The sequence below is a fragment of the Schistocerca gregaria genome, chromosome 1 (assembly GCF_023897955.1).
Source record: "Schistocerca gregaria isolate iqSchGreg1 chromosome 1, iqSchGreg1.2, whole genome shotgun sequence".
Taxonomy (NCBI): domain Eukaryota; kingdom Metazoa; phylum Arthropoda; class Insecta; order Orthoptera; family Acrididae; genus Schistocerca; species Schistocerca gregaria.
Window position 1 is genome coordinate 992,671,567 of NC_064920.1, and position 65,529 is coordinate 992,737,095.

Consider the following 65,529-nt stretch of genomic DNA (forward strand, 5'->3'; position numbering starts at 1 on the left):
CATGTCAATATGACATCTGTTGTATGGCGTCTTCAAGGTGTTGCAACTTTAAAGGCCAGCATTGTATGTACATGCTTTTTTTCTCGTAAATTCATAGACCCTGATTCATAAGCAACAAATGAAACACGCACAGCAATGATTCTGTAAACATTTAAGTCAGACAAATGTTCTTTGTTACATGTGTAAACACACTGGAAAAAACATTCATTGCCTTGAAGCTGTATTTATCTTCTAACTTTTTTATCTCATCTGGCAGTGTACGAGACAAAATATAAACATTAATTTTAGCTTATGTTCCCAAACTGCACATAATTGGTTTTATTTACTTACATGTTCACTCACCAGATTTTCTGAGCATTAAATAATAAAATAGCAGCGATTGGTATTTTCTGTAACCAATCGAAGACACCTGACTCTGTGAATCATGGTGTTCTGCTAGATAAATTGAAGTTTTATAAGACTTATGGTGTGGCCAATCAATAGATAATGTTATATTTAACCATAAGAATGCATAAGTTGTATTTATTAATTCAATCAGCACAGTTAGGGGACACAATTCCGACTGGAGACAAAGCACATATGGGGTTCCCCAAGGCTCAATCGTACTAACACCATTGTTCTTCATATATGAGCCATTCCATATCAATTCAACACACCTCTCGACCTGACCCAATCAGATTTCTTTCAAATTTAGTGTATTCAATGAACCAGATAAGAGATGGAAAAATATCAATTTGCAGATGTGTATTACAACTGTGAAGAAAGTTACAGATCTGGAAAGTTTCGAATTTGTGCTAAATTTACATGTGTATGTCACAACATAAATGACTGTAATTCTGCTTCTAATTCAGTTACAGCAATGAAAATGGTACCATTGGAAAGCTAACAAATAGACCTTTACATTGATATGCCACATGGCAGGTTTCTGAGAATTTTCATACTAAAGGTCACTGACCTTGACTGTTGACCTTCATTATTTCAAAACACCCCACATTCCATTTTTTTGAAAAAAAGTATAATTAATTGCTCCAGTATGTTACTATAAATATGGTAAATATCAAGATGGCATACCAAAGGCATCATGCACAAAAAATTATTTTGTCAACTTAAGTACACCATCAACATGCAGTAAGCAGCTATGTATCCAGTTTTTTCTATAACACCAGCCAATAGCAGTTACTTTTATTCAGACAAGTTCTTTAATATTTCTAGCTGTGAAGAGCCAATGCGGGACACTTTTATTTCAACCAATCAACATTAGCCTGTTAAATTTTTTTCACATGTTTTATGGCTGTGGCTTGTTTAACAAAGTGCAGTGTAAATGTGCCGTAAAGTAATATTTAGTAACGAATGGATTTCATGTCAAAATTGTGTTGTTGCAATCCGTTTAGGGAAGAAGGTCATGCAAAAGTACGGAAGAATTTAAGGAATGTTCAGGAGTGGATGATAAACAAATATCCTAATGTATTGTTAGGTGGAAAAATTTGCAGTAAATGTAGGAAAATAAAATCAAAAAACTCAACATTCATTGTAGATGTTGCCTCAGTTGTGCTAGGTACTTCCAGAGAAGATTTAAGTGAAGATGAAGTAGCATCAGATCTGATACTCAATGCTTTAAATAGTAGCCTTCAGTATTTGGGTGAATCTCCTGGAAGAAAAAGAGGCTTCAGAGTGAGAAAAAATATACAAAGCAAAAACTGAAAAAGAAAAGTAGCATGTGTTTTGGAGCATACTCATGTGGCACAACCAAAAAAAGGATAGAGAAAATGGAGAAAGTGAAATTATCACCAAGCTGAAAGATAAGTTTCACAAATCAGATCGCATGTGCGACAAAACACAAATTCTAACTGTACTTTCAAAAAGTTGGAGTTGTTGTTGTTGTCTTCAGTCCTAAGACTGGTTTGATGCAGCTCTCCATGCTACTCTATCCTGTGCAAGCTGCTTCATCTCCCAGTACCTACTGCAACCTACATCCTTCTGAATCTGCTTAGTGTACTCATCTCTCGGTCTCCCTCTACGATTTTTACCCTCCACGCTGCCCTCCAACGCTAAATTTGTGATCCCTTGATGCCTCAAAACATGTCCTACCAACCGATCCCTTCTTCTAGTCAAGTTGTGCCACAAACTACTCTTCTCCCCAATCCTATTCAATACCTCCTCATTAGTTACGTGATCTATCCACCTTATCTTCAGTATTCTTCTGTAGCACCACATTTCGAAAGCTTCTATTCTCTTCTTGTCCAAATTAGTTATCGTCCATGTTTCACTTCCATACATGGCTACACTCCAAACAAATACTTTCAGAAACGACTTCCTGATACATAAAACTATATTCGATGTTAACAAATTTATCTTCTTCAGAAACGCTTTCCTTGCCATTGCCAGTCTACATTTTATATCCTCTCTACTTCGACCATCATCAGTTATTTTACTTCCTAAATAGCAAAACTCCTTTACTACTTTAAGTGTCTCATTTCCTAATCTAATTCCCTCAGCATCACCCGATTTAATTTGACTACATTCCATTATCCTCGCTTTGCTTTTGTTGATGTTCATCTTATATCCTCCTTTCACGACACTGTCCATTCCGTTCAACTGCTCTTCCAAGTCCTTTGCCGTCTCTGGCAGAATTACAATGTCATCGGCGAACCTCAAAGTTTTTACTTCGTCTCCATGAATTTTAATACCTTCTCCAAATTTTTCTTTTGTTTCCTTTACTGCTTGCTCAATATACAGATTGAATACCATCGGGGAGAGGCTACAACCCTGTCTCACTCCTTTCCCAACCACTGCTTCCCTTTCATGCCCCTCGACTTTTATGACTGCCATTTGGTTTCTGTACAAATTGTAAATAGCCTTTCGCTCCCTGTATTTTACCCCTGCCACCTTTAGAATTTGAAAAAGAGTATTCCAGTCAACATTGTCAAAAGCTTTCTCTAAGTCTACAAATGCTAGAAATGCAGGTTTGCCTTTTCTTAATCTTTCTTCTAAGATAAGTCGTAAGGTCAGTATTGCCTCACGTGTTCCAACATTTCGACGGAATCCAAACTGATCCTCCCCGAGGTCCGCATCTACCAGTTTTTCCATTCGTCTGTAAAGAATTCGCGTTAGTATTTTGCAGCTGTGACTTATTCAACTGATAGTTCGGTAATTTTCACATCTGTCAGCACCTGCTTTCTTTGGGATTGGAATTATTATATTCTTCTTGAAGTCTGAGGGTATTTCGCCTGTCTCATACATCTTGCTCACCAGCTGGTAGAGTTTTGTCATGACTGGCTCTCCCAAGGCCGTCAGTAGTTCTAATGGAATGTTGTCTACTCCCGGGGCCTTGTTTCGACTCAGGTCTTTCAGTGCTCTGTCAAACTCTTCACGCAGTATCGTATCTCCCATTTCATCTTCATCTACATCCTCTTCTATTTCCATAATATTGTCCTCAAGTACATTACCCTTGTATAAACCTTCTATATACTCCTTCCACCTTTCTGCCTGTCCTTCTTTGCTTAGAACTGGGTTGCCATCTGAGCTCTTGATATTCATACACATGGTTCTCTTCTCTCCAAAGATCTCTTTAATTTTCCTGTAGGCAGTATCTATCTTACCCCTAGTGATATAAGCTTCTACATCCTTACATTTGTCCTCTAGCCATCCCTGTTTAGCCATTTTGCACTTCCTGTCGATCTCATTTTTGAGACGTCTGTATTCCTTTTTGTCTGCTTCATTTACTGCATTTTTATATTTTCTCCCTTCATCAATTAAATTCAATATTTCTTCTGTTACCCAAGGATTTCTAGCAGCCCTCGTCTTTTTACCTACTTTATCCTCTGCTGCCTTCACTACTTCATCCCTCAGAGCTACCCATTCTTCTTCTACGGTATTTCTTTCCCCTATTCCTGTCAATTGTCCCCTTATGCTCTCCCTGAAACTCTGTACAACTTCTGGTTCTTTCAGTTTATCCAGGTCCCATCTCCTTAATTTCCTACATTTTTGCAGTTTCTTCAGTTTTAATCTACAGGTCATAACCAATAGATTGTGGTCCGAGTCCACATCTGCCCCTGGAAATGTCTTACAACTTAAAACCTGGTTCCTAAATCTCTGTCTTACCATTATATAATCTATTTGATACCTTTTAGTATCTCCAGGGTTCTTCCACGTATACAACCTTCTTTCATGATTCTTAAACCAAGTGTTAGCTATGATTAAGTTGTGCTCTGTGCAAAATTCTACTAGGCGGCTTCCTCTTTCATTTCTTAGCCCCAATCCATATTCACCTACTATGTTTCCTTCTCTCCCTTTTCCTACTGCCGAATTCCAGTCACCCATTACTATTAAATTTTCGTCTCCCTTCACTATCTGAACAATTTCTTTTATTTCATCGTACATTTCTTCAATTTCTTCATCATCTGCAGAGCTAGTTGGCATATAAACTTGTACTACTGTAGTAGGTGTGGGCTTCGTATCTATCTTGGCCACAATAATGCGTTCACTATGCTGTTTGTAGTAGCTTACCCGCATTCCTATTTTCCTATTCATTATTAAACCTACTCCTGCATTACCCCTATTTGATTTTGTGTTTATAACCCTGTAGTCACCTGACCAGAAGTCTTGTTCCTCCTGCCACCGAACTTCACTAATTCCCACTATATCTAACTTTAACATATCCATTTCCCTTTTTAAATTTTCTAACCTACCTGCCCGATTAAGGGATCTGACATTCCACGCTCCGATCCGTAGAACGCCAGTTTTCTTTCTCCTGATAACGACATCCTCCTGAGTAGACCCCGCCCGGAGATCCGAATGGGGGACTATTTTACCTCCGGAATATTTTACCCAAGAGGATGCCATCATCATTTAATCATACAGTAAAGCTGCATGTCCTCGGGAAAAATTACGGCTGTAGTTTCCCCTTGCTTTCAGCCGTTCGCAGTACCAGCACAGCAACGCCGTTTTGGTTAATGTTGCAAGGCCAGATCAGTCAATCATCCAGACTGTTGCCCCTGCAACTACTGAAAAGGCTGCTGCCCCTCTTCAGGAACCACACATTTGTCTGGCCTCTCAACAGATACCCCAGCATTGTGGTTGCACCTACGGTATGGCCATCTGTATCGCTGAGGCACACAAGCCTCCCCACCAACGGCAAGGTCCATGGTTCATTGGGGGGGGGGGGGGGGGGGGGGGAAGTTGGAGTATAAGGAAAAATATGAAAGAATTTTCTGCTTCAGGTTACATGGTACAGAGAGCAAAACAGTTAGCAGCTGAACATGGTATATTAGTGACACCAAATCCAAAGACAGGTAAGACATTATGAGAGAAAATTGTTCAGTGTGTGTGTGTGTGTGTTTTACTGTGATCATGACGTGAGCCATATGATGTTAGGAAGAAAAGACTTTGTGGCTGTGAAATAAAATGGAATTACAGTACATAAACAAAAGCAGGTGGTGTTGCACAAGGAACTGTATGCACATTTCAAAGATAAATACCTAGATATAAATATTGGATTCTCCAAATTTTGTGAGTTGTGGCCAAAGCACTGTGTTATTGCCAATGCCAGTGGAAACCATGCTGTTTGTGTGTGTCTTGCACCAGAATTTCAAGTTAATGATTGAAGGCTGTATACTTAAAAGTACTAACAAATAGTGAAGAATACACATTACCATCATACAAGCACTGTGTAGCATTTGTTACATGTAATCCTGCACTACCAGCATGTTTCTTAAGTTCATGTCCCTATTGTCCAGGTGTTGCAAGCCTAACTGATTATCTGTATAGTCTGTTTGGTATGAATTGCACTGACGAAATTGCATATAAGTGTTGGTTAACTACAGGCAGGGTAGTTCAAGAGGGCTATAAGAAAGTCAACAAATGACTTCATTGAGGTGTTTACATCGAGGTTACAACAGCTCCTACTGCACTCATTTATCTCCCAGCAGCAGTCACATTTCTATAAAATCACCAAAGAAGGTCTCAGAGTAAATGAGTTTCTTGTTCTTTGTGACTTTGCAGAAAATTACTCCTTCACCAATCAGGATGAGGTACAAGGATTCCAGTGGCATAATTCACAGGCTACAATTCACCCATTTGTAGCTAACTACAGAGACTCAAGCACTAATGAAATACGACATGTATCATATGTTGACATATATGACTGCCTTCAGCATGATACAGTGTGTGTTTATTCTTTCCAGACAAATTTCATCAATTTCTTAAAATGTCAGTTTTCAAATCCAAAGCACATTTATTACTTTTCAGATGGATGTGCTGCCCAATACAAAAACAGAAAGAATTTTATGAATCTGTCCTACCATCAAGAAGATTTTGATGTTACTGCAGAATGACATTTTTTGCTACAGTGCATGGTAAAGGACCTTGTGATGGTGTAGCAGGGACTGTAAGAGATTAGCAAGACTTGCCAGCCTCAAGTGATCTAATGAAAATCATATTCTGACATCACAACAGTTGTTTGAGTGGTGCACGGAAAATATTCCTCTATGTGTCTTCCACTATACATCAGTTTCCATATACGGCTAAGCTGAAACAACATTTCAAAAATACAAGGACGATTCCAGATACCTATAAGCTCCTTTGTGTAACACCTGTTAACAAAGGTATAGTAAAGACAAAGACATATTCTGCTTCTTTAGTGAGTAGAAAAGAGTCAGTGATTGCTATGGTGAATGAAATGCTGTTAACAAATATACATGGATTTGTTGCCTGTATGTATGGCAGTCATTGGGTGGGTTGTATAAGTCTTACAAACATGTGAAGAAACAGATGAAGTAAAGGTCAACTTCTTGCATCAACATGGACCATCTCTTTCATTTGTGTTTCCTGCCAAACCAGACACTTGTATCATCAGAAAATGTGACATTATCACAAGAGTGGATCCAGTGACGCCAACAGGAAGGACATACTATCTCCCTGTATCAGATCTGGGGAACATTAACAATTTAGTTGGAGATCTACGGATACTACACCAACAATAAGTGTAACCCACGATGAAGACAAAACAAATTAGGTGGAAACTTCAAAATTCTTAGGTGTCCTTATTGATGAGAACTTAAATTGGAAAAAAGAACATTTTGGAACTCCTAAAACAACTAAGTTCAGCCACCTTTGCACTTAGAATCATTGAAAAGGTTGGGGAGATACAAATCAATAAGCTGAGATATTCTCATTCAGTAATATCATATGGAGTAATGTTTGGGGTAGGTCATCCTTAAGAAAGAAAGTCTTCATTGCCTAAAACGTGCTCTAAGAATAATATGTGGTGCCCACCCACAATCATCTTGTTGGCATTTGTTTAAGGAGACGGGCATTCTGTCTATTGCTTCACAGTACATTTATTTTCTCGTGTAGTTTGTTGTAAATAATCCACTACAGTGCAAAAAGAAAAATGATGTTTGCTTATTTATTACGGTTTTCAAATGTAGGCCATGTTGACAGTCAAGTTTGTATTCTGGCCCAAGACCTAGATTACATGGGAAGATAAGAGTCTAATTGAAAGCTGGTGCATCCAACAAATGTTATGTCACGAAAGTAAATAAATGTTGTTAGAAATGTACTTCACGTATATTTCTTTTTAATGAGAGTTTGGTGTCAAATTAGAAATGTTCTATCGATAGGCTCAACGTTACCTTCAGTACAAAACCACTTCTGTCAGTGTGTATAAGCTTGTGGTGGTTAAGATGATCAACAGCGTTGGTATTTTCATTTTTGGTCAACCATTCAGAGATGACTGCACTTAAAATCTTTGTAATTTAAAATTAAAACTATATTATCTTCATAAGATCTTGTAATATGTGTTCGCGGCCTCCTAAATTATTTCCTGACGTTACTTTACGCTTTTATCAGTTACAGCCAGAACCGGGAAATGATTTCATTTAATGCAAACCATAACAATCATAAGCCAACGACAGAACATGTAATCCTATGAAAATATGCATTATTAATGTTCATTTGTGCACGAACACCAGTCAACTCTGCCAGTTCTAGCATGACTGTCAATAATTTAATAATGAAAAACAATTTCAACAAATTTACTATTCGTTATTTATTCAGCGCTTACCTTCACTTTTTTAAACTTCGGTAAATTCTTCTGTTTAATTTCGGAAGTGTTGCCATGTGTTTCACACAGATATGCCGACGTCGTGAACTTCATTGAATGTTTCACAATATTTTTGTTTCCCACCCACGCACGCTGTCACTACGTATTTTTGTTTACAAGTGCATAGCCACCATGTTCGCCAACATAACAGAAGGCAATGCTTTCCTTTGGTCATCTTTGTACTTGTATAGTACTGTTTTTTGTAAGAATTAACAAATAAAGTAAATATATAAAGTGCGTCATATGCCATCCCTCTGCTTTCATAAGCATTCTAATATAATGATTCATAAAGTAATTATAAATGTGCTCAGTTTTCAGTGTTCTCCGTTGCACAGTCGAATCTGGGTGTTAACACCATAAACTGAAATTAAACTGCGCATTTGTCCAGTGAAGTGTTTTCCAGTAACTCACTGTAAGATGTAGGACTGTATTCTGTCGCAGTCATGGAAGCTGCTTCATTTTGTCATGGAGATACATTAAGTGTACCGGTAGGGTACAATGTGAATTCGCCAGTTCCCGTCGTAAAACGGTAACATAGTGTCCAGTCTCGAAGTAAATGGCATTGATATACTTACATAATCAACAGAAAAATTCGACAGTACGCTCTCAGCTGCAGCTCCCATTATTACTAATTTACCATGTACAATAATCCTATTAACGTTGTAACCCCATATTCTTAAACGTACAACAAGAATCCCACAATGGACTTAAACCACTTACAGGAGGGACTTGACGATTTCATCCTTCTGCATTTCACTCAACATCCATACTCTGCAAAATTACCGGGCACTTCTTATTGTACCACATAATAAGAGTTATTTCCCGTTCCACTCACGAATGGAATGCGAGAATGACAGCCGAAATGATGCTGTGCACATTGTACTGGCTACGAGTTTAATCTTGCCTTCAAGTTCAACACTAGATTGGCATGTAGGGGGCTGCAATATATTCGGATTTTTCTCTCTTCATATGGATTGTCGAAATTTTGCAAACAAGTTTTTGCGAGAGATGACCTCTGTACTCAAACGTTTGCCAGCTTACCAATGAACTTAAATTTGCTGGCTGCTTTTATATACGACGAATAGAAGGAAAAGATGGAGTACAGTGCAAAGCTGGGTTTATACTATCAACTAGTGGTGGGCAGAAAATCGCGTATCTGTGAGAAATCACAGTGATTGAGAAGTCACAGATATCATAGTAACAACTTTACAAAATCTAACTGCGATTTCAGTCTCAGTTAGCAGTCGCAAGTAGCATTTCACAATAAACGCCGTGAGCCATCTGTTGGCTGAATTCCATACTGCTTTCTGCGATTTCAGTGACAAATCGCAACCAAGAGTCCCAAGTAGCATCTAAAAAGCGCAGTTAACAGTGCCATCTGTTGGCCAAAGTTTGTACTACGCTCATCTCTGCGACACGTTATCGAGTCTAATTGCGATTTCCGTGACAAGTCGCAACTAAGTCGCAATTTCGTTATAAGAGCCTAGTGCCTCACGAGATCGGTGTGCTGTGTGTGCGTATGAAGGACTTATTTCATTAGTGGTACAAGTCCATTTTTGTTCATTTTGAGATACGGAGTGGTAAAGTTAAATGAGCGCTGAAAAATCTACAGTTGAGATACCGGAAATATTCAAGCATATGGCTTCTTGCTAGAAATGAACCTTTATTAATGTTTGTTTGGATCATTAATTTCAGAAGCGTTATAGACATAAAAGTGGAGGTAATGGACTTGTACCACTATTGAAACAAGCCCTTCACATTATATGACGACATGCACATTCAGCATCAGTTATGATTGGTCAAACACAGCTGTGACTCTGAATGTATTATATTAATAAGAAGCAACATTGCCTTTTTCTCCTGAAAATATCAAGTAACGTAACAAATGTGATTATGCTTCCAATATGACAATTTTGGTTAATACTCCACATGTCTACAGGACTTTGCAATGTTAACACAGCAGAACTCAGACATCTGTATAAGTGTAGTGAAATGAAAACAGCATTATTGAGTCATATGAATGCCTCACTTTTATTCCGGCACAGTTCAAGACTCGGGATAAAAGTTTTGCCCCTGGTGTTCTACATGGCAACTTCACACACACGAACTTTTTGCCGACACTACAACCACCTACATAAGTAAGCTTTTCCTGTGTTACTTTCGAGTACTGCACTTAAGCTATTCCTGATTTAACTGGAAGATCTGTACTTCGCACTTTAATATCAACAGCCTCAAAATGCATATTCTATACCTCGGGCTATGTTACAGGTCAGTGTCACACCAAGATTGTGGAGAAGGGGGGGGGGGGGGGCGGCGGCGGCATGTCACTCTTCAACCAGTGTTTACCAGTAAATATGTGGCGGAAAATTACGGGTATAGGAAGGCTTAAACATGTGGAAAATGAGATTTTCATTATTCAATCACTGTATTTAACATTTATTATTCCTTTAAAATCGCATAACAACTTCAATAAAACACAGTTTAATCACTCATCTGCACACTTATTTCACAATTATGTCACTTTTAAACTGCAAATCCTCTAAGAGCTGTCTTGAATCTTCACGAGTCTCTCTCAATAGCCTTGATGTGGATAGATACGTACAGCAACCAGTAATCAAGAGTCAGAACTGTGTCTGCAAAATCACTAGGATTATTAAACAAATTTTGCTGTCACTAATTACAATAAATATAATTGACAGAGTAGATTGCTAATATTTGCTGTAATGAAAGCCACTCAATGGGGTATATTTCACATTTGCAAGAACGATCTCACTGAAGTAATTAAGTCCATCGAAACACTTAGAAACTAACCTCTCGTCTGACGAAAACGGTCTAAAGACGCAGTGGCAATTTCTCCAGATCTGTTGACAATGATATTTTGAGTTATCAATTTACTGAGTGACTGAAATGTAGTTCGGGTACCTGTGAACATAACAATATGTTAGAATTCATTTTCTAAACACGAACTATTACGCTACTGTATGGCTACTTACATATTAATTACACTATTAATATTTTCTCAGTTGTTTCTTTAATACATAATTAAAGCCAACGGAAGAACAACCGTAAAACTTACTGACCAATGACAGATTTGTTGAGATGCAATTTTCTGTGTGGGCAGATGTAACTTTTTCATACGTTGGTAAGTCGCAGAAGTCACAGAAATCGCAGAAGTAGCAGAAGTCACAAAAATCGCAGAAGTAGCAGAAGTCACAGAAATCGCGGAAGTAGCATAAATCGCAGAAATAGCAGTGGCGGGGGGATACGCGACCTACGTTCCTTAACTGCGATTCTTAACTGCGACAAATCACAGTTAAGAATAGCAGATACTGAAAAGTAGCTTTCACAGAAATCACTGATATCGGAAAATCGCAGTTTAGCCCATCACTACTAGCAACATATTGCAGCAATTTACTTGCGCGGAGGAACTTGCCGCGCGAGTTGCGAGTGTAAACTTATCGCCAAGTCGACTTGCGACCGTAGCAATTTATTGCAGAAGTGACTTGCTGCACGTTTTCCGCTTCCAGTGTGAACACCACGCAAGAGCTATCTGCAAGTAACTTGCAGCTTTTAGGATTTGTTTCTATTTCCTGCAAGTAGGAAGCGCAAGTTATAGTAAGTATGTCATCTGCATAACACTCATATTTAACAGCTTACTTAATTTTATGCAGCCATCTCACGTATTATATGCCAACAAATTTCAGAAATGGAGGAGAAACGAGAATGGACGAAGCAAGACACAGAAAATTTTATTGAAGCCGTGGAGAGCTACCCCGAAATTTGGGACGTACATAATCAGGACTTCAAGGATAGAATGAAGAAGATGTGTGCATTGAATGAAATTTCGTCAATATTCGACATGTCAGTGAAAAAGGTACAAAGAAAGTGGCATAACTTGAAGACCCAATTTTCTCAAGAAGTTAGGAAACTGCAGAAAATAAAAAGTGGCTCTCCTGGCATAGTGTCGGATTCTCGGTGGCCGTATTTTTCTGCAATGAAATTTCTAGAAAGTAATGTTGCCACAACCTCTAACAGAATATATTCGCTATCAACAAAGTTAAGTAGCTGTGAAGTTTAGCTGGGATTCCTTGTTTGCTTTCTGTAGCTCCTTGTTGGGAAGCAAAAGTGGGGTAGGCTGCTCTTCATTGTGAGATTTCAATTTTGACTTTTATCACCTATCTGTATCATGTTTAAGAATTAACTGCTAAATACTGTGACAGTGTACTCCCATAATTTATTTATCCCCCTTGAGTTGTTTGAGAACCTTGTTTTTACACCACTGTCTGTTTCCTCAATATTTTAACTTAATGATTGTCTAGCATAATATCACTGTTCAGAGCCCAATAATTATCTGTGCAGTATTTCTCTACTGAATGCTTCAGCACAACACTTATCTCCTTCCAGCATTATAGTTCCTCATGTAGGTGAATGACCTTCCAGCTAATATCCAAAAAGCAGAATTAGTTATTTTTGTTGATGACACTAGTATTGTAATCAATCCAAGCATTCTTCAAGAAAAGAATTGGTAAACAGAGTTCTTAAATGTATAATTGCCTGATTTTCTGCAAATGGTCCCACTCACAATTTAAAAAGAAAAAAAATCTGTCCTGCACATCCAGGTGTGTATCACACCAACTTGGGAAAGTTCAAAATTCTTAGGTGTCCATATTGATGAAAATTAAAACTGGAAAAAGCACATTTTGGATTCCTAAAACAACTCAGTTCATCCACATTTGAACTTAGTCATTGGGAGAGACAAATCAGTAAGTTCACATATTTTCATATAGTTTTATATGGAATAGTGTTCTGGGAGCAACTCATATCTAAGTAAGAAAGTCTTCATTGTCCAAAACCGTGCTGTAAGAATAATTTGTGATGCTCACCCACAATCATCCTGTAGACATCAGTTTAAGGTATTGGGTATTCTGACTACTACTTCACAGTATATTTATGCCTTAATGAAATTACATTCATTACTCTACAGCGCACCATGTTGCAACTAAAAGTTTTGACTACTTACGCAGTGATATGAAGTGTCTGACAGAAAGCAAAGTAAAAAATTCAAAAGAAACTGAAAATGTTTCTCTTTGACAACTCCTTTTCCGTAGAAGAATTTCTTTTACTGTGATGTGCAGTAAGTGGTGGGCACTAACTAGTTTGTATGTTATAGACTTTTATGGATATAAAAAAATATATATGTGCCTTATAAATGTTCAGCATGTAGACATGTTCACAAATTAATTTGCTATGTATAATGACTCCTTCCACATTGTTACAATTCATCATGCTAAACAATCCACGTAACATGAAACTAACTATATTAGTCTCTGCAAATTTGATTGTCATGTGGAATGTATGCAAATGTATACATTTGCAGTAAGATCATTAGGCATAGTATTAAGTAGATCCAGTTTTTGGGAAGGTAAACAAATTATTTTCATAATACCACCACCAACAGAACCAGGGCTTCTAAAGCCCTGTGATGTTCAAAACAATCTTTTGATTGCTGACTGTTTTACTTTAATACACAATAGTTGTTCTCGCATAACATTAATACAGATAGTACAAAATGGTGTAATTAATATGTATTAGTCACATTTTACGTTGTGAACTTAAATTGTAATAACCTCAACTGTCTATTGGTTGTAGTATGAGCAATATGCTTCCAGTGAAGTCTATCAACACTCTATGGAAAATTAGTTATGTTCCTTTTGTTTGCCCTTTGTATTCCTTGATCTTCTGTTATATTCAATTTTGTTACTTTTTGCAGGAAGAAGAAATTGTTGCAGGAGATGATGTGCCTGTTGCTAATGATGGGAAGAAACGAAAAAGAAAGGAGACTAAAGGAAGTGGTAATGGGCTCATTGAAAAGGCAGAAAAAATTCTGGGCCAGGAAATTGATAGTTTCCAAACCTTTGGAGATTGTGTGGCTAGTGAGCTGCGGTCACTAAAGAATGAAAAAAATGTAAACAAACTGAAAATAATGATTCTGAAAAACATCATTGAAATAAGCGAGATTGACAGTGCAGAAATGTCATCCGCTCCAGTTTCGCCAGTGAGAGAGAAAAGTGCTTCCAGTCAATGCATACTTAATGTAACAGATTTTATAAACATAGAATAATGATAATAGAATATCTGTATGATACCGAAATAAAACATTACTTTATTTTCAGAATGTAGTGATTATTCAACAACCTTAAAAAATGGCTCAGTAAACCTGTAATGATTGGTGAATTTAGGCTCACTGGAATGTGTACATTTTGGGCTTTAAGGTCTTACAAATAACATCTTCAGAAATTGATTTTTTTAAATGTTTGACATATAGGAACAGTAAATGCTTAATAAATCTGCATGATTATTAGCTAGAAACTTAAATGTGGTACACTAACACTGATTGTATGAGAAGTAGTTGTATTCCAATTCTGTGCCAAAATAGCCACAAATGTAAGATAATATTAATAACAAATGAAAGACAATTCATAAAGAAACTGAATGGTAGGTTGTGCTTATTTTCTTGGCCTACACAACTCTTTGTGGAAGCTGTAATTGTACTGTGCAAAATATTTCAAATTTGCAATGAAGGAAGGATTTTTGTAAAGAAACAAAGTGGGTTTCAATTCCCAACCTGACCTGGATCTCCTAGTGAAAGTTATATGCAGAATATTTTCAAAACTGCAATTAAGGAAAGAATTTTTGTAAAGAAACTCAAAGGAAGGTTGTAATCCTTTCTTGGCCTCACCAGCTCCTTGTGTAAATTGTATTGTGCAGACTATAGTTTATTTCAAAATTGAAATGATTGGTTGCATGTCAAATACAGTCTATCGGACATATTTGCTATCATTTCCCATGTTACCCTCCAGTAAAAAACATTGCCTACATATTGCTACCATCCAGAACAAAATAGTGAACATAAATTGCCAAGTATTGTGAATACCAATTTGCAGTAATGTTGGAGGAACCTGTTTACATTTTGATTGCTCACATAACTTAAATGCAGTTGGGCCAGTGCCATTATGTTACTTTGTACTGTCACTGACTACATCTACAATTTCTACGAATAAAAAAGTATACAGTTCTCCAAATGTGAGATTTTATACATGACAAGAGTGCCATAATGTAAATGGATTATGAATGAATATTCTCCTGCCTCTAAAAATGTGTTAAGGGTTGGAATGGAATAAGCATACAAAACACACAGTTCACAATTTAAAGGTATTACACAAAGGGAAGATAAGTTCTGTAAAAAAACCAAAATATAGAAAATTCCTTGTTAATTCATCATAATTGTTAATTTGTAAATCGCCCTGCGGGTTTGGGGGTTAGAATAGGCCCGCGGTATTCCTGCCTGTCGTAAGAGGCGACTACAAGGAGTCTCAAACTTTTCGGTTTTGTATGATGGTCCCCTGTTGGGTTTGACCTCCATCTCTCAAAATTTTCCGAAGAGCGAGCCGATTGGGGAAGGGCGCCTTACTTGGTGCATTGTGTCCATCTTGCGTTCAGACATTTCGCCAGCTTATACACCGTTGAACTGCAGTCCTGTCCACTCTCCATCTCTTGGGCATGACTGTTTCTGCGTGCAGATTACACCTTGCACTGCGCAGTGCCTCTTTCTGCACCAACAGCGACCATGGACCACATGTTACCTAACATCCAGCACGGTAGCCAGTCCGTTGTGGTGGGGCCGCCATGTACCCTGTTGGTTGTAGCCCCCTGACAACACAGGGATCGCTCTACTAATGCCTGCGCCGTTAACTCCCCACGTATGCCAAGGAGTAGATGTCTATCCTCTTGGGGTATCGGGACTCCCGGCAACGGCCATCCTGCCAGGTGGCTCTTGCCGTGGCTGGGTGGCGCCCGTGGGGAGGGCCCTTGGTCGGAGTAGGTGGCATCAGGGCGGATGACCCGCAATGAAGCGTGGTACATCGTCTCTCGCTGGTGGCCAGCCGCCAGCAGTCTCTAAGCGTTCTCGGGCTCAGTTTAACGCTCAGAAGTACGATCCGAAAACGTTCCCCACCCTGGCCACACCGTGGGAGGAACGTAAGTCTCAGAATGGCAGTAGCAGTTATTCGCCCCGCTTCTTAGTTTGTACGAGGCCTGATGGGGAGTCTTTTCTCTCCACAAAGCCTCAGTTCTTCGTTGAGCATTTAGAGGACAAGTTTGGAGAGGTGGAGGGCTTGTCAAAAATGCGCTCTGGGTCAGTTCTGATACAAACGGCATCCTCTGCCCAGTCACGACAGTTACTCGCTTGTGACAAGTTGGGGGATGTTGCCGTTACGATCACACCCCATAAGAGTTTAAATATGGTCCAGGGAGTTATTTACCATAGGGATCTTCTTTTGCAGTCTGATGAAGAGCTACGCGCCAATTTAGAGCGCCGAGGTGTACATTTCGTCCAGCGCGTTCATCGGAGTCCGAAGGAAAATCAGATTGCTACCGATGCCTTCATCTTGGCCTTCAAAGGGGATACCTTACCGGAAAAGGTCAAGGTGATGGTCTACCGATGTGACATTAAGCCCTATATCCCTCCCCCGATGCGGTGCTTTAAGTGCTGGAAGTTCGGCCATATGTCTTCTCGCTGCACTTCCAGCCTCACATGTCGAGATTGCAGACGCCCATCACATCCCAATACTCCATGTGCCCCGCCTCCCATCTGTGTCAACTGCGGGGAGCACCATTCACCTTGCTCGCCAGACTGCCGAATTTTCCAGAAAGAGCGTAAAATCATGGAATACAAGACCCTGGACCGACTAACCTATACTGAGGCCAAAAGGCAATACGACCGACTCCATCCTGTAAGAATGACATCTTCCTACGCTGCTGCTACATCACCTGTGCTAGCCCCGTCTTTTTCTCAAATTGTGGCCGGATTGACAAGTAGTACAACTCCTCCTGCCCCCTGGCCAGTGGAGGGCTCTACCCACCGGGTTGCTCCTGCGCCACCTACCTCAGGAGAAACACCATCCCACCCATCGGGGACGTCCGTCCCCACTTCTAAGCCAGAGAAGTGTCCAACTTCTTCGGCTTATCACGCTCGCAAGGGGTCCCTTGGGTCCCTCCCTTCCCAGGTTTCCACCAGCGAGAAGGCTGACGACTGACAGTGGCGAAGGTGCCCGCAATCAGCTGGTCGTTGGGCTTCACGATCCTCCTCCGTCCCGGAGACTGAATCGGTGCAGCCCTCCCAGTCGGTGCGACCCAAGGAACGGCGTGAGAAACCCCAGAAGAGCTCTCAGCCCAAGGAACTCGCGGTGGCAGCCATCCCACCGCAACCTTCCAGCTCTGTGTCTGAGGATGCGGTGGAGATTCTGGCGTCTGCTGAGGACCTCGCTCTCGCCGGTCCATCAGACGCCATGGAAAGCACTATCACAGGTGCTAAATCGGAGGCAGCAGGTGACCCAGCGGCGTAATCTCCCTTCCCAGTCCCGTCACGCCTTTCTCAGCCATCGACAACACCATCCTCCAGTGGAAGTGCACCGGTTTCTTCCACCATCTAGCTGAGCTCTGCCAACTTATCAGCCTTCACCCTTTCCTCTGCATTGCTCTGCAGGAAACTTGGTTTCCGGCAATATGAACCCCCGCCCTCCGTGGCTACCAGGGTTATTATAAGAACCGGGCAGCTTATGAAAGGGTGTCTGGTGGCGTCTGCATACATGTCCTGAACTCTCTTCACAGTGAGTCTGTACCTCTCCAAACACCTTTGGAGGCTGTCGCTGTTCGGGTGTGGACGCCACAGGCTGTTACCGTCTGCAGTCTTTACCTTCCACCGGATGGTGATGTCACGCAGCATGTCCTGGCTGCTCTAATAGCCCAATTGCCGCCACCTTTCTTGTTACTGGGCGACTTTAACGCCCATAACCATCTGTGGGGTGGGTCGGTGGCAACAGGTCGAGGCGCCATCGTTGAGCATTTATTGGCGCAGCTCGATCTCTCGATCTTAAATGATGGTGCCTTCACACACTTCAGTGTGGCGCATGGCACATACTCCGCCATTGACCTTTCGATCTGTAGCCCTAGCCTCTTACCGTCTGTCCAATGGAGAGTGCATGACGACCTTTGTGGTAGTGACCACTTTCTGATCTTTTTGTCACTACCACAGCGTCAGTCTTCTGGGCGCCCTAGCAGATGGGCTCTGAATAAGGCTGACTGTGACTTGTTCTCCTCCACTGCCGCTATTGAGCCTCTCTCTAACGGTGACATTGATGTAGTGGTTCAATCGGTCACCACCGGCATCGTTACTGCCGCCGAATCTGCCATTCCCCGTTCTTCTGGGTCCCCTCGGCGGCGGACTGTGCCTTGGTGGTCGCCTGAGATCGCTGAAGCGATTAAAGCTCGCGGGCGGGCGCTCCAGCGTTACAAGCGACATCCCTCAATCGAACACCTTATCGCCTTCCAACGGCTACATGCGCGAGCCCGCCGCATTATCCGCCAATGCAAGCAGGAGTGCTGTGAGCGGTATGTGTCCTCCATTGGCCTCCATGTCACTCCATCGCAGGTCTGGGCCAAGATTCGCCGCCTCTATGGCTATCGGACTCCTGTCAGCGTCCCTGTGCTCTCACTGAATGGAGCAGTTTGTACTGACTCCGACGTCATTGCAAACCGCTTGACAGAGCACTTTGCCCTGAATTCCGCTTCTGCCAACTACCCCTTGGGCTTCCGCTCCATTAAAGAGCGGATAGAACGTCGGAGTCTTCCTTTTCGCACCCACCATCCTGAATTGTACAATGTTCCATTCAGTGAGTGGGAATTCCGCAGTGCCCTCGCCGCTTGTCCTGATACCGCTCCTGGCCCAGATAGCATCCACTCTCAGATGCTGAAACAGCTTTCAATGGACTGCCAGCGACGCCTCCTCGACCTTTACAACCGCATTTGGGTCGAGGGTGAGTTTCCGTCGCAATGGCGGGAAAGTCTTGTTGTCCCCATTCTGAAACCGGGGAAGAACCCTTTGGAGGTGGACAGCTACCGTCCCATTAGCCTCACCAACGTTCTTTGCAAGTTCTTGATCGGATGGTGAGCCGGCGCTTGAATTGGGTACTGGAGTCTCGGGGCCTTCTGGGTCCGTCTCAGGGTGGGTTCCGTAAAGGCCGTTCCGCCGCCGACAATCTGGTGAGCCTGGAGTCGGCCATCCGTACTGCCTTTGCCCGCCGTCAGCATCTGGTCACTGTCTTTTTCGACATGCGGAAGGCGTATGATACGACATGGCGTCACCACATCCTTTCTACGCTTCATGGATGGGGCCTTCGGGGCCCTCTGCCGATCTATATCCGCAATTTTCTGTCATATCGTACCTTCCGCGTGCACGTCGCGGCCTCATATAGTTCCTCCCAAGTCCAGGAGAACGGTGTGCCACAGTGTTCTGTTCTAAGTGTCTGTCTGTTTTTAATAGCCATTAACGGGCTCGCTGCGGCCGTGGGACATTCTGTCTCCGCTTCCCGGTATGCTGACGACTTCTGCCTTTACTACAACTCTATTGGCATTGCAGCTGCTGAACGTCAGCTACAGGGCACAATCCACAAGGTGCAGTCTTGGGCTGTAGCACATGGTTTTCAGTTTTTGGCAGCCAAGACCTGCGTTATGCATTTCTGCCGGCAACACACTGTTCACCCGCAGCCGCAGCTTTATCTTGACGGCGAGCTTCTTTCAGTGGTGGAATCACATAGATTTTTGGTGGTGGTTTTTGATGCCCGGTTGACTTGGCTTCCTAATATTCGGCAGCTTAAACAGGCGTGTTGGCGACATCTAAATGCTCTGCGATGCCTGAGCCACACCAGGTGGGGCGCCGACCGATCTACTCTCCTATGGCTTTACCAGGCGTTGCTCCAGTCCCGTCTGGACTATGGGAGTCTGGCTTATGGCTCAGCATCCCCATCTGCGTTGCGGCTGCTGGACCCAATCCTCCACAGCGGGATACGCCTTGCCACTGGTGCCTTCCGGACCAGCCCTGTGGACAGCATACTAGTGGAGGCAGGTTTCCCTCCACTGCAGTTACGACGCCAACAATTGCTGGCTGCTTATTCTACCCATGTTTTTAGCTCACCCGGGCATCCAAATTATCGTGTCCTGTTCCCGCAGTCAGTCCTCCGTCTGCCAGAACGTCGGCCCCGGTCGGGTTGTCCGATCGCCGTACGCGTCAAACAGCTTCTCTACGGGCTTGGGTGATTCCCTGTACCAGCTCCTTTGCGGCCCCCTCTGCATACACCCCCATGGTGTATGCCTCGCCCTTGCCTTCGGCTCGACATGGCACAGGGCCCGAAGGACTCAGTCCCTCCGGTGGCCTTCCGACGCCGCTTTTACTCCATCCTGACCACATATCAGGGCTCTGGCGTTGTCTATACCGACGGTTCGATGGTTGCTGGTCGTGTCGGTTATGCACTGACCATTCTCAATAACGTTCGTTGCCGGCTGGCTTCAGTGTTTACACTGCTGAGCTGGTCGCCATCTTTCGTGCCCTAGAGTATATCCGCTCCTGCTCAGGTGAGTCCTTCGTTATCTGTAGCGATTCCCTGAGCGGTTTACGAGCTCTCGATCAGTGTTTCCCTCGATCTCGTCTGGTGATGGCTATCCAGGAGTCCCTGCATACTCTTGCCCATTGCGGCAGATCTGTGGTCTTTGTTTGGACCCCGGGCCATGTTGAGATACCCGGAAATGAAACTGTTGACCGCCTGGCGAAAGAGGCCACTAGTGCACCATCTCTGGAGATTGGCCTCCTGGCGACTGATTTGCGGGCACTATTACGCCGCAAAGTTTTTGATTTATGGGACACTGATTGGCGCAAGCTGCCCGTGCCAAACAAACTCCGCCGTATCAAGGAGACGACTACTGTGTGGCGGTCATCCATGCGAGCCCACTGCAGGGAATCAGTCGTACTTTGTCGGCTCCGCATTGGCCACACCCGACTCACGCACAGTTATTTACTGTGTCGTGAGGATCCCCTGCTTTGTCGTTGTGGGGCGTCCTTGACGGTGGTCCATATTCTGTTGGAGTGCGCCCTTTTAACTGTGCTCAGGCAGACTTTTGCGCTGCCTGATACGCTCTCTGCGCTTTTATCTGACGACTCTTCCATAGCGGACATAGTTCCGCGTTTTATTCGGGCAGGGAGATTTTATCGCTTAATGTAAGTGTGTGTTTTTGTGTTGATTCTGGCCTATGGCCTACAATTTGTCTGATTTTTTTTTTTGTCCAGTGGTTGGCTTTTCCATTTTTGTTTGTATGGTCGGCCAACCACCGTCACACTGTGTGATTTTAGTTCATCTTGTCTGGTCTTTGTCTACGTTTCTCTTGTTCTGTGTCGTCTGTCTTATCGTCTGTTGATCGTTTTTATTCTCTGTGGGTGTTTTTAGTATTTGGAAAAAGGGACCAATGACTGTAGCAGTCTGGTCCCTTTAACCCCCACAAACCACCCTTAATTTGTAAATATATTATTCATTAATAGCTGATTACATAGAATATCCTACTGCACCAAATACCATACACATGATCTATCTTCTGTGCAGCTGTAATTACATTGAGTGCCATGTGGAACATAATTATGCACAACTTTTGTCAAGTAGTGCAAGCTCCAGTTCTTCTGATCTTAAACTGAATTTCACTACTTACTAACAGGCTTCTTTGCAGATATTGATAGGGTTCATACATCTTTTCACTGCAGCCACTCTTTGCAATTTAACATTAAGTAAATAAGTGTTCAACTGGTATTGCAGTAAAGTGCACATTTAAAAAAATACTCAAAATTACTGAGAAACTTTACTAAAAAGTCCAGGAACATGTATGTAATGTCAGAAATCAGTAACTCCGAAAACATGCATAGGGACACATGTATTGTAGTGAAATGAGTGCTGGGACAGCCAGCCACAGAAAAGAATATCACTATTGAACTTAATGGTAAGGCTACAAATGGTAAGTCCCAGGCAGCAAGTATATTTTCCAAGTCTACAGTTCATATTTTAAATGTATCTGTACTGCCAAGGTACTTCACCTAATGGCGATACAAAGTAATTCATGAATTCTTCACGAATTGCTCTAGTATCCTGAGAATTTCTGTTACATTGTCCTGTTTGAATGGGGATTAAATTGTGTGTTCCTTGCTCTTCATTCCTCCATGAGGCTCCTATTACCTCACCATTCTGTACATCCTCTACATCAAAATTACTACGGTTTGCATAATTGCCATCTTTCCTGTCCATTAAGAAATTGTGTAGGGCACATATAGCTGAAACTATTGACACAGTTTTTTCAGGACCTAGTAACAATGGACGCCTCAATATCCTAAACCGTTGTGCAATGTAACCAAAAACATTTTCCACAACTCTTCTGGCCCTCGATAACCTGTAATTAAAAACTCGGTTGGGACGCGGTTGGTTATTGAATGGATAGGGCTTCATTAAATATGACCTCATTGGAAATACATCATCTGCAATGATTACATAGGGGGTGTCCTTTTCTCTGCCAGGAAGTGGTTTGGGCAGAGGAATGTCAAGACGCCCTTGCTCCAAGGCTGAAGATAAGAAACAGGTACTGAATACACCACCATATGAAACTCTTCCATTGAAGCCTACATCCATGTACAACAACTTGTAACTGGCATCTACAAGTGCCAATAATACAACACTGTGGCAATGTTTATAATTATAATAATAGCTTCCACTGTCTTTTGGAGCTTGCATCACAATATGCTTCCCATCCAATGCCCCAATGCAGCGTGGAAAGTTCCAGTTCTCTTCAAACCCCTTTGCCACATGCATTCACTCGCTTGTTGTTTCCGGACTCTAGAAACAGATGATGTGTAATTATTACATGTTCTATTTAATCAGCTAGTCACTTTCCATTTTATGAGCATTATAAGTATATCATTCAGTAAAATTCAGTTTATTTCAATAAAAATTTAGTTTCATTGTTGTGTTTTCACATACCTTCAAATAATTTTCCCTTTTCAATACATCAAAAATGGCTCTACATACATCAGGTACGATCAGAGAAATCCTGCTGACCGGAATACGAAACAAGTACATCAGGGACTTGTATGAGTCTCCTACAAAAAAAAAAAAAATTCAAAATTTAAACTTGTTTTGCTTGTATGTTTCACACAAATAAACGAAAAGGCCTATTTTATATGTAGCTCACCTATAGCTATAAATCGTAGAGTGACAAGCAAACGTTCCTTTGCTGAAATAGCAGTATGGAACTTTGTGTCTCGTTTCGATATGACGGGCGCTATTAACGTCAACAAACACTCCAGATCATTTGAGGACATTCTGCAAAAGTTTTCAAAAGCATCCATGTTCTCGATACTAAGTTCTCGCAAAAAGTTATTATAGGCACCATATTGCGATCTTCTAATTATCCATTCTCTAACCCAAATACTTCTATTTTTCTTTTTCACGTTTTTCATTACAATTACAAGAGCTGCAGCATATCTCTCACGCCTACTTGTCATTTTATACTTCGGCAGACACTCGTAGTGGTACTGAAAGCATATGTAAACAGTATCTGCAACTTGTTGACGCAAGTTTCTTGCCAAAGAACTTGCGGAAGAATCTTGCTTAATTCTTGCATTGTAGTGTAAACACAGCTGCAAGCGGATCTCAATAACTTGCAGAAATAATTTCTGCAAGCGACTTGCTGGTGTAAACCCAGCCTAACATAGGCCAAAATTACGATTTGTGTATATGTTATCATGTTGGTAGCCTTGTGTTTAACAATTGTCTTTGCTGCCACTTCTGGGCTTCATACTTACTTGCGGATAGCGGACGCCAAGGAATTGGGTCTGCTGATTGGTTGAGGCTCATGATGTCATCAGGGAGACAGAACTTGTGTAGCAGTGCTGCCTGGTGACGAGAACTGTAATGAGCTCCTTTGACATTAGCGACGTCGCTCACCTGTTGTTTAAAAATCCACTGCATGTAGATCTGCACACAGCTGTCATTTTGGAACGTCAAATAAGTCCAGATTATTCAATGGAGCTGAACTTATGGGAATTAAATGTAAAAACATGGTTCGAATGCAGTGACAGACTAACACGGTTGCAGCTATAGCAAATGCGGAAAAGCGGACCAAATATATGTAAAAGTTCCTTGCATTTTCTGCGGTTTATGTATGATATTGTTCATAATATGTATCAAAATATTCTTTGAATGCTTATTATTTACTTTATTCTCTGATTTTACCTTGTTCTTTTAGTTGCAAGACCACATTATTATACGGGAACACAGAACGACAACAGCGCTACTTTTGGCCTGGCTGTGAACTTCAATACGAAAAAATATGGCGCGAAAATCACTTATGTTTATATCTAAATACGCGAATTAGATAACATTTTTCATTTAATCCTTGAATGTGGGCCGCATAGTGCAGTAATAAAGGTTTTTGAGATCTTGCAAACTAATATATGAAAAAAACTCAATCCAAAACAAACATTAACTACATTGTGAAAATTTTCGTAAATTACGACGTCACCTTTTGACTGTGAAATTTTTTTGTAAAACTCAATATTGCGATTTTGGCCATGTGGCCATTATCATGTGGAAATACACGAGCTTTAGCACATGTCAGACTAAAAAATCATCTGACATTGCATGCATATATAAATGATTTTTACGTTTCCACATATCCTAAAGCACATTATGTCCACTCGCATGATCGAAAGTGAATTAGTAGGTTACACAAAGATATAACTACATGGGTAATGGATAACCAAAGGTCATTTACAAAAAAATCTGTGCTACAAACCATGGATGTACTGTAAAGTCTAAAAAATCCGATTTATTATTTTTTTTATGTTGATTGTTATTTATGGATATTCAATCAGCTGAAATTGAACTTCTGCACAGTTCAAATAAATTTATGAAACACACAAAATACTACTTAACATCAACTGAAAAACAAATTGGGAGCAGAGCAGGTAGACACTCCATGAATGTAGTCAAAATGTTTTTGCTAAAGAGACATACAAAGAAAATGAACTGCAGCACATAACATTTTTTCCCCTGACTTGGCCGTTATTTTGGCAACACCCATCATGTTTAAATAATGAAAGAAGACGCTGGTACAACATTTATTTTTAACACTTTTATTTATTTACTTGCTCTTTGAAATCTTTGTTTGGTACACTACTGAAAATTAACACAAATTCCCCTTGATAGCACCTTATTCATTATACTTTTAGAATCCAATCATCACATCTAGAAAGTGTTAAGTTATGTTCCTGCTGAATTACCAGATTTTGTCATAACAAATCAAAGGCATGATTTTGATACAAGAACATATAATTCTCTGCTTTTAACACAACATTTGTATATGTATAAGGAACGTACTCTCATTGTACATATAATAAGAAAAATACAAAGTCTTTTAACATGATTTGAACTTCTTTTTAAGTTGTTGCACACACAATTTCCTCTTGTTTGTAAATTTCTTTCCTTTCACATACTTGTAGCTATATTATAAATGGAATACTTGTCTTCAGAAGTCTCTCTTCAATGTCATGTTTATTACAAATTGTTGTATAAAACAGAACAAATGTTTCTTTTTTAAATTATCATGTAGTCTTGTTGTGTGACCATGACTATTTAGATACTCATACAGATTATCATAAAGTGCCCTTAGGAAAATCATGACTCTTTCACTTGCATATTTCAAATGAGAATGTTCCTCACAATTCTCTTTAAATGAGGTAAACAAATGATTTTCAGTCACAACAGAGAAGTAGAGACTGGTATTACATATTTCACAATCATGTGGTACATCTGTGGCTTTTAGTATATAGCCTGCTACATAGGATAAGGGTTGTTGATCTTCTACAGACTCGATGATACCATCTGAGTAAGAATAAATTTGCTCAGGTGTATCAGTGTCATTCATCTCACATTCACTTAAATGTTCACTCCTACCACTAGCTGCCAAAAAGTGACAAAAAATGCTCAAAGGAATGTAATCATCATTTTCACAGTTACTTACACTCATGGCTTTGAAAGGCAAAGTCATATGATTGACAACACAAGTCTTCAGAGCCTGTACAAACTGGAAACAAGTTGGGTTTGTATTAGCAATACCATGTTGTCTTATACAACAAAAGAAATTTTCTAAAGCATCTTGACTGAACGCCTTTAAATTTAAGTACTTAAAGCCAACCACGTTAAAGGTCTTCCACAAGAAAGTAGACTGTAATGTAATCTGCCAACTTTTTATGAAGCTAAACATATTAGTCCTGTTTCTTCCCATTTTGAAATCTATTATTTGCCAGCTGCCTGTTTCCCTCAATATGCTATACCATATTTCTAAATGTGGCGAATTTTCTAATAAAGCGCACCTAAATTGTTTTCCATCCCTGGGATATTGCTCATTACTGTCGAGTGAATCAAAGAGATTATTACCTTTTTCACAAACTCAGCTTTGTGTATAGCTTCAGATGGTAATGTGTAAGAAGAAACATATGTTTCAATTTCAGATGCAAAAGTATGGCTCATTTGTGCAGCAGCAACTTTTACCTTCATTTTGACATGGGAATCAGAAAAGTTAAAGTGTTGTGTTTTTAATTTGGGTAGACTTTTGAACCTTTTTCTTATCCAAAAAAAACCCTGTACTGATGTACTCAAACTTTGCTGCTTTGTGAGGTTCAAATTGAATTTTATTATCTATCAAAGCATTTATAGTGTTTCTGATCAGTTGTGGTACATCATAAATGGTAACAATTGGTTGATTATTGACAACAAAATGAAATATACTGGCCTTCAACAAATTTGCTTCAGACAGTTGCTTAAGGGCCTTTTGATTTGTTGCATTCTGGTCACATACAGTACAAACCACTTTGAACCCAATATTCTGTAGTTCACTTATGATGTGAACAATGAGTGGTTTCAAATGGGTGTAGTGGAAAGTGGTTGATGTAAAGTAATATGCTAGAACTTGTTTCCAAGTTCTGTGAATGGCTTTCAGCATAAAAACCAATACCTGACTAGCAGCTACAGCTGAACATCCTAAATGACCCAAGTCCTGATACCCATAGACTAGCTGTTTGTGTGCATCATAGTACATACCACCATCCAGGGACATTTCATCAAAAAGTAGCGCATAATACTTGTCATTTTCATTCATATTACTTACTTCCCTTGCTAAAAAGTTTAATAAAGCTGGATTAAGTCCTGTATCAAATGGTATGTAGGAAAGCACTCCCTTGAGCAGCCTGACAGATGGAAGTGAGAAGTATGTGGCCAAATATCTGTACAACCGGGGACTACACTGTGGGCTGCATATTGGCACTATTAATAAAAGTTTTAGTCACATCATTCAACTCTTCTTCAATTAACTGAAATTTCCTGTCATCATACAACTCTTTTAGAAATTTCAATTTATTACTCTGATTCTGCAGCTTTTTTTTTTTCAATTTACACATTCTGGAAACTATGATTCTATGCAGTTTATACATTTTGTGTTTTCTTGGAGTTAAATCATGTTTAGAAACGCCAGATCCCATTACACCTAGACTACTTTCAACATCATAAACAGGTGAGGATAAAAAGCTGTACTCACCATCATCTGTGATCTGTAAAGGGGGACTGCTTTGTTGTATTACTGTAGATTTTGCATTGTGACCTGTCTCATGCACTCTTATATTTGCACCTGATGTGGTGAAACCACCACCACCAGTGTAGCACAGATGGGTGGGGGGAGGGTGTTACAACACCAATTCCATGTGCTTTGGTATAACACCAGGATTTAGCCTGTGTCTAGTAAAGTTCACAAAATTTGCTTCATAAAAATGATCCTCACACACATAATAATAACTACAGTTGACACCTTCACCTATATTATGTATCAATTTCCACTTCTTTAAAGTCTCACTTTTTGATGCAGCTGGAAATTTATAGAAATGTTTATTCTTGTGTTTGGAATTTGTTTTTACATAATAACTACGCCTGCATCTGGCAAACTTGCACGAGTCTTTCAATTTCAATCTCAAACTGGTTTCTTCTCTTCCTGTATGATCCATCCTCATGTGTCTGAAATGTTATTCAAACCAAAAATTAGGAACGAGAAAAAAGATCAGGTATGGTTTACATTGATTAATGTTAAAGAAAACTAAATGTGAAATTAATTTCACTATCAAAAATCATATTAGCGTATGTCTAAATGCAGCTATCCTGTACTGAAGTATTGGTAACTGTTATCATGGTTTGTAATCTGATGTGGTATTGCTACAAAATAGTGAAAAAACGAAACACATTCTCATTTCTACTATGCACATCACTCTATATTTAACTGTGTGAGTGTAGTTGCACAATATTCTATATTCAACACTACCTCGTTAAACAGTGCTATCAGGCAGTAGAAACACTGCTCATTGTACCATTTCAGTATATTTCAGCATCTTAGATAGCATGGTTGATACCAAATTCAGCTGTACATTATAGTAACAGTTACAGCTGTAAATCTGTATTACATTGTGTTGAGCATGAATGTGCTAAAAGATTTCTACTGTATTGGATATTGCCACAATAATACGTGTAAATGTCCAACTGCTTAAAGGACCTGCTTTGTGTGACTTCCAAACAAATGTCTTATTATGTGAGAACACAACCATTGTCCATACAACAGCAACAAACACTTTTTACCTGGATAGAGAGTTACGTACTGTACAGAATATTTACTGTCGAAAACGGGAAATAGAACACACTAAAGGCATTACAAATCAATTGTAACACATCCAATATTTGGTATGTAGTAAATGGCACAATAAATGGTACTCATTATGTCACTAAGAGTACTTCATGACAAAAAGGAAGATGAATCAAAGCCAGAATTATATTCCATTACAGGATTCGGAAAGTTGTATACCACCCATGTCAAAAGCTGCTAGCATGGGATTCTCTGTGAAATACAAGGAAATATGAACAGAAATAAGAAATATACTTACTCTTTAAGTAAACTGAGCAACAGAAATTGTATTTCTTTGCAGGAACTAATATACAAGTCCACAGAACGTAATGTGATGATACAACCTCGTGTTCTATATGAAACAAAAGTAAAAAAGTAAATACTGAATCATCACACCATCAAATATTACGAATGCATCCAAAAATTAAGCAGAATATTAGCAACATACTTACACTGCAATTTAAACGAAAAATCATGATCACATTGCTATGATACCAAAACAATTATCGAAGACTACGTCATGCAATTGGAACACAAAACTATAAATTGCTAAACTTGCAGCGCTCCAAGTGGCCTGAGACCAAACCAACGTCGTGTTACTGGAAATCCCTATATGAGTTTCACCCCCCTGGTCAGAAGCATGGTCCAAGTCACATAAGTGTGCAGGAATCGCTGTTTCGCTTACAACTCGATTTATATCGATATATCGTTACAGACGCGAGATATTATGTAATGTGTCTTAATCTTTGGTAATTTTCAAGATGGCGGGTCGAAAGCATGTCTGCCGAGGTAAATGTTTGTTGTTCTTTATTTATTGCGTTTTGACATTTGGAAACATGTGTTTGAGGTTCCGAAAGGTGTACAGAAGTAAATAAAAATATGTCCGCTATAATTATTTCAATACTTTCATAGCTACAATGACTGTAACATTCACACGCACAATCGTGCGTGTTGGGACTATTTTACCAGCTTATGGTCGTTTTCGTTCGATGTTTGTGGTTACAATTCGGAACTGATTATGGAAGAGATAAGTCATTTTACTATTGTATTTACGCATTATTATCACAGTTCGTTTGTTTGTTTCGTTTTAGGGCTGACTGACGAGGAAATTCTGGCCATATTAGATGACTCTGAAGTTGAAGTCTTCACAGTAGGGATGACGAATTGTTAGATACAACTTGGACTCTTCCAACAATCAAGACTAAACTTGGAGAAAGCTCTGAATCTTCTGATGAGGAGGAAAATTGTAACAATGCTTTAGCAACAATACTACCAGTTGCCCTGGAAGTTGTTGTTTGTCCACTTGCAGAAAAAGACCAATTACCTCCAAAATTTTTGCGCACTCAGAGACTGAGGTAGAACAGGATATTAAAATTTCAATGAGCTTTTTCAGCGACTACTACCCAGAAGATTTTTTTCAGTTAGCATCTGACTACACTAACAGTTACTACTTTTCGGAGAAAGGGTAGTTGCTTCATACAAATCCTCAAGAGATAAAAAAGCTGTATGGCATGCATGTACTTATGGGATGCATTAGATATCCTCGTACATATATGTACTGGCAGAAGTCATTGCGAATGGCAACTATTGCAGATTGTATGCCTAGACACAGTTTCTTCACTCTCAGAACAGCACTGCATGTTGTGGACATTACACGTGAATCAGAAACTAATTGACTGTGGAAAGTACAACCTACAATTAATGTTGTAGGCAGTGCTTGTTTGAGACTTGCACACCCCTCTGAAAATGATTATTCCATTGTTGAGCAAATGGTACCATTTACTGGACGCTGCACATTGTCTCAGTATATTCCAAACAAACCGCACCCTTTGGGAATTAAAAACTGTGTTTTGGCAACAACGAAAGTTTAGCACTTGATTATGAATTTTATCAAGGTAATTCAACACTCGTCTGCCAGATGTTGGCCTTGGTCTTCGGTCATCTGTAATACTTTGCCTTTCTCAAACATTACCTCAAGGTGCAAGACTATATTTAGACAAATATTTTACAGCATTACCATTATTGCAACAGTTACTTGACCTAGGGCTAGGAACAGGAACCATAATGAAAAACAGAGTGAAACCAGTTCACCTGACAGAAGAAAAAAGACTGAAGAGAGGAGATATGGAAGAATTCTGCAGTGGCGATGATAAAACAGTCATTGTCGAGTGGAAAGATTCAAAAGCTGTGACCCTTGCCTCTACTTGTACAGGATGTGAACCTGTAAGCAATGTTGAGAGATGGAGTAAACCAGAAAAGAAGTACATCTTAGTTCCATGTCCTGCAGTCATAGTGAAGTACAACCTGTGTATGGGAGGAGTGGACCTCTTTGATCAAATGATGGAGACCTACAGGACTTTCTTGAAGACAAAAAAGTGGACTTTAAAAGTTTTGATTCACTTACTTGATTTGGTTGCATCAATCCCTGGTTACAATACAAAGTTGATTGCGAAGCCAATAAAGTACAAAGGAAAAACACTTTAGATCTTCTTGGATTTTACAAGTGATTGGGAAAGCACTGATTTCTTCTTCTTTAGGACAGGAACATGAAAGTGAATCCGATGAAGAGCCACCAAATAAAATGTACTAACCAGCAAACACACCATGTGATGAGAAGCAGCTAGACGGATATCATCACTGGCTAACTGTTGATTATTTGCCTTCAGCTCATTGCTGCAGGCAAAAAAAAAAAAAAAAATTGCAAGAAGAGGACAAAAACAAGATGTCTAAAGTGTAATATTTATTTGTGTTTATCAGAAGACAGTAATTGCTTTCGTGAATGTCACTGCAAGAAATGACATAAATATGTAAGATAATCCCGACCCACACAATCGTGTGGGTTCAAAATTTGTATCAAAATTAAAAAATAAATTTTTTAAGCAATTGGTCCACGATTCTATATTTTTTTAATTACAAAAATGCATTTATTTCAAAATTTTCGTTTCAAGTTAAGGTGGGGGGGGGGGGGGGGTCTGAAGGGATAGAATTCCAGAGGGGTGGTCCCAATATTGTGCTCCATGAAAAGTATGTGTTATGCTTCAATTTTTGTAATTGTTGTATAAATGAAGAACTATATGTCAATGTTATGCACGAACTGCATCTTCCTGTATCTTATTTAGTTTTTCAGAATCCGGTTTATGTTCATATGGCATTGTGATAAACAAAGCTTAATGAGGAATTATTAATAGATTAATAGGTCTAGACAATTCTCACATCTCCAAATCGTGAGACTTGTAGATGTAGGTCACTGGTAATCACAGTTTATCAGTTACAGTGAAATGTTTAACAAAACATTTAAAATAAATCACAAAGTTTCAGAATGATCTCGTATGTATTAATGTATTAGACATTCACTCCTGGTTCTTTTCCACATTCTATGTTACAAACATAGAGCCTAGTCTGCTAGCTAAAATACAGTATGTGGTGATGGGTACCTTGTATGACATTCCTCTAAATTTTCTCACTAGTGTTCCATGTAAAGAACATGTTCGTCCAGGGTTTTCTCATTTGAGTTCATGAAGCATCTCCATAATACTTACATGTTGATTGAGCCTACCAGTAAGAAATCTAGAAACCTACTTCTGAACTGCTTCGTTTCTTCCTTAAACTGACCTGGTGGGGATCCCAAAAATTCAAGTGGTGTTTCAGAATGAATTGCATCAGTGGTCAATACTGGTGGGTTTCTCTCAACTTGTGGTCTGAATGACACTCCTCTCATTCCCAATCTTCCCAAATGTATTCATATTCCCAGAGGAAGGAACTACGAGTACAGACAGCTAGAAATAGTTTTTTTACTCAGCTGTTGTTTCCTCTAATAGTTTATATAAACCATTTTATAATTTTTAGAAAGCACCGTCAGTTGTTCATATAACTGTAAAGTTAAATATCTGTTTAATGTGAACTTTACTGTTATCCAGTACATGCATCCTTGAGTCCTAACATTATGATTAATCATAGGAGAGGAGGCTAATGAGATACTCTTTTACTTTATATGTATTTTGGACAATTTACTTTAAATCATTATCGATCACTATTTGAATTTATTTGTGGTCATCTTCAGACCCATTGACAGTGGCTGTCTGTAGAGCAGTATTCCATATGGCAGTAAATTACAGTTTCAAAAATAATTACATTTATTTAATATCTGGGGTTTCCAGTTTTCTGTCTGATGCCTGCCAGTAACCTGTTAGACTACATGATGTAGAATAAAGGAACAGTCATGGAGATCAGCACCATCCATCACAGATAAAATTCTGATTTTGCACCGGAATGTAAATTTCTATTCTGAATTCCAGGCAGAGAAACATTCTGTGCAAGTATTATGGCATTTAATTTCACAAATAATCCTAAATTCACACTTCTTATTAACAGCAAATAAAATTAAGGGGTTAATTATTGACATGAGAGTGTAAAACTCAATGACAATGAAGAGGTTTCTGTAAGATGTCAAACTATCACTTTTACACAATAATCTTATTCACGTGGATAAAAAGTTCTCTCATAAGATTCCACATCAAATCTGAATAGAATCCCATGATTTTGATTACTGCCTCCATCACCATTGTCAGGGGCCAAGTCTGACTGTCATACAATTAATGAGGTTCACACTTATGCCCAGTGGACACAATGCAATTGGCTAAATTACATCATGGAGGAAGCATATGCTAAAACAACACCCTCTGCATCAATAGGACACGTTTTTGCAAGCTGTCCAGCATTGCTTGCAGTACCATCACTTGTAATAGATGGTGAAGTAAGTGAAGTTTTTCTCTCTAATATTTCTTTCTGAAGTGTATGCTTCCATGGATTGCTTAATTATACTAGTTAATTTGAAATTGTGTGAAAATATTATGTTATATTCATATACACTGCCTCATGTGCAACATGTGGTCTGTTCTTGTATTAGAAATTGGCAAATAAATAAACTGATAATTACATAGTCAGTGTGTGTATAGTTGTGATCATGCAGTCTAATTTCAGATGCTTCCATAATTACAGAGACCCAACAGCTAGAAATATGAGCCAGATCCTCATCTGCTTAAACGCTATCTTGCATTTACTCACTAAACAGTTCTCAGAAACTGCTGATTTTCATTTTTTTAATGCTTGAGGTGATGATCAACACAGCAATTAGCAGTAGTTTTTATAGGCTGTCCCACTGATACCATACTCACAAGGAATGTCATAAATCCCTGGTACACTGAGCCTGAGAGTATGTTTGTCAGGTCATAACCAGTCTTTAATTTTCCTTGGTGACAATAGACTCCTCTAATTCCTTGCCTGTTTACACTCTAACTTACCCATTGCACCACAGAATGGAAGCCATGCTGTCTTAGTCCTCATGACTTGGCTGATGATTCCTTCAACAGATTTTACCTAATTTCATATACAGAATGTTTGCATTACAACAATGAAGCCAGTTAAAAGAAAGGGTTTGAAAATAATTCAAGACAGTGTGCAGTGATACTCGCACGAAAACTATATTCAACAAGAGAAATCTCTTTTCCAAAGTATATGACTCCCTTGGAACAATGAAAGACAAAATTTTAGATCCTTTACATTATACAGAAAATGCAGATTTTAAAGGTCAAAACGAGGTCAAAGAAGAAAACATTAGACCAGCTATTTGACTCAATTATATTTTAATAATGTTCCCTGCTAACAATAGGTCACTATATTCTTAAAGTGATTAGGAATAAGTATGATGATCGTGACTATGAAGTGATATTTTTCCTTAGAAACACCAAAAATCCAAACACGTTTGCATATCCACTTATGGATCATAAAAACAGATGTGTCGGTATGCATCACTGTCTGCCGAATCAAGCTGCCATGGGATTTGCACATTCTGTCCATCCACGTCACAGCTATCTCTAGTGGCAATGGCTGCTGTCCTTAGTTCTGTAATCTGCTCCTAGGATGTGTGGTGCCTGAGGTTTTGGATTTTTTATCTTGCTCCCTCTCATGTCTGTCAGCGCTACAGTTGCCTCCAGAGGAGGTGATAGTTGCTGCCTGGGGCTCCATAGGACATTCGATTACGAGAATTATGCCCCTTGTTGTCTGAGGTTTCTTACCAGCGAAGGGACTGTTTCCCATTGTTTCTTTAGTAATTCTGTATCCGGATTCCATTCCATATTGATCAGGAATCCTGCTATCGAGTTGATCAGGTCGAGTCATAGCCTGGTATGTCTTTGATGTTCTTTGGCCGTTCCAAGGAGCGCCCTGATCTTTTGAGGCAGCCAGAACACACTTCCGAGCTTGTGTTTTTTCCGGATCCTACTGATCTTAGTAGATATAGGCCCTACATACAGTAGAAAGGCTACAGTCCTGGCCTCTTCTTCTTCTGCTTTTCCCATCATAGCAGGACGTCTGATGGGTTGCAGCGCTTTGCGGGTGTCCCTGTATGAGTATCCATTGTCTGTAAACACAACTTTCTGGAGCTATTGGATGAGCCACAAAAGTGCAAAGAGAGGATGGTGATCTCGTTCAATATCCTACTTAAGTGCAGAGAAGGAGACGTGATGCCTGTATTTGCCAAAATTAAACACCATATAACATTAGGCCAGTTAATAAGATCAGACATCGTGCCAGTATGGTCCTGGTAAGGGAACGGATCCATCATATGTGGCATAGACTGGATGTCACCTCCAAGAGCTGCTATGCCTGCATCTGGACTTGGCAGCAACTTACCACCAGAGAATTGTGACAGGATGGACAGTACTCATGATCACTGGCAGCATGCACCAAACACAACACTACAGATCGATCAAAACTTAGCAGTGTTCATGGTGGACAAGGACAGCTCTACTGTAGTGCTGCTGAAGACCAACTATGATCAGAATATCCGTGAACTTTTAGAGGACTCTTCTTACAATCAACTAGAGAAAGCCCCCCCCCCCCCCCCCCGCCCCCTCCCCGCCGATCGAATGGACAGGAAAAGCAGGATTCTTCTTAAGGAAAAAGGACCGACAGAGAAGGTTGTGAAGCAACTCAAAGCTAAGACACCAGTACCACCCAGATTATAGGGAATACCCAAGGTCCATAAAGACGATATACTGCTTTTCCCAGTTGTAGGCCACATACCCTACAGCCACCAACTTTAAGAATATGTTAACACCATATCTGCAAAAGTGCGTCCACCACATCTCCAACTGCTTGTAGTTTGTGGAACATCTCAAAAACCGATGAATCTCGAACACAGACATCATGGTCAGCTTTGATGTTGTGTCTCTGTTCACAAGGGTACCACTTCAGGGCACACTCAATTTAATCAGTGAGAGATTTGATGGAGCTCTGCTAGACCTTATCAAGCATATTTTAACATCGACTTACATCCTGTGTGGAGGCCAATTTTATGAACAGGCTGAATGAGTGGCGATGAGCAGTCCTTATCTCTGGTAGCTGCAATTTGTTTTTTTTTTGTTTTTTAGATAGATTCGAGGATGAGGCACACACAACTGCTGCCAACCAGCTGACCTCCTTCAGGTATGTTGACAACTCATTCATCATTTGGCCACATGGTCGGAGAAAACTGGACGAGTTCCTTGACCATCTGATCTCGAGACACCCCAAAACTAAGTTCACAGTGGAACTAAATAATGTTGGTCAACTTATATTACTGGATGTCCTAGTGAAAAGGAAGACAGACGGCACATGATATCACAGTATGTATAGGAAACCAGCACACACAGATTTATATATACAGGCTGACATCTGCTATCATCTAGCGGAGAAGAAAGGGGTACTGAGAACACTTGTACGCCAACCCAAGATACTGTCATGCTTAGACAACTTGGCAGAATAGTTAGAACATTTATAGCAAGTATTTACAGACAACGGGTCCTCAAACAGGAACATCCACAAATCACATCCCACCAGACGACCTGATATAACGAGAGAAGAGGAAGAAGAAGAAGAGACCAGGAGTGTAGCCTTTCTACCGTATGTAGGGCCTATATCTGCTAAGATCACTAGGATTCGGATAAAACACAAGATCGGAAGTGTATTCTCCCCGCCTCAGAAGACCAGGGAGCTCCTTGGAACAGCCAAAGATGATCTGGGGTCAAGGAAACCTGGTATCTACCATATACCTTGTGAATGTTGTATGTCTTACATCGGTCAAACCACCAGAACAGTTGAAATAATATGTAAATAACACCAAAGACATACCAGGTTATGACTGGCCACTAATTCGGCAGTAGCAGAATATTGCCTGGAACTTGAACACGCTGTGCATTATGATGAAACCTGGATCCTAGCTCAGATCCCCAGATTTCGAGATAGTGTGATTACTGAATCTATCGAACCAAGATGACAGAGAACCTGATCAACTGGCTGGCAGGATACCTGATCAATATGGAATGAAACCCGGCTATAGAATTACTAAAGAAACAATGGGAAAAAGTTCATTTCTCCAGTGCAAAACCTCAAACAACAAGGGGTGTAATTAACGTAATCGAATGTCCTATGGAGCACCAGTCAGCAACTGCCTCTTGGGGCAACTACTGTAGCATTCATGGACACGAGAGGGACCAAGATCAACCACCCGAAACCTCAGGCACCAACATCCTAGGAGCAGACACAGTACAGAACTCCAGACGGCGGCCACCGCTACGAGAGATTGCTTCGGCGTGTACGGACAGAATATGCAATACCCACAGCAGCCTGATTCGGCGGACAACGAACCTTATAGGGGCGTGCCGAACCCACGAAGCCAGGAAAATGACAGGGGCACAACAGATAGCTTGAACAGCCGCCAACAGCATAAGAATCGTCTGCAGAGCATCGATATCGCTGAGAATCTTGTGTGGAACGCCTTGGCACAGCCGCCATCGGTGAAAACAGCGGAAACGGGCGCAGATGGGAGTTTTTTTTTCTTTTTTGGAAGAGGTGGAGCCTCTGTCATGGCAAACACAGAAGGTATACTTCCATCTCTACATAAGGATTAGTTTTCACTAAAGTGAGGTCTCTAATACGCGCTCATCTAGAGATAGATTGGGCCGGAAATTGAACGAAGGGTAGCGGTTTGAAGGGCAGCGAGGAAAAAATAAGATAAGTGCCAAGAGAACAAAGCCTCGCGATAGTTGAGTCAGGTAGTAAGAGCAGTAGTGGATATCCTGCCGAATGCGACTGCGAAGGAAGACAGAACCCCTAGTGATAAATAGCACCGCCAGAAACGGCCGAAGCGTGCGCGGACGGTGTAGGGAACACCAGACGCCGTCCAGGCATAAATATGCGATACGGTCAGCTTGTCGAAAGTGAAACTCGCATAGGTATTCAGAATACAGATATCAGCCAGAATCCCAGCACAACCAATGTTGGTGTGCAGACGGGGATCGGCGGGGTTATCTGAAAAAGTGGAGGTAGTCGTTCCAGGGCGAAGTCTGAAATGAGAACGCCCAGCGGCTGCAATAGTCGCTCACGGGTGCTGACGGAAGAGAGAGCACTTTCCACAGCTGCCGCAAAGACATTAGTGTGCTGTCCAAGATTCTCAGCAATCTGAGTTTAAAAACACTGAAAACTCTTCTCCAGAAAGTCAGTCCAGTATAGAGACCAATTCCAGCAACAGAGATGAGCTCAAGGCACAGATCCTGTCGGTTCTAGGTGCTTCAGTCCGGAATCGCGTGACTGCTACAGTCGCAGGTTCGACTCCTGCCTCGGGCATGGATGTGTGTGATGTCCTTAGGTTAGTTAGGTTTAAGTAGTTCTAAGTTCTAGGGGACTGATGACCTCAGAAGTTAAGTCCTATAGTGTTCAGAGCCATTTGAACCATTTAGAACAGAACTTTTGAGTGAAGCAGCTCATACTGAAACTCCCACAGATAATTGTGGCTGCAATGAAGCTGGCTCTAGAGGGCATACCCGCGGGAAAACCACAAAACTAACATGGAAAATACACTGATGCGTGGTTAAACATGTGTGTTTGGAATGCCAATGGAATTCGTACAAAGAACAGCAAATTTCGTCAGTTCCTATGAGAAGAAGGAATATATATCTGCTTGATGAGTGAAACAGAAAAATGGTTCAAATGGCTCTGAGCAGTATGGGCTTAACATCTGAGGTCATCAGTCCCCTATAACTTAGAACGACTTAAACATAACTAACCTAAGTACATCACACACATCCATGCCCGAGGTACGATTCGAACCTGCGACCGTAGCGGTCGCGCCATTCCAGAATGAAGCGCCTAGAACCGCTCGGCCACCAATGGCCGGCAGCGAAACACACCGCAAGCCCAGAGAACACGTGCGAGCCGCTAACTACCGCTGCTACCGCATTGATCGCGAAACGGCGGTAGGCGGCACGGCCGTCTACGTCAAAACAAAACTCAGACACCATCTAGTTCAGCATCCTGAGCTCGAAGTTACTGAAGCAACAGGTGTCTCAGTCAGCAACGATTATAGCAGAATATCGCCTACCTAGAGGAATATTAATACCACGAGTTGTCGATCAGCTCCTCTCTATGCGTGGCAGAATATTCATAGGCAGTGATCTGAGTGCGGAACATGCCAAGTGGAAATCGCATATTACCAATCTCAGGGGACGTCACTTCTTGCGCGGAGCTGAGGCACACGATGCGATAATAGGGGGCCTTACGACCCAACTATTTACCCACACCGTGGCCATCTGGATGTCCTAGACGTTGCCATCTTAAAAAGCGATATACATCCTCTATGTTGCACTTTCGTTGGATCAAGTGCCAGTTATCTTTGACCTTGACCTGCACAGAAATTCCCCTGTGAAGACCGACGACAGTTAAGGAACGTCGACTGGCATCACTTTAAAGTGCACTGGAAGATATCCTTCCTGTCAACCCTAACCCTGATGAAGCCAGTTTGGATGAGGCGCTCACAGAACTCCCGCATCTCACGCCGCAAACTGTTGATGCAGCCACTCCTCCGCGACCTCAACAACAGCGAGATTTGTCCCGACAGCTTCCGCCAAACGTCTTGGAACTGATCACGGAGAAAAACCGTATATTTCGTGAATGGCAGTTGACATTGCAACCTCGACGAAATGATGATTAAACGCCTTCGCCATGAAATAAATGTTGTAGATCAGCACCGAAATCGGGACTGAGAGGGAAAAATAGCCACCTTCTAATTGATGTTAACAGGGCATGGCGCACACCAAACAGTTCCTGCAAAAGAAACATCTGTATAAGTACATGGTGAAAAACCCCAGGATGATCCAAAGTTAATATTTATTAAAAAAAAAAATAAAAATGAAATATCGATCGAATGGAAGCACTAACAGAGATTTTAATTATGAATGCGCGTTAGACAAAAGAAAACATTTTTCATACTGCTTTTTGTTTAGACAGACACACTTACAGACTCTCTCTATGTAGAAGGACGATGAGGATGTGCGATTTTAGATATGAAGAATTATGATCTCGAAGTATCGTGTGTGTGTGAATAATGTGATGTTAAAACACAGTATCAAGCATGTTATTTATTGAAGTAAAGAGGAACTCTATAGAAAGAGGATTTTCGTGATTACGACAGGCGCCAGTGTTCCTGAAGTTGGCCGCCTGCACCTTTATCTAAAAAGTAAGCGAAGCCTGATCGCCAAGGGAAATTAAGAAAAACACAGACATTTTAACAACGCAACCAAATTCAATTACTATTTTTTCATATTACAACTGTGGACTTTTGTACCATGACTTCAGGCACCAGTAGTGAGTAGTGTTTGTTAACTATTGCTATAGTAAGAAATTTCTGTGACATTGTTATGTATTATAAAAACTAATTGCTTGTATTTTCTGTTTGCGTGAACCACAATGGGGATCAAGTAACGCAAAAAGGCAAAATTGAAGAGAAAATTTTTGAAAGAAATAACAACTGGACTGAGGTCACGTAAAATTTCCCCTAGTAAGCTGTTTTGTCCAATGCAGCAAAGGTAGGACGGCTACACAAGTTGGTTAGGCTTGGTAGCGCCTCTTTTGATGTAGATAGGAACCTTGTCCTCATTATTCCCTTTATTGAATTTTACTGGCAAAAAATTTAGAGGTATTTTACAGTGTGATATGCATTTTCAGTAAAACATAAAGAAATCTGACACATTAGTTTGTAAATTATAATAGATGAAAAACAGGCTTTGACATTACGTAAATTACATGTATCAAGTGTAATAATTAACGTATGAAATGATAACATTGTTGCGAGGATTTTAGTTTTTGCATATTCATATAAGATGGCCGAAAGATATATGCCCATTGTTGAAAGCGATAGCGAAAACGCTATCAGCCAAGATGGTGTAGAATTGCGAGATCGAACAATTGAAGTTCGGGGATCATGCATGCCTACTGCAGAAGGTTTAAGTAGATCAGAGATGAGTGTCACAGGTGTGACAATTGATAGCGACGCTCCACGACAGAATAAGCTTGACTACAAAATGTTTACAATTGATCAGTCAGTATCGCAGATCTCCCAGAGCGACATACCGCTCATGAATGAAACGTCGGAGAGCGATCCAAATATGAATCTTGACAACACGTTACAGACACCACTTGGTCACAACACAAAGATTAACTTGGGAAGCACAGCGGGCAGCAACTACGGTAGGAAAACTGACTCACTGCTTTGGCAGTTATTATATAACATAAACACCAATCTCAGTGATATGAAACAAGATATGAATACGAAAACTGATAATTTGACACAAGATATGAACATGGTGAAACAGCAACAAAACACTGTCACACAAAAAAATGATACAAGAACAAAAACAAGTATTCAAGGATTTGCAAGACATGGTCTCAGAGAAATTCGATGACTTAGACAAAAATTTTCGCACTGAAATTGACGAAAAATTGAATGATATAAAAACAGAAGTAAAGCATTAAGCACTTTCTTAAGTTAACAGTAACATTACAGAGGTAAAACAGATGGTAGATTCTTTTAATGACCATCACGATCGAGTAGAACAACAGATAAAGAAAACCACAGATGCAAACACAAATACTGAATCCACACGAAACCAGCTGGTTTCAACAGTAAAAATGGTAACCACTGTCGTTAACAGACTAAACAGAGACTATGAAGGTGTACCTCTAGCTGTAGAAGACCTTACGTTAAGGGTAGCAGCATTAGAAGTTGACTCAGCATGTGTTAAGAAGGACAGAGAGAAGATTAATGAAAATCTGAGTGATATCATTTGTCAACACGAAGCAGGTACGTTAGATACGGGTACTACCATTGCAGAGAAGTTAGTAACCGACTGCAAGTTATACACAGATGTAGTAGAAAAGGCTATTCAGAAAAACGAAAATGAAATCAACACAAGGTAAACATTATCCTACAAGCTGCAGGATAAAGGATCCGCAATTTTTTTAGAAGAAATCAGATCTCGAAATATGCATGTAAATAATACACAGGCTACAATGAATAAACCACAACCTGTTGGTATCTATTCACGAATTGTCACGAGTCCCACAGCAGTTACCAGTGATAGTTGTAGATTGCTAAATGTAAACTTACCGACAACTCCAGTACCTGAACAATTACCAGTCGGAATTACAGGTGACTACAATAACAACATAAGTACGATCGAAAATGCCATGTGTCTGTCAACTATTTTGCAAACGAAGGTTTGCTGAGACATCAACAATTTCCTACATTCACTACCGAAGGTAACAGAATGAATCCCATAGCATGAGGGGTTGTTTGGGGGTAAACCTTTTTTATTTTTCGACATAGTCTCCTTTTAGACTTATACACATCGTCCAACGCTGTTCTAATCTGTTGATCCCTTCCGAATAATAGGAATTGTCCAGGTCTGCAAAATAGCTATTAGTTGTTGTAATCACCTCCTCGTTTGAATAAAATCTTTGTCCCGCAAGCCATTTCTTCGAATTGGGGAACAAATAGTAGTCAGAGGGACCCAAGTCTGGAGAATAGGAGGGATGTAAAACGAGTTGGAATCCCATTTCCAATAATTTTGTGACCACAACTGCAGAGGTGTGGGCTTGTGACTGCTATAATGGAAAAGGACTTTTTTGTGGTCCAATCGCCGGCGTTTCTCTTGCAGCTCGGTTTTCAAACGGTCCAATAACGATGAATAATATGCACCTGTATTAGTTTTACTCTCTTTCAGATAGTCGATGAGGATTATCCCTTGCGAATCCCAAAAGACAGTCGGCAAAACCTTTCCGGCCGAAGGAATGGTCTTCGCCCTTTTTGGTGCAGATTCTTCCTCGGTAACCAATTGTTAAGATTCTTCTTTGGTCTCAGGAATATAGTAATGTATACATGTTTCATCCACAGTGACGAAACGCCGCTTAAAGTCCTGCAGATTCTCCCTGTACAGCTGCAAACCATCCTTGCAACACTTCACACGATTCCGCTTTTGGTCAAGCGGAACCCATCTTGTGAATAGCTTTCTCATGTCCAAATCTCTATGCACCTTAACTCATCTGTCATCCATCACCATATCATGGATTTTATCAATGATTTCTGAAGACATAACCTCCACAGGGGGTCCACAATGTTCAGCATCACATGTGCTCATATGGCCACCCCAAAAATTTTGAAACCACTTATAAACTGTTATAATCGAAGGTGCAGAGTCACCGTAATGTTTATCAAGCTTCTCTTTAGTCTCCTGAGGTGTTTTACCTTTCATAAAGTAATGTTTAATCACCACACGAAACTCGTTTTCGTCCATTTTTTGACAATCACTCGACTTTCTTGATTCACACGAATGCCAAACACAAAGAAATAGAGCAATATGGCTGAAACTTGATGTGCGTTCTTTCCAAAGATGCTACTAAATAAACATGACTTAGATACGCTACGGCGGTGACATCTCTCGGACTTTGCACGGAGTTTTCAAACTCCCCTTTAATGCTTTTCGCCATGTATTTCCACGCAGCTTTTCCTCGACAAATACTGGCTTGAGGTATTGCAAGAAAGACTCAGATGCGAGGTTTTCAGCCCTGCACCATTCAATGGCAAATTCGGTAGTCTATGTGGATACTTCGAAAAAGACCTGAGCAAGACATGCAACTGGACGAACCCAATATCACAGGTAGACGAGTACAAAATTTTGAAAAGTCGTTTACTATCGCATATTAGTGAAAAAATAGTCACAACCCCAGAGCATAACAATGAATATTTTTTGTCATTACTTGATTCTATGGACTTAATCTATGAGGAAAGACCTGTACCCAACAGAGCAACAGAAAATCAGGCACAACAACAACATAAACATGTAAATCAGTCAGCAAAACGTGATTTATACACACAGAAAAGTTGGTAAGCACAACAGCAAAATTTCATACCCAGAATTAACGAGTAAGGTAAAGGGAACGGAAAAAACAAACGATTTAAAAGAAATTTTCAAAACAACAGGAGTGATCTGAACACACGAGTGAATTAGAATTCACAATACCCTATACCGAACATGAATAGTAACAGTCAGCTGCAGCAGTGGCCGACGCGCGGCAACAATGCCATGCTTTACGGTGTGCCGCAGCCGACCTTTGGGCACCATAATAACTGCACATCAGCTAACGACACAAATTGGCGAAGTACACACACATTGCAACTACTGAAATTCCTCCAGGTAATGAACTAAGTCACACTACGCCATCAGAAAACACCAACTGGTAGTAGTTAAGCCCCAGGCTATTGACCTCTCAGGGAGTGGTGGCAAGGCAGAACTACAAACATGTTTATAAGGTTTGACAAGCGAGGTGACATCAAGTATGATTTATATCAGCATGATTTAGATATAGTAGATAAAGTCAAGGAAGAACAAGTACAAGCAACCATTAAGGTGAATATATTTAACATTGACACACAGTTAATTTTAGACACAGGCCTAATAACAAACATATTGTCATATGCATTTTTTTGTGAATTGAAGAAGAGAGGCAAGTACCCAACATTTCCTGTACAAAATTATAACGTGCAAACTGCAGTAGAGGCAGTAAGACTAAATTGGTTAAATATCAGGCACTTATTCCATTACAAATTGAACATATTACACTGAAGTGCAACTTTCTTATAATTGACAAACTTACACTTAACTGTCTTATATACAAAACATGGACTGGCATAGTTAATGGTAAATGCCACTTTTATGTAAAGGACCAGATTCTTTCTATTGATTTAATCAAAACCCCTGATGAAAGTAACAAAAACAAACCAGAGTCAAATGTAATAGTACAATGTTCCTTTCCAGCTGTATATTCCACAAACAAATTTGATACTGTACAAGATGCAAACACTGAAGTTAGTTACGAAATGGTAGAGCAGAAACTAAGTGAATCACAGGTACTAAATGATATCCAACGACAAGAACTTTTTAACTTGTTATTTAAGTATGCCAATGTTTTCAGTAATGTGCCAGGACTAATCAAAGATTATGAATAGAAATTTGAAGTCTGTCCACATAAGACATTTTGTGTCATGTCATATCCTATTCAATGGGCAAAACGAGGGGCGGGAAGAGAAGAGTTCAATATTGTGATTAAATGGGGAATTATACAACCTACTTTTTCACTCTATTGTAGTCCAATATTACCAGTAAGCAAATCAGGTGGTTCTGTAAGGTTAGTTCTCGATGCAAGAGGTATCAAGAAGCTTATAGTACCAATAAGCATAAGGACAGACAATCTGGACGAACAGCTTCTAAAGCTTAAAAATACAAAATATTTCATTATACTCGATCTCAAAATGTCCTACTGGCAAATAAAACTTCATGAAGAAAGTTAATACACAGCATTTGTTTGTGGTAACAGAAATTATGAATTCTGTGTTTTATCTTTTGTACTGAACATTAGCACAGGAGTGTTTATATCTGCATTGGACAAGGTTTTCGGACCAGAATTGCTTAGGAAAGTCACTGTTTATGTAGATGACATGCTAATAGTTACACCCACTTGGTTAGAACATATCAGGCTCACTGAACAGGTGCTTCAATGATTTGCAGATTACGGAGTAACATCTAATTTAAAAAAAGTCTAGTTTTGGTAAGAGGCAAGTCAAATTTTTGAAACATGTAGTGTCGGAACAAGGTATATTACTTGATCCGAAAAAAACTTGAAGCCATACCAAATAGTCCAGCTCCAAGGAATAAAAAAGAACTAAAAGCGTTTTAGGACTAGCTTGATTTTTTCGTAAATTCGTACCACAACTGATGAACAGCGATGCATTGAACAACTTGTCACAAAAAGATAGGCTTTGGTTATGGGATGATAAGTGGCAAGAGGCCTTAAGTAACATTAAGCAGGCATTAGTCAACGCATTTCCAAGGCGTTTGCTCTATGCACAGATGTCGCATCTCAAGGGCTAGGGGCATGCTTGTTCCAAATGCGAGAGGAAGAAGGTAAGAAAATACCCAAAGTCATCAGTTTTTCTAGTCGCACATTATCAGAAGCAGAAAAATCTGACTCTGTGTTAGAATTTGAAAGTTTAGCAGTAATATGGACATTTAAAAAGTTTGAAAATTTTTTGTGGGACAAGAATACCAAAGTTTACTTTGACCATCAGTAACTGTCATTTATTTTAACATTTATACTATTGCACTGTAGATTAGCTCGGTGGTGTCTATATTTACAAGAATTCAATTTCGAAACTATTTATATCCAAGGAAGTCAGAACTTTATTGCAGAGGTCTTATCTGGGCTACCACAAGGCTCAGAGAAATGTGGTGACTTAACAGAGCAAGATGCAGAACTCAGAACGTTATTAATGCAAGGTACAACACAACAGTCTGAAGTTTTGTAAGCAGATGAAAATTATGCAACAGTAAGACCGCACAGGGAGAAAAGTCATGCAAAACCTTAAGCAAGATGAAGCTGGAAAGGTAAGTAAATGGTACAAGGGAGTTTTGTTTCATAGGAAACGAAAAATCTGATCAATGCTGTGTGTATTCCTGAGGATTATATCGAGGAATTTATAAGACCCACAAATGAGGTATGAGGACATTATGGAGTAGGTAAATTTACTGAAAAAATTGCAACACTTTCTTCTCCAATTTTGAGAAGGCTAGTCCTACAGGTATTAAGAAAGTGTGCAATATGTCAAAAGTCAAAACAGTCCAACGTGTCAAAATATATTGAACTACACCCAATATTCATAAAAAGCCCTCTACATATAGTATCCCCGGACAGAACTGGTCCATATCCAAGAAGTAAAAGAGGAGTAAAATATGTAGTAGCTCTGTGCAATATTTTTTTCAAAACGTATCAAAATGTAATTTGAGAAGAGTACATAAACTAAAGGTACTACTAACTGATAATGCTTCATATATCGTTGGGTAAAAGTGGAAAAACTGATGACCTCACAGGGCATAAAGCACATATTAGTAAGCCCTTTTCACCCAAACGTAAGCCCAGTTGAACAAGTCTTTAAAGAATTTAACCAATTTATTAGGACATATGCCCCCCACATACATACCTGATGGGTAGAATACGTAACTCCTGTCAATAACTGTCCACATGCTTCAAAAGGTTTCACACCTAATGAACTGATGTTCCAGACAAAATAAATGAATGAGTGGGAGTCTCCGATACCAGAGGTACCCACTACAGAAATGACAGTACAAGACAAAATCAGACAAGCCATGCTTACACTAGAAAACAGGGCCGAGTATAGAAATAAATTTTATAACAAAAACCTGAAATATGCTAGACAATTTTTAAGGGTAAAGAGTCCTGTTACACACACATCCTAAATCGACAAAAATTGGCAAACTAAATAAGAAGTGGTATTACTCTATTTAGGACAACATGTAATTTCCAAAATACCATACACTGGGACGTACAGATTAGCCTATGAGAAACAGTAAGAGACAAGGGACTCCACCCTCACAAAGATATAAAAGCCTATATAGAATTACGAAGCTTGGTAACATTTTTTTTATCATAAGAAAATTGTACATAGCGTACATAATTCTAAGTAAAATTTTTCTTCTGGATTGTATTTTAAGATAAAGTAATATGTATAGGCATAAGTAATTCTTTTAATTTGTACACTTAGGCATAAAAATTAACAGCAATGAGAAGTAATACATCACTTTATGCGTAGCTTATGACTCAGCTATCCACGGACGTCAGATGCAGGAGAGAAGACACTGACTTGTACACATGTGCGACAGACTGGCGTGAGGCGTAACCTAAATAGGAATGCAATATGTGCCTAACTTAAATACAAAGTAAACGGAAATACTGCGCAAATACATCTACTAATTAAGAAATAATGAATCTATTGATATATGCACACTGAGATTTAATTAAATACTACGCTATATATAACATATTTACAACCAAATGTTGGCTATATGAAAAACTATACGAGACGTGTAAGCTAACGGCTAATGCAAAATAACGTGAGAAATGTCAGAAAATTTTCTTTGCAGGGTAAATGATCATAAAGGGTAACAGAATAAACAAATATCTATGAATTTAAACAAGAAACAGAAATATCTGCAGACATATGCAGTGACCAAATGTATCAACAGCCACCGAACTACATAATGCAATTATTTTTAAGTTAATTTTAAGTTTTTCTTTCAGTGATCAGTGCATCGTCACAGTGCAGAAGAAGAGAATTACGTTGAGAGTAGCAGATACCATATGAAGAAACGGGCCACACATCAAGCAAACAATTTAATTATAAGGATAATTATACAAAGGCCATAAGGCAAATGAAAAATGAAATATGCATCTTTGCAGTGTGTCTCTGCGACAATTATCAATATCTATTCACTGCAGAGTACACATAAACATTTAAGCATGAGATTTTATAAAAACTAGTTAATTTTTAATCGTGTCACATGAATGCTTGAACAATGACATTTCCAGGTATCTGTGAAAGATAAGTGTACAATGGTTAAAACGACATGTTTCACACTAAGCAACTCGTGAATTGAAGTAAACAGCACTAGCACATGAAGAAACAGCATGACATTTCGGCAATGATTAGTCGGTACACATTTTTTCAATGAACAGAAGTTCCTTGGCAACTAGTCCATGATTGTACGAGTAACAGTTCCTCATAAATCCTTGAACCTGTGGATGAGTATTTCCCCTTTTCCCTCCCAAACAAAGGAGCTGGCGCCAGGCCTAGTTAGGGCGGCAATATGCAAAGTGTTAGTCCGATTTCGAATGGTTTTCTCCCTCCTTTACCTAAGAAAGAAATGAACTCTCATAAGCGATAAAAGCCTATTTATAAGCTGAAACAAAAATGTATTATATGCTTTTTTGTGTCATAAAAATGTGATGTGTAATTATTATGTATATGTGATTTGAACTAAGATAAACTGAAGGTAACAAACAAATTGTAGTAGCAGAACCCAGTTAATGAAAATTTTATGACGTTTTTAAACTTAAGAAATTTATGTTCATAGTATAAGCGATGGATGGAATGTCAGCCATTGGTATAAGCTATCATATTATGTCTATTGTTGTAACACAATACTTGTATGAATTTTCATTGGAAACCAAAATCTATACGAACAAATGAACTATAAAGACAAGCAATTTATGCAATGGTTTGGACGGCTATATGTGTCTTTCAACAAGTGGACGGTCAAGTGGGGTGACATGAACATGCATGTCCAACGAGATAATTTCTGAGTATCGTGGCTTACAACACTTGATACATTGACAAGTGAACTATAGTTATTCAAGTCGGTACTTACCTCATCGACGGATGCTGTTGGTCAGGGTTGTCTACGGTGAAAATGTGAGTACGATGGGCAATAAGGACGCCTGGGCAGTAAAAATGGAGATCTTCTGCCACAGTGTTGGATTTTGAACAATAAGCACAAACCCACAGCCCCCGGAATGAAGACAAATGCCAAAGCAATTCTTTGGTACGTAGCACTCTGGTGACAGTGTGACACTCCGTGCGAAATCAACACCTAAAAAGCGAGTGCACGCACATTGGACGGTAGCATCTAACATGTTGACCGTTGGGAACTGGTTTTTGCCGCAAGGTAGCCAGTGCGCCAGTACGAAACCTAGCAGCGAGAATAGCGAGAATGAAGCAAACTGGACATTGTTGCCAGCGCGCTAAATTTTAATATGTAAATGACTCTAATGTTATGTATATAATCTTTTAAGTTCTTGTAGAACTTTAACATACATAGATTAAACCTACATATCCATTCCATTAAGTAAAAAAGAAGCCTACAGTAAAGGGCATCGACCATATCGGCAAACGTAAATGCAAAAAAAAAAAAAAATGAACACTACACGTCTCCATACATTGTAAACTATCTCCATATGCGTAGTGTGCATGTATACAATTTAGAACATCTCATCAATCTCATCAACACAGTGCCAAGAGAAGAAGGTAAAGGAACACCTATCATTTTGAGACTGAATTCTATGTGTATAATAATGTACAGTGTGGGGGCAATTTTATAAGTACATGATGAAAGACCCCCAGGAATCCACAAAGTGAATATTTATTTAAGAACAAAACAAAAATGAAACACCAATTGAACAGAAGCATTAGCAAAGATGCTAATTATGAATGCACGGGAAGGCGCACACAAACAAAAACATTTTTTCATTCAACTTTTTGTACAGTTTTTTGTTTAGACAGGCACTATTACAGACTCTCTTGTATGTAGAAGGACGATGAGGATGTACGATTTTAGATATGAAGTATTGCGATATTGATTTATCATATGTGTGCGTGAATAATATGATATTAAAAACAGTATCAAGAAGTGAAGTGAAGAGGAAAACAATAGGAAGAGAATTTTCGTGATTACGACAAGCGTCGGTATTCCCGGAGTCCGCCGCCTGCACCTTCAACTAAAAAGTAAGCAAAGCCCGATCTCCAAGAAAAGTTAAGAGAAGCGCAGATGTTTTAACAATGAAATCATATTCAATTATATTTTTTTCATATTACACATCGTATGCCAACTCTTCAAGTTGGGAGTGAAATTTCGAAGCAGAAGCCAAGCCAAATGCGTTGGGGGACGCGTTCGCGGCGAATTTCACGCTTACCGACGACGTAGCTGATGACAACCATGTACGATTAGTGGAAGAGCGTTTGTCAGTTTTCCTGGTAAATCGGGACAAGGACGACATCATTGACACATTAACTGAGGAAGAAGTGCAGGTAGAGCTTTTCCACCTCAACCCCTATAAAGCAGGCAGTGTCTGTCAGATCAAAAACACCATTCTCCTCCAAATGCCGCAAGGTGCAGTTCATATTCTGATCGGTAACTTTAATAACATCTTACGAACTGGCAGCTTCCCCTCTGCATGGAAACACACAGCGGTTGTTGTCGTTCCGAAATCTGGTAAGGATACAAGACCTGCACACAATTACATACCGATAAGCCTGCTGCCAGGCCTTTCCAAGGGTTTGGAAAGGGCTTACGCCAAACGACTGTGCAGACATGTAAAGGATGAGCGCCTCCTTCCGGATGAGCAGTTCGGTTTCCGGACGGGGCACTCAAGCTAACAGCAGTTCCTTAGGCTGGCTGAGTAGGCAATGGGAGCGCTAGACCATAGAGAGTACCTTGGCGCGGTAGTCCTCGATGTGTCCAAGGCATTCGACAGTGTGTGGCATGTCCAAGCTTCTTGCACTGGGGGTACAAGTGTCACACATTCGCCTGCTCAAATCCTACCTAAACGATCGCACTTTCCACGTTCAAGCGGACCGTTTCAGATCCAAAGCAAGACAAATCCGGGTGGGAATGCCACAGGGGTCTGTTTTTGGTCCATTGCTGTACACTCTATATATGTCTGACATGTCAAAAACTCCCAGAGTCGAGCTTGTGCTTTCTGCAGACGACACTGCACTCTTTGCGTCCAGTCTCAGCATGCAGATAATGAGGTGTCGTCTGCAAGAAACGTGCGACTCAAGATGAATGTGGCTAAAAGCCAATCCCTGGTCATCATCAGGACAAAGCGTCCTGCAGATTTAGTACCGCTTCGTGTCATGGGAGCTTCCATCCCACGATCAAGAACCGAGAAATGCCTTGGCATGGCCCTATATTGTCATATGACTTGGGGACCTCAAGTCCATGAAGTAAGAGGAAAAGCGCTGGGGCGCCTAAGCATACTTTAACCAGTCTTAAACCTAACAAAGACGCTATCCACCCAGTGTGGGTTAACACTACATCTGACACTTATTAGGGCCAATATCGAGTATGCTTCTGTGGTATAGGGCAATGCTGCCAACATCCACATTGAAAAACTATAGAAACTGCTCTGCACCTACCCAGACGCTTCCTCATTAGGCAGCTTCACGAGTAGGCTGGCGTTCTAATGTTAAAGGACCACATCAAACAGATCACCTGTCAATTCTATTAGCAGCGATCCGAAAACTCATTAATAGCTAATACGGGCAGCTAGCTACAATGGCGCTCGACCTCAAGGTGGCCAGGCCTATTGCATGAATAAAGCGCGCAATAACAGAAATAAGTTAACAAGTTAAAACAAGAATGACACCTGGAGCAGACACACCAAAAAGAAAAGAATTAAAAATCCAAAAGGATAGAGCAGATAAGTAGGCAAGGAACTACAAGTGCCAGAACTACAAAAGAAACGAAATCAAGAGATCTCCTAAAGTCAAGTGAGTGAGTGAGTAACTTGTCGACCAGTCACAGGAAACGCCTGATGAAGACACCGAGTTACAACGTTGAAATACTGTGTTAGAAAACCTAGGTCATCGGCAGTACACCCGATTCCACGAGATGACACCGAATCATGGGGGAAAGTCTAAGAAATTACAAGTAAATAATTAACTGGGGCCAGCACAGGGTAGCCTTGCGATCTAGGGCGCCTTGCCACAGTTCGCGCGGCTTCCCCCTTCGGGGGTTCGAGCCCTCCCTTGGGCATGGGTGTGTCATTAGTTTAAGTTAGTTTAAGTTATATTAAATGTGTAAGCCTACGGAACTCAGCAGTTTGGTCCCATAGAACTTAACACAAATTGTTAGTTAACTGAGTCATGAGACAACAGAACCCAATGTTAAAATTGAAAAATCAAATGAAACGCTGAGTACTACTAACAAAACAGATGAAACTAAAAGTGGGTTATCACGTAACAGTTTGGTAGTGGCAACGTAGCATACAGTGTGCATGGAAGAAACGAACTAAAAATGAAATTAAGAATAACTACATTCAGCTTAGAGAATGAAGTTGGAAATCCATGGATTTAAAATTACTGACTATCAGGATAGAAATAGTCAAATGGTCAGCTGGAATCTAGTTTAGAATTCAGGTAAAGTATCACAGTAATGTTGATACCATTGATGTACCTAAGACTGATGACGGTGTAATTAATTTATCTAATGCTGGTCTAGAAGTCGATGTTTTGAGTGAAGTGGATCATACTGACGAGGAGATGTGTGTGTGTGTGTGTGTGTGTGTGTGTGTGTGTGTGTGTGTGTGTGTGTGTTTGTGAGTGTGTGTGTGTGTGTGTGTGTGTGTGTGTGTGCAGCACACACTCTTTGGTGTAAAAAAACGAATTTTTGTCAGAAAAAAGAGTAGTATCTGGGATTTCAAGAGCAGACAAATTTATAACATCATCTACAGAGATCTATTCAAAAAAATTTATTCACAGCCTAAAATCAAAAGCGAAGTAGGAACTAATCTATCCTAAATAAAAATATAAAAAGAAATAATCTGTTGCTAGCAGCCATAAAAACACCCTGAAGTCAACTTGTAACAGGTGCCAAAATGTCAGAGAAATTATCATGTTGATGATGTAGTCACATAGCACATAGAATTTTATCGATACGATATTGCAGTGCCTGTGTTATTCTGAATTAATGCATGTTCGAAAGTACAGGCATTGCAGAGACCATTGCCATTACGATATAGATGAAGTGTATTCACAGTTTCATAATGGCTGTAGTCGCTTCAGCACCTGGATTGTAATTCGGAGTAATACAGGCCGACATCAGGCAAGCAACTTTCAAGTAGAATGTCTCCTCTTTACGTGAATATCAATAATGGATGAACGAGGACAGATTGTAGATTTGGCTGCTGCTAAACTATTGATATATTGATATCTTTTCCAAAGAGTATCAGTATAATTAGCTATATTTTCTTCCCGATATATCGATATAGAGATGGCAATATCGAGTGCCGATATTTTTATATTATATTACGTATCTTCCGCAATTTCCTGTAAATATTTGAAATTGTAGTAGAACATAATTTTACTTTTACTGTGTTGATTGATTGATTTATTCAGCAGCCATTTGATGTAATACATTTGATACATGTTGTATCTTTACATATAGGCATTGTCATGTTTACATTGAAGTTGAGAATACATTACAATTTCACATAAACATCTTCAAATTGATACTATTATAAAAAGTGATAATGATACATGTTAAAATCCCATAGGTTAATAATCATAATAGTCTACAATTATACAAGTTTATAATCATACATTATTTATTCATACTTTTGCTGTAGTCGAAATATCCCTTTATTGAATGAAAAGGGTTTACTTATACAGCTTCAAATTAACAATATTATAAAAAGATAATAATAACACATGTTAAAATCACCTAAGTTAGTAAGCATGATAGTCTACAATTATACAAGTTTATTATCATACCTTATTTATTCATACTTTTGCTCTAATCAAAGTATTCCTGTATAGTATAGAATGGGTTTTCTGTCAGTATTGGTTTAATACCTTTTTTAATTCATTTATGCTCTCTGCTTTTGTGATGACATTTGGTAGACAGTTATAGAGGCGCATTCCTATGTATGTAGTCCCTTTCTCATATCGGCTGGTCCGATGCTGAATTGCCCTTAGTTTCCAGCAATTCCGGGTTTCATATTGGTGTACCTGTTCGTTCGTTTGGTAGAGATTAATGTGTTTTTTAGTGAGTATTAGAATTCTGTAGATGTAGACATTTACTACCGTTAGGATATTTAGTTCTTTAAATTTTGGCTTGCAAGTGGCTCGCCACTTTTGTCTTGTCATTATGCGGATTGCCTTTTTTTTTATAATAAGGATCTTTTTCATATTTGATGCACTCCCCCAAAGCTCAATTCCATAGGACATAATGAAATAGAATTGTGCAAAGTAATATTTTATCAGAGTTTCCATATTAACAATTTCACTTAGCTTCCTAATTGCAAAACAAACCGAGTTTAGCTTATGACATACAGCATTGATGTGCTCTGACCAAGACAGTTTGTCATCTATGTAGAGACCTAAAAATTTCGCACTTGTTACTTGTTCAAGACTGTTGTCATTGATTTTTAATCCTATCAAATTTTGTTTGGGTTTGTTATTTTTGAAACAGATAAAATTAGTTTTCTTGTAATTTGGTACTAATCTGTTGTTGCAGAACCAAGTATCAAGATAACAAAGAATCCCTTCAGTGTTTAGAGCACATTCTTCTAAGTTTGCACCCTTTATCACAATATTGGTATCATCAGCATAGAGGATGGCCTTATTTTGGATGTCACTGGGGAGATCATTTACATAAATCAAAAAGAGTAGTGGCCCAAGCACGCTTCCTTGTGGTACACCATGTGTAATTTTCTGTGTGTCAGAGTAAAATGTATTTCCTTTTTCATCAGATTTTTCCACTTTCTGATATCTATTTGTCAAATATGAACTCAATAAGTCAAGTGCCATGCCTCTGATCCCATAGAATTCTAATTTCTGCAGAAGCAATTCATGATTTAGTAGGTCAAATGCTTTGGATAGGTCACAGAATATCCCTATTGTAGTTTCTTCCCTGTCAAAAGCATCTAGCACATAGTCAATAAGTTCCTTTGTAGCAGTAGTGGTGGACTTGTTTTTCTGGTAACCGTGTTGACTTCTGCATAATATTTTGTATGTTGTGAAGAACTTCATCAACCTGTTGTGCAGAATACGTTCAAAAATTTTTGCTATTATTGGTAAAATACTCACAGGCCTGTAGTTTTCTGGTTCTTTCGCATCACCCTTTTTATATAGCGGTATTAATCTTGCTATTTTCAGGCTTTCTGGAAACACCCCCTCTGCCATTGATTCGTTGAATAATTTAGCAAGTGGCTTAGCTATAAAGGTAGAAGACAGTTTCACCAGCTTATTTGAGATCCCGTAAACATCCTGTGTCTTAGTGTTTTTCAGGTTGTTTATGACTCTAATTACTTCTGTTTCACTCGTAGGAAACAGGTAGATTGAATTACTTAATGATTGATTATTCAGCTTTAACCCATTTAAAGCATTATTTGCTGAAGTTCTGATATTGTCTGTCATATGCTTGCAGATATTTACAAAGTAGTTATTAAAGACATTTGCTATGGCATCTGGGCTTTTTATTAAGGTGTTATTCCATCTAATTTCTTTGGGACAGTCCTTTTTATTCCTTCTATGACCTGTTTCTTCATTTAAGATTTGCCATGCTGTCCTAGCCTTATTTTCTGAAAGGCTGATGGCCTTCTCAATAGCCTTTTTCTTGGCACATTTTATGACTTTTTGATATATTTTTTTGTACCTATCATAATACATCTTAAGATTTGAACCCTCTGTTTTGTTCTTAACTAATCCATGCAGCTCTTTGAGCCTATTACTGGATACCATAATGCCCCTGCTTATCCAGTTATTTTGTTTTGTTTTACTAAAGACACATTTTTTTTGTAGGGGAAAGCCTCGTTGATGTATTCACAGTACTTTGTTATAAAAATACTAGCATTGTTTTCATTGCTTTTATCTAGTAGTTCAGTCCAACCTTCCTTAGCCAAATTGGTGGTAAACTTATTTATGTTTTCTTTGTGTATTGGCTGGTACTTAATATTATACTTTCTGTCCTTTAGGTTTTGATTTATGGTAATTATTTGTTCAGTATGGTCAGATAAATTGTTTTCAGCAATGTTTACAGTATAATTCTCTGATTGAATATTTGTGACAATGTAGTCAATTGAAGTGGCACTGTTAGCAGAGACTCTAGTCGGATCTTTGATTGTGTTGTGCATGTTGAAAGATGTGAATATTGATTGGAGTTCTTGTTTATGTTTAGAATCCTTGAGGTAATCAATGTTGAAGTCCCCGCAAAGTATTAGTTTGCATTTAGACTTAATAACCTTGCTTAATACTTTATCTAAGCTATTGAAAAATGTGATTAATTTACTGTCAGGTGATCTATAAACATTAATGATTACATATCGTAGATCAGAAAGCACAATTTCAATGGCAGAGCATTCAAATTCTTTTTCAATACTTAACTTACATAAATCTGCTCTACTTTTTACCACATCCAGTAGCCCATTTTGCACATAAATGCAGCTATCTCCATTTTTATGGGTTGTCCTACTGAAATATGAAGCTACTGTATAGTTTTCTAGATTGAAAAGAGGTATTTCCTGTTCCTTGAGCCAGTGTTCGGTAACATATATGATAGATGGGTTGTTCACAGTTCTTAATAATGCCTCTACATTTAACAGTTTATTTCTAAGTGACTGAATATTTTGATGTGTGATGATTAATTTTACGGAAGGACTGATTTTGCCATGCTTGTCCATAAAAAATCATTGCTTCGGTTACTCACTTTCCTCCTCCTGCTGGACTCACATGTTGCAGATGACACTTTCTTGCCAGCTGGTGTTGTCGAGTCCACAGTTGCTGTTGTTTTAGTTGAGGGGGGTGGTGGTGGTGGCATTGCTTGTAGTATCAAGGATTCCACTTCTGTCAGTACTAGAGGTGATGAAGGATCTGCCTGATGACTGGTTGCTGTTGCTGTTAGTTTTGTCCCTGATGCTGGTTCTACTGCTGCTACTTCTGCTTCTTTTGTTGATTCATCTGTTGGTGATGATGCTGCTGATGATTCTGCTTTTGTTGTTAGTGCAGCTACTGAAGATTCTTCTCTTGTTATTGGTGCAGCTGCTGGTGGTTCTGCAGTTGTTTTCGGTACTGCTGTTGTTATTGATTGAGCAGTTAGTGCTGTTTCCACTATTGCTCCTTTTGTTGATTCAACTGTTGGTGATGGTGCTGCTGATGATTCTGCTGTTGTTGTTAGTGCAGCTACTGAAGATTCTTCTCTTGTTATTGGTGCAGCTGCTGGTAGTTCTGCAGTTGTTTTTGGTACGACTGTTGTTATTGATTGAGCAGTTAGTGCTGTTTCCACTCTTGCATCAATTAGTTTCTCCTCTCCTTCATTTTGACATGGCATTAGGATTAGTTTATGGCTATTTGACTGCCTTGAGTATTTTATTGCTTCCAGTAATTCTTTGCACATCACTGTTTTCCCAAAGTTGTTTCTGTGCAGACCTTGCTTTGTGAAATGGCTTCTAACTGAAACTGTGGCCTCAACATATGTTACGTTATTGAAGCTACTACAGATTTTTTTGATTTTTCTGTTTGTGCTAATTATCTCTTGGTTTACGCACGAAAACTCCAGCAAATCGTGCCTGTGTGGGATGTTTAGCACAAACACTCTAGAGTGTGGTACTTTTTCCAAGGTTTCTTTCAGCGCTCTAGTCGCCCTGCTGCTCTCATTCTTGTATACATCGTTTCCTCCGCCGATTATGACACATATCGAGCCTTTTTTAACTATGGTCTCACAATCTTTCAATACTTCACGCAAAGGGGCGTCAGGCTTCGTTGTTCCTGTTACTTTGTAATTTGATTGGTTGTATGCCATAATACTAGCTAATTCATTCAAGATGGCCGCTGAGTGAGATCACAGGTATTTTCTTCGTCCGCTAAAATAATTTATTTAAGAGGAAATAGTGCCAAGTTTAAATATTCTTTGTTTTTATTACTTGCTGTAGTGTCCGTTCTTGTTACACAACTGAATATTAGCGTCCAAGCAGAGCTTGTTCTTGAAAAAACTTGTTCTTTAGCTGAGGTCCCGATAATCGCGACATAACCCGTAATTTTGCGTGACATAAACACAACAAATTCTATTCAAGTTTTCTTGATAGTGCAAAAATCGTTTAAAAAAGACAGCTACTAGTTTCATCAGTGTCTATTGTCGCAATAAAAGTGTAATTAAACATTTCTAAATCGTATTTAACTAACACATTTCGTATTGTTTACTAGTTAGGTAGACGCGATCTAGGTCTAAATTTTCCGAGTTATAAACGTTTAAAAACCTGACCAAACACGCCTGATAACTTAAATTCTCTAAAAGCAAAGTAATTACAAATTCATTCTTCTGTTTTTGCATCTCTAAATCAGTAGAAAAACAACAACCACCGCACATAAGATCTTTGTGTCGTTTTTTTTGCTTGCAGACATACAATCTCGCGACCTTGACAAATTTAAAACATTCTTTAAACTTAACTATTCTTTCGAAACTGACCATGAGTGAGAAATGTGGGAGCTGTTATAGGGTAGTGAGTAGAGGGATTTGTTGCCAATCTTGTAGGAAATATTTTCACTGGGGGGGATGCAGTGGGGAGAATGTTGGGAGAACAGAAGAGGCTCTCTCCTGGAACTGCAGAGTATGCAGTAGGAACATTTTGATTGGGGAGCAGGAAAGGAAAATCTGTGCCCTTCAGGCACAGTTGGAGGAAGCAAGGAAGGAACTGATAAGGATCAAGGGAAATAGGGGGGAGGAGGGTGGTTGGGAACTGGCAGCTGGTAGGAGGATAGGAAGAAAGAGAACGCGATCTGATAGTTTTATCATCAACACCAAAAACAGGTATCTGCCACTGCCAGAGTTAAGTGGAGAAGAGCCTCAGGTAGAACGAGGAGCAGGAAATGTGCAGCACACTTCAACCGAGGCCAAGAAGCCTAGGAATGTACAAAGTGTTAGGAAGAAGAAAGTGCTGCTGCTAGGTAGTAGCCATGGGCGAGGTGTAGGCCCTCAGTTACAGGAAAGTTTAGGGGCAGCGTACCAGGCCACCAGTATCTTCAAACCAAATGCAGGGCTAAGTCATGTGATAGAGGACCTAGGGTCTTTATGTAAGGATTTTACAAAAGAGGACCATGTAGTGATAGTGGGTGGGGCGGGAAACAGTTTGGACAGGGATGGGGCATATGAAATAGGTGGTGACCTGGACAAGATAGCTTCCCTGACTCATGGCACCAATGTACACTTTGTTGAGCTGTTCCGGCGTCATGATCAGCCACGCCTTGATGGAGCTGTGAGGCGAATCAATGTGGGGCTGGGGATGGCTCTGAGGACGGCCAACTTTGCTCATGTTTCTCTGGTGCCCGTCGGGACTATCAACAGATGGGGTTTCACTAGGCGTGGCCTACACCTAAACAGGACTGGGAAGGGAAGATTGGTACAGCTGATTCATGAAAGTATAGGGGGTGGATCTCGGGCCACACATGGTCAAATACCTGTTGTCATAGGTAGGAAAAGTAGGTCTTTTTTAGGATAAATCCAGACAACAGGTTCCCCTACCTAAAGAGTATCTCTAGCAGTTCAAAAAATACTGAAACAATCACTCACAAGACAGATTATAACACTTCAAAAAACACACATACCAGATGTCACAAAGAAAAACAAACCATCGGAAAGAGTAACATGGGGCATTTCACAGACTTAACAATCCTCCATCAAAACATGCAATCAATAAAAAATAAAATACAAGCATTAGAAGTTGAGCTCCAATCTTTGAACTGCACAGTAGTTTGTATTACTGAGCACTGGTGTAGAGACACAGAAATCCAACATGTAGTATTATCATTGTATGAAAGGGCAAACTCTTACTGCAGAACTACTTCAAGGGGTGGAGGATCATGCATTTATATCAGAAAAGGAACACAGTTCAAATCTAGACATGACCTCAATACAGTAAGTGAAGACAAACACATTGAAATATCAGCTATTGAATTATCAGGGCTCGATATCACCAAGAAATTAATCATTTTGTGTGTGTATAGATCTCCCAGTGGTAGTGTGGACACTTTTTTCAATAAATTAACAGAAGTTCTAGATAAAGTCTCAAGTACAAAGGTCAACATAATTCTGTGTGGGGACATAAACATCAACACTAATATCATAAATGAATCCAGCAGCACCTTCATAAATATCCTTCAAAGTTTTGGCATGTCCCTATTGGTCAATAGTGCAACAAGGGTTACTACAATGACTGCATCAGTAATTGACCATGTGGCCACAAATATAGACAGGGAAAAATGTGATGTAGCTGTAAAAGATCTCGGGCTATCAGACCATCTCTGTCAAATAACAACAGTAAAATCAGGCATCGAATCATTCCCTAAACTACAAGCCTATAAACGACATCTATCAGAAATCAAAATAAAAGATTTTTCAAAAGAACTAGAAAAACAAAGCTGGGATGAAGTGTATAAGGAAACCAATGTGAATATGAAATTCTCCAAATTCTCCACATTGTTTAAATTGAACTTTGAAACAGCATTTCCAAAAGTATGCATGACTGTATCAACATCTCACAAAAACAGATGGATAACAGCAGGTATTAAGAAGTCCTCCCAAACACTTAAACACCTCAGTTCCATGAAAAAGATTCACAATGATCCAGAATTCTTAAATTTCTATCATAGATACAAAAAGATTTATTGGAAGGTGCTGATTGCTGCAAAAAAGTCATTTAATGACAAAATAATATATAATGCAGAGAATAAAAGCAAAGCAGTCTGGGATGTTATAAAAAAGGAAACGGGGAGAGGCAAACAAACGCAGAATAACATACTGCTAAGGGAGGGGGATAAGGTAATAAATGATCCACAACACTTAGCAAACTATGTAAACGAGCATTTTTCAAGTATTGCAGAGAAGTTACAGCAAAAATTCCCCAAAACAAATATAACACCTGCAAAAATTGTTGCACTAGATACAATGATGTTACTTCCAACCACAGAGAATGAAGTCAATAAAACTGTTCAAAAGCTAAAAAATAAAAAGTCAGAAGGCTTAGATGATGTACCAATGTGTGTACTGAAACAATGAATAGGGATTATACAAGGCCCATTAACAAATATAATAAATGAATCCTTCACATCAGGGACATTTCCAGAGCAGCTAAAACAGGCAAGAGTTGTACCTTTGCTTAAGAAAGGTAATGCAGAAGACATAGAAAATTACCGGCCCATTTCCCTGCTGTCAGCATTCTCAAAAATAATAGAAGCAATTATGAAAGACAGATTAATGAATTATCTGAATAAATACAATCTTTTAAGCAAATCACAGTTTGGTTTTCGAAGTGGCAAAAATACGGAGTCAGCCATAGTAGAATTCACAAAAGTTGTACTTAATGCTCTTGATAAAGATGAGTGTGTCACAGGCATATTTTTGGATCTTTCTAAGGCTTTTGATACAGTCGACCACAAGATTCTATTAAATAAATTAGAAGCATTAGGAATAAGAGGGGTAGCTAATGACTGGTTTCGATCATACCTAACAGATAGGGTACAAAGAGTAGAGATAACACATACTTCAAATAGATCTAAACATTTAGTAAAATACTTATCAGAACCAAAACATATTAATATAGGGGTTCCACAAGGTAGCATATTAGGACCAATACTATTCCTGATATACATCAATGACTTTCCCAGTAGTGTTACTCATGGTGAGAAAATTCTCTTCGCTGATGACAGCAATATTATAGTCACTGAGAGAACAAGAGAACTCCTTACCGAGAAAGCAAATGAAACTCTCAAGGAAGTTTACGATTGGTCAATAAGCAACAAATTGACATTAAACATAAAGAAAACTAATGCCATGAACTTCAGTTTGAAGAGGAAAAATGACAATGTTAAATTAAATGTAGATGGCACATCTATAGACTGTGTAACAAATGCAAAATTTCTAGGAATGAATATTGACTCTCAGCTGAAGTGGTGCGAACACACAAAGGTACTTGCAAACAGAATGTCATCAGCATGTTATGCTCTTAGAATTCTATCATCTGTGTGTAACATGCAGTGTCTTTTAGTTACATATTATTCATATGTACACTCAATTCTTAGCTATGGCATTCTTTTTTGGGGAACAAATCCACAAAATATGAACACAATTTTCAAACTCCAGAAAAGAGCCATAAGAATAATAACCAGAAATAGTAGTCGAGCTCATTGTAAAGATCTGTTCAAAACACTGGGAATTTTAACTGCTCAATGTGAACACATTTACCAGTCAGTTGTACACATCAAAAGTAACATTGGCAATTACTGCACAAACTGCTCTGTCCATGACCATGCAACAAGAGATAGACTCAACTTACATTTACCAAGAAAAAATAAACATAAAACTCAAAACAGCATTTTCTACCAAGGAATAAAACTGTACAATAAATTACCAAAAGAGATTAAAGAAATTTCAAAAATACACTTATTTAAGAAGGCAGCTAAAAAGTACCTGTTATGCAATACATTTTATACATTGAAGGATTACTTAGATAAAGCAGAGTAGGGGTTTGATAAAAAAATGTTATACAAACAAATAATAATAATAATGATGATTATAAAACATCCAATATTCCACATAACACCTTCACTTTATTATTTTTCTTCTTTTTTCCTTTCTAGAGACACTCTCCCCTCAAGCTATGCATAGCACAATACTAACACCTCTTCCTCTTTCTGAGCTCAACATCTCACTCATTATGAAGGGATGCTGACTCAGTTTTTCAGGATAGCAAATGGGAACTTGCAGTACAGAAAATGGCCCAATGGGAACTTGCAGTACAGAAAATGGCCCAAGGATCACCTGTGTGTGTGTGTGTGTGTGTGTGTGTGTGTGTGTGTGTGTGTGTGTGTGTGTATGTAGTGAGTGAAGTGTTATGAAACAATGTGTGTATAGTGTGTGCAGTGACTGATAGTGAAATATGAGTGAATAGTGTGGCATTACATTATTTAATGAGTTATTTGTAAATAAATTATTGTATACCAGGAGTAAAATCTAATGATTGTCTCTAACTAGAAGTCTGTAAATATATGTGTATACGAATTAGCTTATTGTAAATTGATCTAAGCTTGTAAATACTTTGACATGTCCTATATCCTTGTAAAAAGAGATCTACGGATGAATAAAACTACTACTACTACTACTAAACCTCTTCCGTGGCTGTCTGAAAAAATAAAAATTTCGTCCATCACATTTTTCACACCTAATGAATTATTTCGTAGAGGACTTTCTTTTGAAACACTCTTTGTAGTCGTAAATTCTTTCGTAGTTTTCAGCTGTTTGAAAGCATCTTCGGCACTTACTAACGTTTCAAAATTATTTGATGTTTCAATTTCATAATTTCTATTGTTTTGATTTGTATACCTTATTTTAGGCCTAGTACACCGTTGATTTTCATTGTTTTGCTCTTTTTTAATGTCACTTATAATTGTTTCCAGATGATTTAAGCGTCTTTTCGCTATCAAAAGGTCCTGTTCCAATGTAAACAGTACATTTTCTTCCCCCTATAGCGGCACGTTTTGCTAATGACTTCCATCGCACATCACAGTGTATTACACCACATTCACATAGTGGGCTTTCCGTTTCACAATGTGCGAAGCACTTTAAGTGTATCCACTTTTGATTCGTTGAACACAGCCTAATACCATTTATGACTTTTTCTAAACACATATTACACTTTATACTCGAAAAATAAACGTTTTTCCCGGAGTCACTTACTACGACTTCTACACTGTCTGCCATCTTGACAATGTAAGGAGTCTTACTAATTTATGAGCTTTCATCACATCCAGTCTTTCTATTTGACTGTGTGAAGCAAGTATTTGTGGCGAAAAGAGAAAGTCCGAATGCAGTTGGGGGAGGGGGGAAGGGATGGAAGTCTGAATGGAATAACCAGATTTCTGATGTGAAGAAACAGCCCATCAGTTGCGTTAGACAACAATTTAACACAACTATTTCTTCACATCGGCGTTCACGAAGAAAAGTTGCTGGAAGTGATGAACAAAAATCTAATTGATAACATTGGTCTCTGCAGTGGGCGCTGATATGTGGGGGGGAATTGCAGTCGTAATCGACGCTCGGAGCCACTAACAGAAACTGCAACGTTTAACATTACTATACAGTTTTGTCACTATGACTGCTAGGTTGCTGGCGTTTGCAGAAATGAATAGGGGGATAAGCAGGCTGCTAGCTTGTTGACGTACAGAATATCTAATCAGTACTTAAATTTACAGCTCTAAAATTGGCAGCATATTTACAATGTGTCCGCGATAATATTATAGGTCGCTACGTCGATCTATTGGTGATCGATATTTCTCGATACATCGGGAGTCATCGTGTTACATTTTTAAATACCAATGTACCAGATTCCCGATATTTTTAAAATATCATCAGTTCTAGTTGTAGATACATGGTTGGATGTGGCCATGAGTCGTGCTTAGTGGGGGCAACCAAATGGTAAGGTGACTAATCGCTATAAGTGGGAAACCCCAGTTCGAGTCCCAGTCCAGCACAAATTGTCGTTGTCGTCATTCCATTACACAGCTCAGGGTTTTTTTTGCTATCAAATTTATATGCTAATTAATTCAATTGATTAATTAAACCACCCATCCTCCTCCCACTCCGCTTAACCTATTTTTTCTGCTAAGTAGCTCCTCCTCCCCTCCAACCCTTTTCGAAAAAGGACTTGTTTTTAGTAATCCCCTCCCACTTTCGAGCCTCTTTCTCTCCTCCCTCGCTGGGAAATCTAGCCCTTCTCTTCCCTCTCTCTGCTGTTCTGCAGCCATCTGGTAATTGGCAGGAAAAAGTCTCAATCTGTGCTTTACAGGACGGATCTCACAACACAAAATTAAAATCAAACGACATAATAATTCGCTGTCAACTCAATTTGTTGTTCTTTATTTAATCAGTGTGCAGGAGACAGAGAGCCCCCCCCCCTTTTTTCACCTCCATCACTTGTGATTTGGAGGAGGAAAGTATGAGTCACTGCTGAGCTGAAAG

General features: G+C 39.5%; 3 protein-coding genes and 1 long non-coding RNA gene across 4 annotated transcripts in view; 1 reads left to right on the forward strand and 3 right to left on the reverse strand.

Moving 5' to 3' along the window:
- LOC126278300 (GATOR complex protein MIOS) overlaps positions 1-8,227 on the reverse strand; it is a 191,188-nt gene extending 182,961 nt beyond the window's left edge. Inside the window, exon 1 of the mRNA XM_049978316.1 lies at positions 8,063-8,227. The gene's annotated coding sequence lies outside the window, so the exon portion shown is untranslated. The remainder of the gene's footprint in view (positions 1-8,062) is intronic.
- A 2,295-nt stretch (positions 8,228-10,522) lies between these two features.
- Positions 10,523-11,286, reverse strand: LOC126278317 (uncharacterized). Its single transcript, XR_007550685.1, has 3 exons — positions 11,182-11,286; positions 10,913-11,023; positions 10,523-10,734 (listed from the first exon to the last, which is right to left on the reverse strand). It is a non-coding gene; the product is annotated as an uncharacterized LOC126278317 (long non-coding RNA).
- A 333-nt stretch (positions 11,287-11,619) lies between these two features.
- LOC126278309 (uncharacterized) lies at positions 11,620-14,233 on the forward strand. Its single transcript, XM_049978327.1, has 3 exons — positions 11,620-11,716; positions 11,806-11,975; positions 13,872-14,233. Exons 2-3 carry the CDS (start codon positions 11,808-11,810, stop codon positions 14,220-14,222), a joined length of 519 nt encoding a protein of 172 aa, XP_049834284.1. The 5' UTR covers positions 11,620-11,716; positions 11,806-11,807; the 3' UTR covers positions 14,223-14,233.
- A 23,787-nt stretch (positions 14,234-38,020) lies between these two features.
- LOC126284226 (mucin-2-like) lies at positions 38,021-57,852 on the reverse strand. The gene is made up of 2 exons (XM_049983039.1): positions 57,232-57,852; positions 38,021-38,242 (listed from the first exon to the last, which is right to left on the reverse strand). The coding sequence occupies exons 1-2, from the start codon at positions 57,850-57,852 to the stop codon at positions 38,021-38,023; spliced, it is 843 nt and encodes a 280-aa protein (XP_049838996.1).
- Positions 57,853-65,529: the final 7,677 nt, after the last annotated feature.

Bases quoted from the DNA above. Each gene is read 5' to 3' on its own strand.
- LOC126278309 (XM_049978327.1), top strand. From the start codon at position 11,808: ATGGAGGAGAAACGAGAATGGACGAAGCAAGACACAGAAAATTTTATT. The intron at 11,976-13,871 runs GTACAAAGAAAG...TACTTTTTGCAG, and splicing joins TCGACATGTCAGTGAAAAAG to GAAGAAGAAATTGTTGCAGG.
- LOC126284226 (XM_049983039.1), bottom strand. From the start codon at position 57,852: ATGCCATGTCAAAATGAAGGAGAGGAGAAACTAATTGATGCAAGAGTG. The intron at 38,243-57,231 runs GTGAGTAACCGA...TTTTAAACTCAG, and splicing joins AGTCCAGCAGGAGGAGGAAA to ATTGCTGAGAATCTTGGACA.